Genomic DNA, 72089 nt, shown 5'->3' on the forward strand with positions numbered 1-72089 from the left:
TTGTTTGTTTCGTTTGATTACCATTATTTAATCCATTGCCTATGATTTTGATTTAATTAAATATTTATGAAGGTGTTTAATTAATTAGGTCATATGATTCAGTTGGTCAATTCATGTCTCAGTCACCTATGGGCCTAGTGATAAATTTATAAATAATGGTGAGTATCGTGGTGTAGAGTTGTACGTATGAGACTGAATTTCCTTTGGCCCACTGGATCACCCTCACATAGGCTTGATCTAGGACTTGATTGCTATATCCTCGTGCTTTAAAACACCCCATGCTCTCTCTCGCAGCTTTCTGAAATTCTCCCTCCTCTGAGCTATTTCTCTTAATCCTAAGTAACTTCCCATAGGGCATACTTTTCACCAGATTAGGAGGATAGCTGCTCGAGGCATGCAGGACAGAATTCCCTACCAATGTTTTACGATATAGTCCAGTCTTTAACTGCCCTTCCTCAACCTAGATTTTTAAATCTAAGTAGTTCACTGAGGCTGCACTAACTTCCCCCGTGAACTCTATATTGACCTCATTTACATTCAGGACCTCAATGAAACTCTGGGCTGACTCAATTGACCCATTCCACACGATGAATAAATCATCGATGAAACGGTACCATCGTACCACCTGATCGACAGACCTCATTGACCACGCCCCAGGCCACCTGCTCCTCCCACCAGCCCATGAACAAGTTTGTGTAGCTGGGGCGAAGCAGGTGCCCATGGCCGGATCAGAGGTCTGTCTGTACATCTGCGTCTAGAATTTAAAAATTTTTATTCGTAAGGCAGAATTCAGCGAAATCCAAAATCAAAGCAATGTGTTCCACATACTTCAGTGGGCGTTTTTCCAGAAAGTACCTCATCGCCCTTAAGCCATCCTGATGGGCTATAGAAGTATACAGGCTTGTTATGTCCAGTACTACCAACTTGTAACCTTCTTCCCACTCCAAAGATGCTAGATGCCCCAACAGATCTTTACTGTCTCTGATGTAGGATTTAAGGAGTTTTACATGCGGTAAAAGAAACAAATCCACATAAATGGACATATGCTCCATCAGGCTGCCCTGCGATGTCACTATGGGTCTCCCCGGTGGACGTAACCTGTCCTTATGCACCTTTGGCAAGTGTTGGAAGGTAGGAATTATTGGTTTAAAACATCTCAAGAACAAAAATTCATCCATGTCTAGCAAACCTTTATTGTGCCATTTGGAAATCAAGGAATGGTACTGTGATTTGATGATACTACTTGACATTGATCACCGCAGTTATGTTGGTTATTCAACTGTAAATTTCCACCCTTTTTGTGCAAGGGCAAATCTCCGCACATTCCATGGGTGGAACAAAGATGTCCATCCACCCCTAGCTTGGAGCCAAAGGCTGAACTAGGGGCATCAATCAAGTTACTCCGGACAAGGTAATTTTTCAATGACCTCGCCTTCCTGAAGGTGACCAGGCGATTGGGTGGAAGATCTGACCCTATCACACTGTCAGTTTGTAAGATGTGCCAATTCCTCTTCATAATTCTTTTCAAATCTCCCGCATTCCTAGAATAAGTAGTTGCAAGGCGAAATGTTCCTTCATTGTTGTCAAAATGTATTCTAGGGTCAGTGTTGCAAGTATCCTTGTGCAAAAGCAGATCATCTCTGAAAATTCAGAAAAAGGGCTTGGAAAGCTGAATGTAATGAAATCGAGCCTAAGAAGAAACACTTGAGAAAAGGTGATGTCTGGCCAAAAGAAGACTTGAAGTTCAAGTTGGTGAAAAAATCAAAAGAACAGATTGATGAGATATCTAGTCAAAAGAGTGAATCAGACAAAAAATAACAAGTTGGAAAGAAAATTGAAGTAATTAGCAGAAAGAGCAAAAAACTATTGAGGCCAAATCAGAAGTACAAGTCTCTAGAGTGGGCCTACATAATTATCCCACCAGTAGTTGAGGTTAGTAGTAGCAGTCAGGAAGATTTGGAAGAAAATAGTGACAATGACTAGGTTTAGTTTTCTTTGAGTTGAGGTTTATTTTTGGCATAAGGCTGAAGAAATTGTTTTAGGTGACACAAGGTCAAAGAAAATGTGTTAGCTGGAAACACTTTTATGTAAGATGCAAGGTCGAAGAAAAGCTGTTTGAGGGTTACTAAAAAAAAAAAAAAGGAGGGTATTATTTTATTTTATTTTATTTTAATTACTACTACTAATATTTTACATTTTTGTTTTAAGTAAAAAAGAAATGCCTAATACTGACAATTCAAGGTGTGCTATCCTCAGGAGATGTTGTAAAATGTCTTCCATTTGTGTGATTCTAATCATTCTAGTTTGGTTAATTTTAGCAGTCATCTTTCCTCTTGGCATAGACAAAGAGGATTTTAAGGTGAACATGAGGAGCAAAGCTGAATCTAAACAAGCTGCTCATGATGTTGCAGGCAGAACTAACAGTATTATTGAGTATAAACCAGAGATCCACCAGGACAGATCTATTGGTGATTTTTCTACTAATTCTTTTTCAAGACTGCTGACAGAGTATGTTAGAGTCATGGATGTCAAAGATTGTTATGAATGCGTTAAGCTTCCTACTTCGGTTTCTGAAGGGGTCAAGTATAATATGCTTCCTCTTACTTATGGAATAGCATGCAGTGTTATATCTAGCTTGTTCTATCAGACAGGTCGTCTGGAGTACTATTACTCAGACTTTGATGAAATATTTGCTAACTTGAAAATTGTACATAGTATTAACAAAGTTAGACCTGCTAAACAGATGAGGGAATTCTTTCTGGTAACTAATGAGCTCACCTATGAGTATGCTTACAAAAATAATCTAACCTGCAAAATGAGATATGAAGAAAGATCTTTTCTCAATTTGGTTGAGGACAGGAGGGCGATTTACAAAAGAAATGAGATGCTGAAACAGATTAAATCCAAGTTTTGGCAGCTCGAAGACGAGAAGCTTAATGGTTAAAATAGATATGCTGCTATTCATATAGATGATCCAATTAGTGGAAAATTCTGCATTAGAAGAGACAACACGCTTTATGACAATTATTTTGTCGGTGCAAGCCAATGTGATGACACTTATCGGATTGTAGGGGGTTGGGGATTTAAAGGTGGTAAGGGCCCAATTTTCCCTGGAATTTATTTTGTCTGTGGGAACAAGGCATATTTTAGTCTCCCGGACCACAGGTATGGTACATGTTACCTTGGTCTAGTCTTTCCTAAAATGTTCCATGTGGACAGAAATGGAGAGGGTTCATTTGAAATTGGCAAACACCTGAATAGGTACAAGAGAGATCATGGGAGATATATTTAGTGCAATAATTCCTATGGTGGGAATAACTCTGAATGCAATCAAAATCAGAAAGGTTTCCACAATTGTTGACAGATTGTCCACTGATACTGCAAGTGGTTTCCAATTGGTCAATACTGAGCTCATTGCCACCAGAAGCATGGTTATGCAGAACAGGCTTGCTTTAGACATTCTCCTAGCAAAAGAGGAGGAGTTTGTGGGATTTTGCATGTTCAGCACTGCTGCACATATATCCCAGATAAAAGTCAGAACATAGAATTTTTGATAAAGAACATCACTGAATTTCACTCAGAAATAGCACCCATGGAAAGTGACAATTTTTCAGAACGTCTGGCTAAAAGATTTGGAGCAATTAGGGAATGGTTTGCTGAAATTGGCAGTTAAATCATTGGCAAAGTGCTTTATCCTGTAATAATCATTGCTATAGTGACACTTTTGTTAAAAATCAGTTGCATGATTCACAAGAAAAAGAAGCATGTGAGGTAAAAGAAGAGGATATACAAACTCAGAAAAGCTCAGGAGAATGAGATAGAAATGGAAGAATTTCGCAGGGCTCAATATGAGAGCTCCAGACAAACTGATGAAACAGGAGTTTAGATTTACTAACACAGAGAGAGATCATTATATGACATTTCTAAAAAGTAAAATGTTGGATAAAATGTTGGGGTTTTGCTTGGTGATTTTAAAACCACCAGTTGAGGGAGTTGATCAAGCGGACTTCAGGAATTAGTTTAGAAAGTGTCTGCAGATTTAAACTACCATAATTTATAATACATTAACGAGTGTTGCATGTTTTTGTATTAATTCAACCTAGAATAATGTGCACCTACATGAACACGTGGGTATAATAATATGTGCTCTTGTCATGTTTGTCATTACGTTTTAAATAATATATTAACTTTGTCTTTTGTTTTGTCAAACATTAACTGCGGCTGTTTTAAATAATAGCATGTGCATTTTCTTAAATGTGCTCTTGTTTATGTCGTGTCTTTTATGTGACAGTGTTTTGTTCGTCTTATGTGCATAAAGCTAGGTAACATAGACTAATGGGTTAACATTAGTAAAGGGGGTGGGTAACAGAATAATTATCAGTTCTCAAATTAATTGATGTCTTGTGTTTCCTTGCATACTAGAGTCTTGCTAAAGAGGCCTGTGGCCTATTTCTAAAATGGATGTCCGAAGTCCTGTCGAGTTGGGCCTTGCACAGCAGAGAATGAAAGAAAACATTTTCTTCATAATTCTTTATAAAACACATGCCGAAGCTGAGCTGTGCTGACCATTGAGATAATTATTGTATAAACTTTCAATGCCAAGGACAGGACATTGCGGCGGAAAAGCTTGGGCAGAGGAAGCAACAAAATGTTTCTTAACCCCTTCCATGCTCTTGACGAGCTCAGCTCGTCATGAGGAACACTGGAGCTGTGCTCATGACAAGGTGAGCTCGTCATGAAATGCTGCTTTTCAAGCTTTTCCAGCACAGGACGGGAAAAGCCATAGCAGCCAAGGTGTTAAATGTTGCAAACCTTGGAAGAGTTTGTGACACACGTAGACAAAAGACAATGCCGCTCTTAAGGAATATGGTTTTTGCAATGTGAAAGGCGAATTACTTCATGGACTGACATTTCTCAACCAATCACGCTACGAGTTGGTCATCTTTTTGTATTCTTTTAGTTAGTCTTAGATAGAGAAAAGGTATAAAAATTGCCCCCTTGGTAAGAGCACTGCTGGCTCGTTCCTGTGCTCAGGAGATGCTGTCGGACTTTTGACTCACGTAAGAACTTTCGAGCTTACATTTATCCCTTTACGTTTTCTTAAAGTAAGTTAGGGAAATAGGGTTTAGGGAATGAGTTCCTAAATGTTTAAACATTTTCTCATGCTGATTTGATTTAAACTGACAGTCTAATGTGCCTTTCTAATAAATAACGTTGCTTATTAAAATGCAAATAAAAGAATTTAATTCTTAAAAATGCTCTTTGCTTGATAATAAAGTTAATTAAAAAAATGTTGAAATGACAAGCTGGTCTTGTTTGTTTCGTTTGAGTTACCATTATGTAATCCATTGCCTATGATTTTGATTTAATTAAATATTTATGAAGGTGTTTAATTAATTAGGTCATATGATTCAGTTGGTCAATTCATGTCTCAGTCACCTATGGGCCTAGTGATAAATTTATAAATAATGGTGAGTATCGTGGTGTAGAGTTGTACGTATGAGACTGAATTTCCTTTGGCCCACTGGATCACCCTCACATAGGCTTGATCTAGGACTTGATTGCTATATCCTCGTGCTTTAAAACACCCCATGCTCTCTCTCGCAGCTTTCTGAAATTCTCCCTCCTCTGAGCTATTTCTCTTAATCCTAAGTAACTTCCCATAGGGCATACTTTTCACCAGATTAGGAGGATAGCTGCTCGAGGCATGCAGGACAGTATTCCCTACCAATGTTTTACGATATAGTCCAGTCTTTAACTGCCCTTCCTCAACCCAGATTTTTAAATCTAAGTAGTTCACTGAGGCTGCACTAACTTCCCCCGTGAACTCTATATTGGCCTCATTTACATTCAGGACCTCAATGAAACTCTGGGCTGACTCAATTGACCCATTCCACACGATGAATAAATCATCGATGAAACGGTACCATCGTACCACCTGATCGACAGACCTCATTGACCATGCCCCAGGTCACCTGCTCCTCCCACCAGCCCATGGACAAGTTTGTGTAGCTGGGGCGAAGCAGGTGCCCATGGCCATATCAGAGGTCTGTCTGTACATCTGCGTCTAGAATTTAAAAAATGTTATTCGTAAGGCAGAATTCAGCGAAATCCAAAATCAAAGCAATGTGTTCCACATACTTCAGTGGGCGTTTTTCCAGAAAGTACCTCATCGCCCTTAAGCCATCCTGATGGGCTATAGAAGTATACAGGCTTATTATGTCCAGTACTACCAACTTGTAACCTTCTTCCCACTCCAAAGATGCTAGATGCCCCATCAGATCTTTACTGTCTCTGATGTAGGATTTAAGGAGTTTTACATGCGGTAAAAGAAACAAATCCACATAAATGGACATATGCTCCATCAGGCTGCCTTGCGATGTCACTATGGGTCTCCCCGGTGGACGTAACCTGTCCTTATGCACCTTTGGCAAGTGTTGGAAGGTAGGAATTATTGGTTTAAAACGTCTCAAGAACAAAAATTCATCCATGTCTAGCAAACCTTTATTGTGCCATTTGGAAATCAAGGAATGGTACTGTGATTTGATGATACTACTTGACATTGATCACCGCACAGTTATGTTGGTTATTCAACTGTAAATTTGCCTCCATATCATAGTTCTTTCTTGTTTGCAATACGATATTCCCGCCCTTATCCGAGGGCTTACAATCAATTCCGTTGTCTTCGCTCAGGCTTTTAAATGTCAGCTGTTGTTTAAAGGAGAAATTACCCCCTTCCTTTCATTTCCTTGATTACCGGTCAAAAAATTATTTTTTTGTCCCAACTGACCCAGATCCTTCACAACCGAATCCATGAAAGTTTTGATAGCATCCGGCATCATCTGTGGGAAGAACTGTGAAACAGGTTTAAAGGGAGTACATCCCCCACTTTGCTCAATGTCTGTCACCGAGAGTTGTTGTGATCTGCTCATAGACATTAGAGCAGCTTCTGGAGCCCCAGTTCTCAGCTCTTCCAACACCATAATGGCATCCAGGTCAATCCCTAGTAAAGTATCCACTTCACGATGGCTGCCTTCTCTCTTCTTAGATTTCACAATCATGTGTTTCCTATTAAAGTGTTTATGCAATTTAAGCTTGCGCGTAAATTTGAACAAGTCTATACGAGTCTGTGCAAACTCCATATCTTTCTGAGGGCAAAACATCAGTCCCAACTTTAAAACTGATTCTTCAGTTTCTGTTAACCGTTTGTCAGTTAAGTTATTGATGGTAAGGTTATCATCCATCATTATCGTCTCCTGTTGTAGACCTTTTTGCTCATGGTCACCGGGGGGGGAGACATCGCCTTTTCAGACCCCCCTGTCGCCCTCCTTGTCTCTCTCTTCCTCCCCGTTCCGGTGGCTTGCCTCTGCCCCCTCTCTGCCACGATTTGTGGATTAACTTGAACTCCTTGTGAAAAGGGGTATGAATCAGCACTGACCACAGGGTACTTTGATTTTCTTCTTCGGAAGACTTAGGCTCCATTAGGATATCGTGCGGATTGCCTCCGCCAGGGTGGCGGTGGCCACCGCTACCCTGGCGGAGGCAATCCGCCCGACAACCACTCTTGTTTACCCCTCCGCCAGATTAGGATGGCGGAGGGGACAGCGCCAGACGGAAAGACCGCCTGCCACTTTACCGCCGCGGTCTAATAGGTGTATATGGTGGTGGTGTCCAATGGACACCGCCAGCCATATTACAATGGCAACATGTGTGGGCCTTTACGCAGCGGCAATGCCGCCACGTAAAGGCATGCAGTGATTGCTGCGGGGGCCCCCTGCAGGGCCCCCAGGTTGGCGCCACTGTCGGGGGGCATATGGGGGGCACCTATGGTACCCCCCTACATGTACATATGCTAAGCGGCAGGCACCACGCGGTGCCTGCCGCTTTGCATGTCTGAATGCTGCAACTTATGTTTTGCATTGTGGCGGCCAGTGCAGATAGCACCGCCCGCCACAATGTAAAACATATGGGATGTGCCCGCCACTGTGGCGGGCACATCCTAATACCCACAATGGGACCCCCGCCCTTATGGTGGGCGGTCCCGATCTCTGTTAGGGTGGCGGGCGGACAAAGTCCGCCCGCCATCCTAATGGACCCCCTATTCTCTGTTACCTCAGACTCCAAGGTGATAGCTGCATCTGCCCCTGATCGCACTGGCTATCCTGCATTTATTCAACAGCATTTTCATTGGGTTGTCCCCCTTTTTTGGAGAAGGGAAGCACCCTCCCTTGGGCATAATCATCCTCATCTCGATCAAACTTGCTTTGTTTGTGCAGCTTAATCTTCTCCATATAAGCTTTCAGACGTTTCTTCATTTGTTCCTTAAATACTGTTAATTCCGATTGATCCTCCTCTTTTTTAGAAGTTCCTCCATTTCCTCAATGTCATGCAGTGCTTTATCACGATGGCTCCATGCAAATTTCACCAATATTTGCAACATTCCTCTGCATGACTGTGCAATGTGTTCCGCCCATTCATTTAGAAGTAGGGGTTCTGGGGATTCATATGCTGGAACTGTATATATTCTGAGCCCCCTTGGTGTCAAGTTTATCTCCACCGAATCCAGTTGTTGTTGACAGGCAGTTTGGCCAGCTGTAGGAAGATTCACACATGGAATGAAATGTCCCAACTTTGTGAGGCTGTCTATGACGACTAATATGGCCGACTTGCCCTGATCCTGAGGTAATCCAGTAATGAAATCCAGATTAATGTTCTGCCAAGGCCTTCATGGTGAAGGCAACGGCATCAACAAACCTTTCTTCCTTCCAGTCACATTTTTTGCACGAGCACATTCCTCACACTGCCCTATCTATTTGGACACATCTGCCTTTTCTGTATCCCACCAGAAGTGGCGTTCCAAGAGTTGTAAGGTCTTTCTTACCCCCTGATGGACAGCCAACGGAGAATCATGGCACCAAGCAAAGGCCTTCTTTTGCACCGCTGAGGTGGGTAGGAGCAATCTATTGTCTTGAAAAGGCAGACCTTGCTTCAACGAACGATTGCTAACCTTAGTCGCCCGAAGAACCCATGCATCCTGGTCCTTTGTTTTGCGAATGACCTCCAGGAAGGTATATGCCTGTATCAAACAGATCACCTTACCTGGATCCAAGATAGCCTTCAGGTTTTCTTCCTCTCCCCCTGTCTCACCCTGTTCTTCTCTAGAGAGTGAATCTGCTTTCAGATTGTCCACCCCAGGCCGATATGTGATGGTAAAATCGTATTCTTAGAAGAACAGCATCCATTGCATCTGTCTCTGTATGAGGTGTCTAGCCGTTTTCATAAACTGAAGGTTTCTATGGTCTGTAAAGACTATGACCGGGAAGGCAGCCCCCCACAGATGTTGGTGCCATTCTTGAAATGCCCTCTTGATGGCTAACAGCTGTTTTTCCGCAACTGTATAGTTCTTTTTGGACAAACTCAATTTCTTCGACAAGTAGGCAATAGGGTGTAGTTGCCCTGTGTCTTTATCTCTCTGGGACAGTATGACCCCTATCGTTTCATCAGAAGCATCAGATTCAACTATATACGGGTATTCTGGTTTTGGGTGCGCAAGTATTGGAGCTGTGGAAAAAAAAAATTCAGATACTCAAAGTCTTCAGCAGCCTCACTAGACCACTGAAATTTCACTCCTTTCCCTAGAAGTCTCGTCAAAGGGACCGCCACCTTTAGAATACTGCAGGATAAATCTGTGGTAGTAATTGGCGAAGCCTAAAAAGCTCTGGACTTCTTTCACACTTGTGGGTGTAGGCCATGTCTGCACTGCCTGTACTTTTCTTTCTGACATTTGCAACCCCTCATGACTTAACATACCCCCAAAAATTCTACTACAGGCACACTGAATTCGCATTTGCTTATCTTGCAAAATAGACTGTGTTCTCTTAATTTCTGTAGTACCTCAACAACATGTTGTTCGGTGTCTTCCGAATAAATCAGGATGTCATCAATGTACACCACTACACTGATATCCACAAACTCTTTTAGGACATCATTCAAGAAATATTGAAATGCCGCTGGTGCATTGCACATACCGAACGGCATAACAGTGTTCTCATATAAACCGTATGGGGTCTTAAAGGCGGTCTTCCACTCATCCCCCTCGCGAACGCGGACCAAATGTTATGCGCCTCTGAGGTCCAGTCTAGTGAATACTCTGGCGTTCCTCACTTGGTCTATCAAAACAGAGACAAGGGGTAGTGGATATCTATTTCTAATTGTGTTCCTGTTCAACATGCGGTAATCCAAACAGGCTCTCAGATCCCCGTTGGCTTTTTTAATGAAAAACAGAGGAGACGCTGCAGGAGATCTGGATGGCCTGATGAATCCAATGTCAGTATAATGATCCAGGTATTCTTTTAAGTGGGTTGTCTCAGGTATAGATAACGCATAAACTCTACATGACGGAATGGTGGCCCCTCCACTAAATCAATCCTACAATCGTACATCCTGGGCCCGATGTAGGTAATTCTAATTTACCACTTCTTAAATACCGAATCATACCGATTCGGTATTTAAGAAGTGGTAAATTAGAGGGGGGGAAATGTAGGTAAATCAGAATCGGTAAATACCAAATTGGTATCCCCCATTGATTCCTATGGGCCTTGAAGCCCATAGGAATCAATGTGGAATACTGAATCGGTATTTACCGATTCGGTAAATTCCGAATTTTGCAAGGGTGCAGGGGGTGTCACTTTGACACCCTCTGGCACCCCAATTTCGGACTTGTGTGCCATGTGGCACACAGACATGCCCTAAGGGCATGTCTGTGTGTCACATTGCACAGGTGTGCATGCACAGATGTGCATGCACACTTGTATTCGGTATTTTACCACCCAATAGGATTGGGTGGTAAAATACCGAATCTGACTGGCCTTTGGGACTCAGAAGAGTCCCACCTACATATGGAAGTTAGCGAATCGGTAAAAATACCGATTCAGTATTTTACCGATTCGGTAACCACCTACATCAGGAATGACCATTTACCGGTCGGTAACGGCCAAATTCGGCCGTTACCGGTCGGTAAATGGCAACCTACATCTGGCCCCCTATGTGGTGGTAACTGCTCTGCCTTGCTTTGACTGAATACGTCTTTGTATTCCTGATACTCAGATGGTAACCCAACCGATTTCTCAGCGGCAGTAGCCACCACCAATGGGGTTCGTAGCAAAGAGGCTAACGAGGTTTTGTGCCCTTCCATGTGTCCTTTACAATCTCCTGACAGAAACTGAACCGTTTTTTCCTTCCAATTAATCAAGGGGTTGTGGTGACTTAGCCAAGGCATCCCCAAGATTACCTCGTACTGTGGGGCTTCTATGATATTCAATGACAGTTCCTCCTTGTGTATGCCTTCCTTTACCTCGACTGAGAGCACCACTGTCTCTGTGATAAGACCTGAAGTCAAAGGTTTCCCATCTACAGCTAAGACTTCTTCTGGTGTTTCCCTAGGGACTCTATCCAATAACAAGGTGGACATGAGACCGCTATCAATTAAATTACTGTAGCCCCCACATTAGTCATGACCAAGACTTGGTGTACTTGTAGCTGACTTTCTAACCTCATGGGGAGTAGGATATGTGTCTCATTGTCCAATAAGGTGAGTACTGTCAATGAAGGGACTTTCCATGGTTGAGTTTCGCTCTTGCCTTCAGGGATATCCACTGAGCCAACCGGCGAACTCAACACTGAAATAGCAACTTTCTTATTCTTAAACCATCCCCCTGTGGACTTAGGTTTGGAGGGACATTCCCTCACGTAATGCTCCTTCTTTCCACAATACATACACAACCCTGCATCTCTACGGCTTTCTTTTTCTTCCTTGGTTAATGGAGCTCTAATCGCTCCTATTTCCATGGGTTCTGTATTACTCTCAGTGGAAGGTAAAGCTCTGCGAGAAGTCCAATCGAGCCTAGAAGGGCCTCTATCCCAATTTCTCCTGTCCCCTCCCCTGTCTGCCAATCTACCATCTAATCTCAAGGTCAAACTAACCATATCTGCACACGTGACTGGTTGAGGGTCTATTTGTGCGATTATGTCCTTTAAGCCATTCCTTAACCCCTGGTAAAAAAGGGACATCCTTTTCTCTTCAGGCCAGGAGGTTTCAGTCACTAATCTATTAAACGCGGTTAGATATGTCACCAAATCTCCTCTTCCTTGTCTGAGTTCCAACAGTTCTCTGTCAGCACTGAAAGTAGTTTGATCAAGCTTAGTACGAAAAGCTGACCAATCTGAGAGAACCGGATCATTGTTTCTTACTAATGGTACTGCCCAATTAGCTGCATCACCTATCAGATGTAATATAGCAAAAGCCACACGAGAGTGGTTGTTAGGGAATGAGGCGGGCTTACAAGAGAAATGGAGCATAATGTGTGTTAGAAACACCTGTGTCTTGGTTGGATCACCTGAATATCTCTCAGGACTAGCCAGTGGAATAGGAGGAGGGACAGTGACCAGTATCTGAGAGGAAGGGGCATCAAAGGGATTTCTTGACAGCCTTTCTACTTTTTCTCTTAATGCGGTCATTTCTTCTTTAGAGGAGGCTAGCTCCTGTTGCACCAGAAGTAACGCCTGCATTACATCATCCATGGTGGCCATTGTTTTTAACAACTGAATCAGGTAGAGTGATATTCATGGGCGCGTTATTCTGTCAGGTTTATCTCCACGGAATCCAGTTGTAGCCAATGGTCCACCTCCAAATGTCACTATCACCTTGATTATGTTACACAAGGTGTTTGAGCCATTAGGCGAGGGAAAAATAGGAGGAGAGAAAAAAGGAAGGGAAAGGAAGGGGTCAGCAGGGAGAGGAAAACCTGAAACTACAAATGATACCTTCATAAGCAACAATAATCACATTTGGGCTACACTCATGAATTCTCGCTAAATGAACCCTGTATACCTGCTAAAAGTAAATTATCAAGACTCTCTGATGTCAGCCTCTCTTCCCCCTCTTATTGCGACTGAGAATTGCCTATTAGAAACATAAACAATAATGTTACAACATCCCTTGGGTATACTAGGCAAAGGTGGTAGGTGTTTCATCCCTCCCTTAGGACATACGGCAGAATAGAAAAGAAGGTGAGGAACTGGAGTATCAGTCATATAAGAACCACAAATTAAATCACTGGTCTCAGATGAAGAAAAGATGGATACGGTAGTGTGTAGGAGGCAAGAACCACAACACTCCGCTCCTGATGGTTCCGACTTGAACAGATACCATCGCTATAAGAATAAACAGTAACGTATAGTTGCGACCACTAGCACGCTCTGCTTCCTTTCCACAGTTTATTGATACATAGGGTCCAGTGGAAAAACGGTAACGCGTAGTTGAGGCCACCACAGCGCTCCGCTTTTCCCTCCTCTTCCTTTAACTAATAATGTCATAAGCACGGCAGCGAGTAGTTGCTACCACCACTGCGCTCCATGACAAATATCAATGAGCCAAATCCCAACAACCGGATAGCATGTAAAATCTTGTGAAGAACAGAACTCGTTCCTCTCAACAATTGTTCATAACAAAAAAAAGACGGGGACTCGTAGCAGCCTGCTAGCGTGCCCCTTAAAGTCACAGCAATCAATCCAAGGAATACTTTTGGCAGCGCGGCGGATGGCTGCACGCGCCGAACAAACGAACACCAAGAATCCTACCTTGGAGTCAGAAATAACAGCCCGAAGATTCTGCAAAAACAGCAGCCAAAGAACACAGCGTGAAGAGGTCCTTCTCTCACGCCTGAAAACGTCAAGATTCAAAACCAGAATAACGTGCAACAGGAAGGGTGCCCTGACCCCTAAAGTACATCCTGTGTACTGCGGGAGGGAATCATGGGAAGTGTAGTTTCCATCGTAATATAGGCGCAGTATGGGCATAATCCTGACACTTGGGACCCTATTCACCTCTATATAATTCTGCATTGAAGTCCTCTTCACCATTTTCTTATCTCGCACTCGTATAATCTCTAAAGCGCTGCACATTTGGTGGTGAAGCTGGTTTTACTGCCCCCCCCCGGCTCCTGTCTTAGCTCTCCCCTTTCCTCCTTCTTTTTAAACATATTCTAGGCAGCCTCCCGGCGCTCCGTTTCACAAAACATCTTTTCAATCAGTCTCTGAAGATCTGACCAATCCATGTGCTTATTTCCCCTCGCATTGTCACGGTGAACAGTAAGTAAGGAACGCCAGCCGGCATCTTATCCCGACTTCACCAGCTAATTCACTCGACTGGGCGCACACATCCCCTATTATGTAGTGTCCATTGAATCCAACTTGATTGCACTGTGGTGTGCTCCACGAAATCCAAACATCAGCTCCTCATTGCACCAGAGCGGTGCACTCACAGGGGGATGCTTCTAAATGCAGGGGTGCTCCCGCATATCAATTACTGCCACAACATGCCTTCTCGTGTCACTTTCATGCGAAAGGAAGAAAGCATTCCCAGGGGATAGTTTCTGTCGCTTTATTTACAGAAACCTCGTACAACCAAATAGACGCTTTTCGGTATCAACCTTTCTCAAGGTTTACCGAAGCGCCGGGCAGTCATATTTTTAAACATTTCATTTCCTGCAGCAACACAGAAAGCCAACTGTTTCCTTCCTAATAGGACGCCATCTTTAAAGTCCAAGATTGAACACAAGATAAAGCAAAGCATACTGCAGGACAAACGTACAATGCGCAACAAACATGAATGGACTTCCACGTGAAAAAATAAATATTTAAACATAAGAGATAATGCCCCTAGATGGGCTTTAGCAAAGCTCTGCCGGCCAATTTAGATACAATTAATTAAGCCCTGTATGGGCTATCTCCAAACCAATTCATGTGTTGCAGGTTACACAAAAATAAATATGACTATGGGCTACCTCTATACACATTCACACCTATATACATCAGTGGAGAAAAGACAAATCAGAGAGAAGAAAGACGAAAAAGGAAAAGAGAAAGAAAACAGAATCAAGTTAGAAAAAGAGATACAGAAAACCAGGGAAAGAGAGGGAGAAAGATCAAAAGAACAAGAGATCATCCTATTTACAAGCCCTATATACAAAAGCTACTTCTTATTCATGTACAATCAATCCAGTACACTAAGTTCAGTAGACAAACTTACCACAGCTGTTTTCATTCACCCAAGTGTATGGCAAGTTCCTCACTGCTATTAAGGCCAAGTGGTACCTTCGTGTGGAGATCGATTATAAACCTTGACTCCAATCTCCTTAGTCTATATAAATTATTATGTTTCTAAAATTAAAACATCCAAGAAGTTCCAGGTTCCTGATCGTCATTCTTCTCGTTCATTTCAGGAATTGTCGGATAAAAACCTTGCCAGAGGAGGGTGGCAGGATTCTACACAGACGATACGTGTCCCGCAGTGCCAGTGTGATGTAAAAGTCGATCTGGAGAAACTACTTCCATATCGTGCCCCTTTTCAGAAGAATTTTTTTTCCGGTTGGACAGCAAAATATGCATCAGACGTTGAGAACCCTGCTTCTCGACAGGTGCTGGGCGGTAACCCTCCTTGACAGCACAGCAGTGGTTACCACAGTGTGGCAGACACTCCACCAGCATCTGGGGCGAAAGCAACTGCCACTTTTATTACTGTAGAAATGGCTGATACTTGAGTTGCTCCCCCTGATAGGCTTTATGAAGTAAGCCTCCAAATTGAAGATCATATTAAACAAACTATTAAAGCAGTCTTTTGGGAGAAACTCACATCTTCTTATGACATTTTGTTGTGGAGGTTTATTGGCCTTCACCTTTTTTCCCAGCTTCCTCCAGAGGTGAAGATGGTACTTTACTCAAATTTCACAATATGTCACTGATGACGAAAAAATGTCTTATGCTTTGAAGTGGGCGTTATCTCTGGTTCCGGCATTGTATCACAATCAGGCAGGTTGGGACAGGAATTCCCCTGTTCATGTGATTCCTTCGCGTTCTACACCACAGCCCCAACCACAGTACCCTATCAAACTTTATGCAAATGTGTCCATAAGCGCCTTTTTGACTTAGTTGGAATATCAGGGAGTAAATGAACACTGTGTTTCTTCGATGAATAATCCTCTTTTTCCGAAATTGAAACCGGACAGTTCATATCGTATAGTTTTGAACTACCGTCATTTGAACAGTCACATCCATACCTTTGCAGTTCGGAACACTCACAGCTCTGTATTATTACATAACATTGTTCAAAAGAAATATAAGACCACTTTGCATATTTCCAATGGCTTCTCAGCCATTCTTTGGCTCCAGAGAGCTTCAAAAGTCTCTGCAAATCAGTCCCTGGTTACGTATATACTCAAATCATCAGAACAAAGTGATATACGGTGACAAAAGTGTAGCAACTGCCCCCCCCCACAAAAAAAACATCCAAATAAGACCTGGCAAAAAAGTTCCAGCATCCCACATGGGGCGTTGTTACTGGAAGCTACTGTTCAAGAGTAGTCCAGGTGAGGTATGTACTATAGGGGCTACATTTATAATGCCAACGGAGTTAGATCATCAGTGTTTCTTTAACGAGCTCACGAGGTGTCAGGTCTGCACCAACTGCAGGGGGAAGTCTGGGCTTTTCAGTCTCAAGTGTGTTGTAGAAAGAAGAGCAAGCACGTGCAGAGACTTTTGAAGCATTTTTCTTGCAAACCTCTGGTTGCCTTTATTGAGAATTGTGTACCGGGCCCTTTCATATTCAGAAATAATGTACTTCTTACAGATGGCTACCTGCCACTAATCAACTTGTACTCACAGCACCCTGATGAAGGAAGTTTCCATCCTCTAGGCATTTCCGAAACACATGTCTGCGCTTTTCCTTTGAAATATGTATTATTGATGACTTGATTGATTTTGAATATTTTGAGTATTGCATCATGTGTTTTTATTGGTCTTTTCCCTTAGCTTTTCTTGTATATTGATTATTGTACATGTGTTTAATTGTTTTGTCATTGTGTTAAGTCTTTTATGTATTGTTAATTGCTTTATGTGCTAGATGTTATCTTTTCTCAGGGATGTGGGTGGTGCAAAGAAAAAATTGCTGTATTTTAAATAATTGGTTCTGGAGATGTTTTTGTTGGTATTTACCTTGTTTTTTGTCCTTGCTTTCTTCTCCGTACAGATTGAGCTAGTTCAGGGACCCTCTAATCTGCTTGATTGAGTGATGACATTCATTAAATAGATAGTGACCATTTTCCCATTGGTCCGTAATGGGATGAGTATTTCTACCTTTTAGTCCTGCTGGTTTTTTTTTAGGGTTCATCTTCGCCTCAACCTTCAACACTAAGGGCCAGATTTAACTTTCTTTCATGCAACACACTGCAGCAAGACAGTTTGCTGCGCAGAAGGAAAGAGAGGGGCAGGGATGAGTCCTATCTGTCAACATATGTTGCATTCCTATCCTCTTCCTCTGCTGGCTCACCATCTGAAGCTTAGCGCCAACGTAGGGACATTTGCGCCATGGAGCAAGGGCGCCTATGTTACAGGCAGGATTGTTTCTGTGCATTAAGGGACACCTTTGTGAACAAAAACAATCCTTAGAGGCATTTTCCTCTTTCTAAGTGTACTGCAGAATGCAGCACACTTAGAAAGAGGAAACAATAAGGAGAAATACAGACATTTCTCCTTGTTGCACCTCTGTTGGTAAGGTGTACAATTTTGACACATTCCCAGGTTGAGCAGTGTTGGTAAATCTGGGAATGCTTCAGAATACATCGGTGGAGGTGTCAGAATATCCAAGCTCAAGCCATGTAACATCCCACTACTCAAAGTAACACAAGGCAGCAACTTGCGCTTCCATGTGGTACTTTCATATTTACCAAGCCTCGTGGAGCCGTGCAAGATGGCATTGTGTGGCTTGGTAAATCTCATTCCAGGGTTTGAGTTGCCCTGAAAACCCTTTATAAATCTGGGCCAAATTGTCAACCACAGATAAGTTTCCTATGAGAAACCACAACACCTCAACACCAGCTGGATACCCGGGCTCACCATAATTAAGAGCACAATCAAGTCAACAGTTAATACTTTCTGCACTACTACTCCTCAGCGACACCCTCCATGGCCCCCCCACAAGACAGTCAAAGGTGTAAATGAAAGAACTTGCTTCCCTTCGGATTTCAGTGTCAAACAACAGACAAATGTACAAATAATTGTACAATCTACTTCATAATTATGCATGTATAAACGATGTGATTACTAATTACATAATGTGTTTATGTATACATATTAACACATTTGTTGAATGCAGTAATATGAATTTAAAAATATCACCTATAACAGCTCGTAAACATCGTGAGAAAATAATATATGTTTGCAATGGTCTTTCAGTTTGAAATGGAACACATGATCTTGCAGGAACACTAAAGAACATTGATACCGGTCAAGTCTAAGATGTCAAATCGTCTTGGGAATAGGGAAAGTAAATGAGAAGCTTTATGGCCTTTGAAAGTTAACAGGGGTATAAATAATTACACTGTTTAGGGATGGAGAAGCACAATGAAGGCATCCAAGGCAAGGGAAAAAGTAATCATTGATATTCGACTAAGAGAAGCTGGGTCTCATTTTTAAAAGGTCAAATGAAAGATAAATTAAGCTCAGGCACTGAAGATCAGAAAACAATGTGTCTAACTTGGACATGTTTTTAACTATTTAAACCTGAAACATATTATACACTCTGTTTACAATTGCAGGGTTGCACAATTTAAGGCATTCTCTTCCATAATAATAATAATAATATTAATAATAACTATTTATAAGGCGCATGGATACTTCGACCGAAGTGCCCCAGCACAGAGCAATGATTGTGTTTTTGAGTATTCGTGATAAACAATAATATTTTATCTGAAACAAGAATAATGAATAGGCATGTGTTTCATCTGTTCAGTCAGATAAATTCAAATAAGATTTTAGCACTGCACCTTTATTTTTCTTGTGTAAGATGGTTCTAACATTGAAAATTTAAGGCACTGAGCAAAAAACGACTGCCTTCCTGTTGCAAATGAATGGACAATGAGTAATCACCTGAAGCTCAACACTGCAAAGACAGAGACAACAGCCTGCAGCCAATGTAAAAAATACCAACCTACAACCATATGGCCCTAGGAATTCAATGCCCCTCCAATAATGTCAACAAGGTCATAAAGAGCACCTTCTACAAAATGAAAAAATCTCATATTCCCATACCATGGATGCAAACAAATGCTACAAGCAATCCTCACACTGGTAATTGCCAAGGTTGACTATGCAAACAGCCTTTTGGTACATCGAGTTTTAGCCTGCACAAAATACAAATACTTCAACATTGTGCACCCCAAGAATCCATGGGGGGGGGGCTGCTTTTTTAGTACAAGCCAACAAACCTTTGAGCTCATTACCAGCCAAGATCTGAAGTACTAAGAAAAAATACACTTCAGGAGAGAGTTGAAAACGTGGCTATCTCTAAGATACCTACATGACCACATAAGCCTAGCAAAGAACCCTAAATAATAATCAGAATTTCAAGTGCAACCTACTGTCTAGAGTCCACTAATATGGAACAGCTCAACGGGAACACAAGTTTCTATGTCGAGGTAAGTTAAAAAGCATTGATTTATGTCTGTCCTGGGTATTGTACAGTATTGTGAAAATTCAAATATAGCCCTCCTGCCCGCACTATTAAGAATAGCATAACACTCAGCAATGGGGCAGCAGATTGCAGTTCCTACAGGCTGCATACACATTCTGTTATTAAGCCTAAGCCTCTTTCACTCACATAAGACAGATTTGCTACTGGTCATGTCCATCACTCAGTACTGTATGATCCCTCGCCAACTGAACAGGCGTAAAACAACTAAAGACAAATGACACATACTGCTGACCAATGAATGACACTATTTTAGCCCAAGACTTGAAGTCCCTAGTAGATACGCAGTATGAACACTTTTGGACATCTTATAGGGACAATCAGATATGGGATGATATACAAAGTCCATCCTGAAGGATCTTCCCACAGTTTCTCCCTTTAACCTCTGCCTGCTCAGGGCTAGACATTCTGAACAAAATATCTCAGAATGGACAACACAGTGCAGTAATCATCTAAATGGACTGTGCTATAAAGGAATAAAATAAACGAAGCTCCAGAGCTGTTCAAAGCTATCAGCTTACTGAAACCCATAGATTTGTGCCTATCCCTCACACGTTTTCACCCGTCACACTGCTAGGCACTGCAGGGCATATTATCAAGACAGGTGATAAAATTATCACCGGTTTAGTGGCAGAAAACTGCAGCTAAAATGGCGATAATGGCCTTGATAATATGCTCTATAGAATTCCAATTGAAGCCCATGTTAGATGTGAAGGACATCTAACATGGTCTTCAATTGGAATTCCATAGAGCATATTATCAAGGCCATTATCGCCGTATTAGCTGCAGTTTTCTGCCGCTAAAATGGCGATAATTTTATCGCCTGTCTTGATAATATGCCCCTGCATTCCTTAATACAATAACCTCGGTGGTCATCACATAAAACATGGGAACGACCCACACATGGGATCAAAAACAAAGACAACACTCTTCCAATCACACACCTTAAACAGTGTAGCATGCTACTCTTGTAGGCAATCACTTCAGCACCATACAGAGGGCTATATGTAGGTAGCTAAATAACGGTCCATAACGGCCGAAAATCGGTACTTATCCCGTTACCGACCGGTATTTAGCATTTTCTTATGTAAGAGGCAGGTTTTCAGGATTCGGTAAAATACCAATTCTTTATTTTAAAGAATTGGTAAAATACTGATTCCTTATTTTAAGGAATCAGTAAATTACAAAATCCCTAAACGCTATGTAGGAGGCACTCAAGTGAGTGCATTTTTGCATACGGGATTTGTTATTTAGCACCAACTACAAGTTGGTGATAAATACCGAATACCTTTGAAAAAGAAATATTTGCATTTTTCAAGGTGCCATGTGGCAGACATACATGCCGTTAGGGCATGTATGTGCGCCACATGTGCACTTATGCACGATTCAGGGGTGCGACTGGGTATCAATGTGACACCCTGCCACCCTTGAATATGCTACCCCTATTACCGATTCGGTATTTACCGAATCGGTAATAGTGAATGGCTTCCCATTCATTCCTATGGGCCTCAGGGTCCATTGGAATGAATGGGAATTACCGAATTGGTAAATACCGAATTGGTAATAACGAATATTACCGAATCTGTAAAATGTACCAAATTTTTACCTACATTCAATTTACCGATTCCTAAATACCGAATCGGTAAAATTAGATTACCTACATATGGCTCATAGTGTAGTAAGCGCTATAAATATGTTGCAATGCAATACCATACAATAGAAAGTTTTCCCACCTTATCCAAGTTATATTTTAATAGTTCTGGTTGTTTCACATTCCATTGAGATGTATTTTCTTTTGATTTACTAAAAATAGTGAAACTGCAAAAAAGTGGCAAAAAACTGCATACATGGATCAGTTTGGATGTAAGGTTTGGTTCACATTCATCATGAAGAGAAAAGTAAAACGGGGTCCAATACATGTTTGTTAAGTTTTAGGACCCATAGAAATGTGTGCTCCCCACGTTTGCCATAACTGTTACACAGAATTGCTGTAAACATTGGATGACTCTAGAACTGTGCTTGGAAAATAAATTGTTTGTGATTTGGTGTAAATATGTACATTCAAAAAAAGTATTTGGTGAGCAATGAAGGGTTAATCAACTACATAGCTTGAAGTTTTATCCATGGAGCAGGCTGTGCAGTACAAACACATTTCATTCAATGAGGAAGTAATCTTTCTTACTTTAAACGTGTGCTCTACAAAACTTCAAAGGACTGTTGATGCACTCAATCTGGTTGGTTCAACACAATGAAATATAGTTGCTTCTGATTTTACAGAGTGTGAAGCATCTGCTTCTACCCACAGATCCAATGTGACAGTAAAGATGTTTGGGGAACATATGGATGGCCATTTCTAAAACATATGAGCATCTGTGCGTCATTCCTAGAGATAGAGACTGGCCCCATAAATGTAAAAAAACAACAACACTGTTTTCATTATGAGAGTTATATCTCCATCAATCAATTAATCAATCAATCAGGTGTTTGGAAAGCGAGGCTACACACCTGTGAGGGTCTCAAGGCACGTGGGAGGCTGCTTATCTGTCAGCGCACTGGGAGTGAGTCGAAGAGCCAAGTATTGAGATCCTGCCTGAATTAGGTCAGCAACAGAGATTGCCTGAGGTGGAGAGACAGGATGTTCCTGGTTTTGGAGGCAATGTGGGAGAAGGATTTTCCTCTGGCTATAGTCTTGTGGATTCATGGGACGGTAGTCGGAGCCAGTTAGGCAGAGTGGAGGTGTCTGGCAGGTATGTGGAATGAGAGGCGGTGGTTCATTACTGCAGGTCCTGTGTCATGGATGGCTTTGTAGGCATATGTGAGGAGTTTGAATGTGATTCTTCTGTTGACTGGGAGCGAGTGGAGATTTTGAAGGTGTATAGTGATGTGGCTGTGGTGAGGAAGATGAGGACTAATCCGGCTTCAGTAGTTTCCTGAAAATTACTGGGTGACACCGGCGTAGAGTGTGTTGCCATAGTTGAGTCTGCTGCTGATAAGAGTGTGGGTCACCGTCTTTCTGGATTTGATGTGGATCCATCTGAATGTCTTTCAAAGCAGGCGGAGCGTGTGGAAGCATAATGAGGATGCAGCATGGATCTGACGGTTCATAGTGCGCAAGGAGGCGGGTATGAAGCCGACCTTTTATGTGCAGTCCACGGAGGTGGGGGCTCCCAATGTGGTGGGCCACCAGGAGTCGTCCCAGGCTGAGAAGTTGGATCCCAAGATGAGTACTTCGGTCTTGTCTGAGGTAAGCTTGAGGCAGCCGGCTTTCATCCAGCTGGCAACTGGCTTTATCCCGCAGTGGAAGTTGGCTCTGGTGTCTGTGGGTTTGTTGGTAAGAGAGAGGATCAGCTGGGTATCATAGGCATATGAGATTATGTTGAGTCTGTGGTTTCTGATGATGGCTGCAAGGGGGGCCATGTAAACTTTGAAAAGGATGGTGCTCAGGGAGGAGCCCTGGGGCACTCTGCTGCTGATTAGGCAGATGCATTTGTCAGAGGTGTTGAGGAGTGCATCTTTAGTGCTGTGGTTGCTTTGAGGTATCGAGGACATGGTTTGCTTCAGTGAATTCAGAGATTTGGGCATTGATGGCCTTCTTGGCGACCTTGGCTGGGAAGGGGAGCTCCGTCTGAAGTTCTTGAGATCTGTCGGATTGGTGGTTGTCTTCTTCAGTAGGGGTAGATATTGGTGTGTTTCCAGTCATCAGGGAAGGTGGCAGTCTTGATGGAGCACTTGATGGTGTGACGGAGCTCAGGAGCAATGGAGGTGGCAACTCTAAGGAAGTTGTTCTGCAGGCACGAGTTCAAAGAGGCTCCAGAGTGGATGTGTTTTATGGTCATGGGCATGTCATCTGTGGTGATTGGGAACCAGTTTAGTAGGATCTGTTGGGGTGCAGAATGGTTGGTTGCAGTGGTGTTGGGCATAGTGGGATGGTCTTGGGTGTTAATTTGCTAATACCTCAAACCAGAATTTTGTATGGGACTTTTACTGGAAGAGACAAATAAACTGGACCGGGTTAGTAATCTAAAGTGCCATTTCTCATCCATGGACCTAGACCCTGATATGTGGAGCAAGGCAAATGTAAGGGGTACTTTAAGTAGATGGGGGGATTCTTTGTGCCCTGAAGAGGATTTGAGGAATCTCAATGGGTTAGATATTGCCAGCAGGCATTGAAAAAAACACCCATTTGTTGATGTGGCATTTGTCAAGCCCCAGAGTCATCATTTTGAGACTAAATTCTCCACAATCCACCACTGATCGGCTACATGCTTTGGATTCAGATTATGCCCAGGTACAAATACCAGGCCATGTGGTCAACCGTGATGAGCATGGCAGAATTTAAGATGCAATGAGAGTTTCAACATAAGTGTGCACGTTTTTTATAATAGATGTACAGATCATGTCTTCAAAATAATTGGGATATGTCAGCACATGGTTAGATCAGGCTACTGTGCCAAACCCCTTCTATGCTTAGTCTGAGGCCATGCACATTGTGTTATATGTCAAGAGGATCATATATAATGTTGGTGAAGGTTAGTAGTGGTTAAGCACTTACAAAACAAACACAATTTAAAAAGAATAGAAATTTTCTGAAAAATATTGCTTTTGAAGATATTTTGTATCTGACCTATAATATAACGTGGACGCCACATCAAGGAGTGATTTGCCGACTCCGACATGTGAGATTAGTACCTACTCTTGTCCTCGCTATTTTATAGGTCAATGTATCCTGACTTTGAGGAGGGCAACCTCATTCAGTGCTTGGCTCTTGACTCTACAATTTGAAACACACCATAATAAAAAATAAAAAACATTGAAATGTAATGAAAAAACAAATGTTATGGATTACTTATAGTTATGAAAAGGTTATTATATCTTTCTATACAAACCCACCTTACGCTATACAAACATTAGAAATTCTAAAGGTATTGGTATTATCAAGGGGTTAGCGCAAGAACATGAGTTAGGCAGACTTATTGACTTTGTCAAAAAGTCGGCCATAACTATAATTAAATATGCATCCTTTGTAAATTCACACATTGCAATGTTTAGCAATAGGTATTGCCACAACAGATTTTCATTAAAGCATTTTTTTCAATGAACTAATAATATGTTTGTGAATCTTATTTTTAACATTTGCCAGGCCACAAAGTGAGCGATAAATCCAACCACAATGGATCCCTACACTTCAGCTGAAGAGCATCCAGCTGAAGGTTCTTCAAAAAGTATAGTAAGCTCTCTTGGGGTCATGATTTAATGACCCAGGAGACTTACTGCAATTTTTTTGCAAATGTTAAGGGGGGCTGCCAGGAATAAAGCAGCCCTCCTTAACAACATTTATAACAAACTTGGTGTTGCTGCTGCCATTTCTAGGGCCACCACCAGCATCAAAAACTATTTAGAAAGAAAAAAAAAGCTTTTGCAGGACATCATAAGGCACTTCCTAGCTGGAGCAATGAATACGTCACATTCACAGCTTTCTATTTATTTTTCTATTTGGGGAGGGGTGTGTGCCCCTAATTGAAGCCTTTTCAAGGCCTCAGGACCCCTATCCTCCGCGGTGATAATTTTTCTTTAATGAGGCCACCCAACCATTGCTACAGTGGAAATAGTTTTTGGGTGCTAGTGATTGACACAAACATAGTGGAGTACATCATTACATTTGCAGCACCATGTACAACATAACAATGCTTGATCTGAATACAGCTGAAGGCTTCCTAAATTGTAAATAGATTTTTAAGGAAGGTAAGAGTTGTGTACTGGAAACATACTAAAGGCCAGATAGAGAGGTTTGCGAGCAGGTACTCTGTCACAAATGTGGTAGATATCTCATCTGCCTTATTACAAATAGCATTTGATACAAAGCACTGGTAATAAGGCATTTGGGATAATTGTTATGTTTGAGACGGAGTAACCCAGCTGCCAAACAATAAATCTGGGCATCAAATTGATTACAATGAAATATCATTGGTCCGGTCTTAATATACTAAATTATGTTTGACTGGTGTATCAGACATCACAAACATACATATACAGAAAAAACAAACAGTGATGCCAAAAACACTGTTAAGAGTACACTTTTATAAACTGAAAACATTAATATATTAAGATAGATATACACTAAATGTACAGGGCACAACGTAAGAAGTAACCAAAAAACGAAAACATCTTCAGATATATTAAGGGGAACATGATAAAATTACAAGAGTGCTTGTGGGATCACAAAAAAGATTACAATATGCAGTGTTCATGACGACATAGTTTAGACAAATTATGCATGCAAAATTTGTTTCATCACCATGCACTCTTCTATTTCTCACAGCAATCTTTATTCACATTCAATTATTTAAATTGAGTGCAGGCCTGAGTTAAATGTGTTTATGGGGCAAAAATTCATAGTACACATTGTACACCCCTTCAACAGGAAATGATTGTCTTTAAAAAAAAGAACATCATGAATGTAAATTGCTTGCAAGACAATTACAGGAACATAGACTTTAGACATTTTGACCATCACCATCTGTTAGTTTGCATAAATGTTTTGGAAACAATTCTCATTTTTTGGATTGGTAATTATGATACAATGAAAATACATTATATTTGTATTTTAAAATAAAGTAATATGATTAAAAATAATACAACACATATTACATAAACTCTGTGACATATCCATTATAAAATTAGAGCCTATTGTTCACAAAAATGGATACCTTGGTGAGCAAATGTCGGCAACACATCAATTACACACCTTTAGAGAAAATATGAATGTTGGTAAAACACCATTTTGCTGCCAAGGTGTGTGTTGGTGTTGGGTTTCAATAGAAGTTCTGGATATATTTGTTCACTGAGTGTGTGGATGGATCTCATTTTCTGTGTGTCAGCCTTGAATATAGAGTCAATATGGCTTCATGGTTTTTAATTCAAGACAAAACACTGATGATGAATCTGGGAGTTTTTTAGTATTGGAGTAGTTATGTCTAAGCCTGGGTGTAGTTAAAACAAAAAAATCTCTGCCGTGCTACGCAGAGCTCCGCAAGAGGTGGAGTACGTTAGATAAATGCCATTTGCTGTGAATTTCAGTGGCAGGTGCTTGTCTGCACTGCTCAATCATCATGAAAAGCACCATGAACAGTGCAAGCAGGCGCTGCTTCCGTTCTGCTGGGAGGCGGATGTTCCTCTCTTGCCAACTTGATGTTGGCGAACACGAGTTGCACTGAACACGGAGTGTGGGAAAATCAGCAAACTCCACAAGCGGAGTGGAGTTTACAACCCAGACATAGCTAGGTCAAGAGTTGAACTACTTCTTTTTCAAACATTCACAAAGTGAAGAGAAACATCCATTTAAAAACAACATACACATAAAAGTATCAACATAAATACCATGTTTCAATATCATAACAAACTTAAATACAAAACATTTAGGGTGTTCTTAAACAAACATGTAAGTTAAAGCTATTGAGGTTATTGAACCAAGCTTTCACATTATCTATACATCTTTTTCATTTAAATTATTTCAAAGTATTACACTAACAGTGAGATAGATGAATGATAATATACTAGATTAGAGTTTAGCCTAATAAAAATAATCATGTTCTTAGATTGGCAAACCACAAAGTTTGTTCCTGCTAAATATTCGTCCAACATTTGTTAGAAATACACATGTCAAATAGAAACAGCTTGCAACCATTTCCTTCTTCAGCTGTGTCCTTCTTGGGAATTTGTTTCTGCGGTTGATAGAAGTTCAGCATTTGTAACATTTGAATAATTTTGGCTGTTACAGGGCTCAATAGCACCTCTCAAGGCAATATTATGTAAGGTGCAACAAACAATATTATATTACAGTTTTAGGTCAATGAAAAAAAGGTTGACTGGAATGATCATGGGCTTGATTCACAAAGGTAAACTTACAGTTTTTTGTGAGTTTACTATTTTTTTGCCATTCACAAACTACAAGTTAATAGAAAGTTTATGATTGTACATTATCTTTCCTGATGCTCGAGGAGGACCCCCTTTATCCACTGTTTGCTTGCCCAAGGAGGAGTGAGGACTGTGGAACTTTGCTGTCACGCCTTGCCGCACCCGCGGGTGCCGCTTCATGCATCCAGGGAGGAGCTGTCACTGGTGGGGCCGCTGGTGTGTTGTGGGGCGAGTAGGGCTCAGTGTGGGCCGTTGGAACGCTGCAGGGACTCCATCTACCAGGAGTCCCTGCATGACCCGTAACACCTGGTCAGCGTTTGTGCTGTGCCCGGCCCTCTGGCCATTACAGATCTTTTAATTGCCTCCTTTTGCCTCCTTCCCTGGGACACTTATCTTTCCTGACGCTCGAGGAGGAGCCCGTTTATCCGCTGTTTGCTTGCCCAAGGAGGAGTGAGGAATGTGGAACTTTGCCATCACGCCATGCCGTACCCGCTGCGCGGGTGCCTCTTCGTGCATCCAGGGAGGAGCTGTCACCGGTGTGGCCGCTGGTGTGTTGTGGGGCGAGTAGGGCTCAGTGTGGGCCGTTAGAACGCTGCAGGGACTCCATCTACCAGGAGTCCCTGCGTGACCCGTAACACCTGGTCAGCGTTCGTGCTCTGCCCCGCCCACCGGCCCTTGTGTACTCCATTTATCTGACTTCAAACCCCGTGACGCAGGAGTGTGCGGGGGTGCGCCGGGTTAAGCCCGGGCAAAGGGCGGGCCCTCTGTGGCCCTCAGAGGCCAGAAGAGGCTGGGCTGGGGCCCATCCCTTTTATCTATTCAAGGCACCCTATTCAGCATGACCACAAACATCAGGTGACATCCGGCTGATCAAGGTAAATCTTGTTTATCCTGACTAGCTCGGAAGGCTGTTGTGAATCTGGGTCAAGGATACTACTATCATGCCACCACGACAAGAAAAAGGGGCAAAGTCTAATTCTAAAACAGACTGTGGAAGTATAGTGGGAACCATGGACAAATATGTCACCAGAGCTGTCGATGCACTCGAACAAGAGATCCTATCTACTGAAAAACGACTCTCCGCCGAACTCTTTAAGTCTAAACGGTCGTCTTTGGGCCAATCAAGAATAGTACCACACCCGAACACCAGCTGAGCCAGTGTCTTAGTGACCTAGGCTTGCCTGACATTAGCATTGGGTCAGACACTCTAAGTGGTGTTATAGCGGGGAATAGCACTAGAGACAGTGATATCATTCTGGAGGGCATTGGACAATGTAATAGAGACCACTTGGATAGCCATGAACTCTCCGTTGTAAATGTAACACCCGCAAGTGCGAACCAAACAGGGGAAAGAAAGCGGGGTGGGGGAGGACAAAATGGCAAACAGGCCAAGATCCCTAAATTAGGGTCCAAATCAGTCACATCAAAGGTTTCTAATAGCCCTAACCTCACACCAGATGCAGTTGTAGTCCCTGTACAAAACAAGGGTACCCATCTTAATATCAACAATAACCAACAGCAGCCACCAAGAATAACGCACATAGTTGGGTCAGGAGAGGGCGGGCTGATCGGGCAAGTGGAACATCTTGTAAAGTCCCGAATACTCCCTATCATAGAAAGGTTAAAGATAATCGATAAAACCCTGGGTAACCTCCAAAAGGCCACAGCAGACAATACTCGAATATTAAATTCTACACTAAACACCACAAGGTCGGAGGATCAAGATGTGCATACAAAGACCATGATTAACACAAAACACCCTACCGCCACAAACGCGGGTCAACATATAAAGCTGATAGAGAAAGTGACTGGGGCTTAGTAGGGGAAGCACCAGGGAGAAACTACAGGGAACAAAGGGCAGCGACAGGAAAACAAGGTTACTGGAGAAATCCCTAGAAGGGTAGAAACAGCCAGGCCCGAAACATATCAACAAACAAGCCATAGGCCCAGGCAACCAAACTATCTTAAATCTACCTCCTGAATGCTCTCCGCTAGTGATAGTCCTGGGAAATGTCCCCCAACGACGACAGGGAGAGAGAGAGGCGTTTTATCAAATAAAAAATAATGTAACCCACTGGTTGAATCGAAACACTAATGAAGGACGTGGAGTAGGAGATTACATAATCATTGCCCGTAGAGTAGCTTGGCTAGGAAAAACAAGGAAAACCAGGGATGGAGACTGCCTAGTGATTAATTTTAACAGCCCAGTGCCAGTGGAAAGGTTATTGAGGGAAGCACAGGGTGGTATATCACAGGGGAGACAGGGTATAGTCATATTGCTCCTTGGTTTCTTTTATAGGCCAGGCACATATGACACTCCTAATTACAGAAACACGAAACACTTACCCAAGCGACAGTTCCCTGAAAGACTAGCTGGGTGGGATAATATACCACTGAGGCTAAATAGAGCTAGGATGGTGGACACATCAGGACAGCTTACACCTTTGGAGGTCACAAACAGATTTAACGCCCTATCAGGTATCGATGACTGTGATTGACAGAGGGAGGATTCTTCCAGCTACTCCCCTGTGACTGAACCACGTATCGTGTATGTACATCCAACCTCCCCCACAAAAACCCAGGTATTGGACAAGGCAGCTCAACCACTGATAACCAACTCATCAATTGGTAAGGGTCCAGATTATGTAACATCTGCACAACTCCCCATACCAAGTGTTAGGACAATATCACTAGAGCAGGCACAGAATGCTTTACCCTTGGTACTAGCTGGAACTCTCTCAGCAACATTAAACCAGACTCCATCCTTAGTACCCGGTTATGACCCCAGTAAGATTGAGAATTTCAATGTAATGTCATGGAACATAGCAGGGCTCGCTGACAAGATCTCTGACTCCGTTTGCATTCAGTTCATTAGTAACTTTCTGATTATATGTTTACAGGAGACTTGGTTAGTTGACTGTAACTATTCTCTTGAAGGTTACAAAGCCTTTATTGTCCCTGCAGTCCCCGCAGTTAGAGGAAGAGCTATGGGTGGAATGGTGATTTTTACCTCCCTGTCATTAAATTGTAAAATTAAGTCTATCCCCTCTCTGAACAGGGATATACAGGCTATTGTTCTTGAACGGGGTAATCTTAGTCTATGTTTAATACATTTCTATAACGCTGTTAACAGGGTAAAAGGCAATAAGATCACGGAGCTGGATATAATTATTAAGCTGCACCGTGGCCTTCAAAGGAAGAGTATAATGGTAATGGGGGATTTTAATACACACCCATTTGGAAAGCCTTGGATTTCTAAAATGATCGAAATGGGCTGCCCGAGGGTGAAGGGACTACACTTCGAGCACTCAACATATGGTGATGCACTAAATGACATGCTAGACGATTTTGATCTTTTTTTAGCCACTAGTTTGTACCCCCATTGAGTATACAAAAGGTCCCTACCTTTAAAGGAGGTTATGACGGGTCATTTCTTGATCAAATATTAGTTTCTACCAACTTTCACACCTCGATAATGGGATATACAACTATGGAAAGTCCTTTTAGTGATCATAACCCCGTCTGTGCTAGAATAAGTACAAATCTTTTGATAGGAAGGAGGTTGTGCAGGCAGGGGGTACCTTCAAAACAAGTAGTAATAGGCGGCGTCTAAAGTGGATCCAAGTAACTTCCCCATTATTTTATGGAAATCTTAAAGAATTGTGCAAGGTAGAATTCATGTCCTGTTTGGATCCAGAGTCCCCAGCCATAGGTATAATAACTGCCTTTAAAGGCATACTTAGTAAAGTAGGGACTCTACTAACCATTGGCTGCCGGAATACAATAAATGCCGACCCAAAATGGTTTGGCCATGGATGTTCTAAAGCTGCAAGGGACTTAAAAATGCATTAAAGAGTTCCCCTAGGGACTATATGTTATATGTGTGGCTTGAGCTACATATAAAAAACAGCTAGGCCTACGTAAGAGGGAGTTGAAGGAGGACTTATGGCGGGAACTTCTAGAACCCCAGACTCTATCAAGTAGCTCTAGATTCTGGAATATCATTAATAGTCCGTTATTCCCAACCAAAAAATCAGAAGACATAGGAACCAACATAACTGAGGAGGAATGGATAGAACATTTTAGGGTTATCTTCCAACGCACAACATCAGTCCCTGTGCACCAAATAATCCCTAAGCGTGGAAATGAGATCATATTTACAGTACAAGAAGTAGAAAACAGCATAAATAACCTCACCTGTAAAAAAGCCCCAGGCCCTAATGGTGCCCCACCTGATCTCTATAAATCTAACACATCTCTGTGGGCGCCAGTTTTGGTGGCGGTGCTGAATGCAGCAGTAAAGGTTGGATGTCCTAAATCATGGAGATTGTCTACCATAGTCCCAGTTTATAAAAAAGGGGATAGGAACAGTACCATGAACCATAGACCTATCTCCCTGATAGATTCAGTCGTTAAAGTTGTAGGGGTATAGTGTTGAACAGATTGAGGGGTTGGGCCGAAGAAAATAGCATTATGTCAGAAGTGCAGTGTGGGTTCTGCCCGGGAAGATCTACTGTGGCCCAATGTGTCAACTTACACCTCATACGCGGAAAATACACTGTAGCCCGAGGGGGATCGAGATCAGCCTTTAATTGTGTAAATCGGGAGGGGCTGTGGGGGACCATGAACACCATGGGGGTTGACCCTAATCTGGTGGATTTCCTGAGAGATCTCCATAAAGAGACCAAGGCAAACGTCAGGTACTCACAGGACTTAAGGGTCTTGGGGGTTTTTAGTATAGAAAGGGGGGTACGTCAGGGATGTATTCTAGCCCCCTTTCTTTTTAATCTTTATATAAATGACCTGGACCGAACGCTGCAGGCAACTGGGGTGGATTGCCCATACGTGGGTGATAGGGGGCTGCCCGTCCTGCTATATGCGAACGAAGAAGTTCTCCGTGCACGGACAACCAAAAGTCTACAAGTCTTGCTAAATAAATTTCGGGGGGTTTATGGCAGAAAAAGACTTGGCCATAAACAATGCAAAATCTTTTATAATGCAAGTAGGTTCTAGATCTAAGAGTCATTATCCATTAATGGTAAACAGAACGAGAGTGCCAACATCCTCAACCTTTTCGTACTTGGGCGTTCTGCTAGATGAGAGACAAAATTGGGCCCCTCTGATTAAAAAGAAGCGGGGGGAGGTTACCAGGAGTAATGTAGAAATTCTCAGTTTTGCGAGTAAGATGGGTAACCGGCCAGTGGCAGCAATGTTAAAAATGTATCAAGCCAGAAGCGTAGCCATAGCCACATACGGGAGTGAGGGGTGGGGGTACGCCAGAGTTTAAGGTGTCCAGGTGGCTGAAAACATTTTCTTAAAACATCTGCTGGGAGTCCCACAAGGGACATCAAATTTCTCCATTCATGGAGAAACTGGTGTTCAATATATCAGCGACACCATTGGATTGCGCCTCCTGCTCTTCTGGCTAAAAAGCTGGCTGAACAAAGATCTTGGTCTCACACACAAAATCTACAGGGACATGCTGAAACTGGACCATATGTCCGCAATACCTTGGGCCAAATACCTAAAGAGCTCTTTCAACGAGCTGGGACGCCCAGATCTTTTCTTAACCCCAGAAAGCATAACTAAGGAAGATGTGGCATTTGTAAAGGGATCCTATCTAGTGGGTCAGCAGATTAAGCGGGAGGAGCAGGAACTCCAAAAATCTGGAGTGCGTAGACACTCAATGCTTAAAACCTCTCCAGGAATGGAGCAGTACCTTGCATGGCCTCTCTAAATGCACAAAAGATTCCTGCTAGTAAGGTTTCGATTGGACTACTTCCACCTCTTACTGGCAGTACCTAAAGGTAGCCATGAAGGACAGAGGCTAGCACCCTGTGGCTGCGACCACCTGTCTCCACAGAATCTGCTACACTTTGTCCTTTTTTGTGATTTTTTTAAGGCCCCCCGTAGACTGTTTTTAAAACCTCTTTTAAAAGAACTAAATTTTACACAGGCACGTCCAGCGCTGTTTTACCTGCAACTGTTAAAACCTGATTGCATACCAATGATTTTAGGGTTCCTAACATGTTCAATAAGATACAGAAAAAACCTGGACTGAAATTGATTTGGATAATAATGTACTATTATGAATGGTTTTAAAGCGGTTTTTTATACTCTTATTTTACCAATGAATGTAGGGAACCTGACTTGTATGCCTACTTTTTAAAACATATGTTTAATTGTGTAAAAGTAACTTTTATGGTTTTCATCTGGAAGCCGAATAAAGTTGAATTGAAATTGAAAAAATTGATTGTACATACTCCACAGTTGGGGCAGAGAACTTGCCACACAAAAATATAAGATAGGCCCACTCTTATGTGCGAAGTTCTGCATAGTCGTTGCAGGCATGCACTTCCTGTTAACTTGTAGTTTGCGAATAGCAAAACAGGAGTAGACTTACACAGAAGTGTAAGTTTATCTTTGTGAATTAGGCCCCAGAAAATATGAATATAGATTTCAAGACTCCAAAGCTACATTCAATGATTGCTTGTGTCCTACGGTGAGCACTGTTATATGCTGCCTCTGCAGTGTTGGTTGGTGGAAAAACGCAGTTATTATCTATGGCCTAATGGTATATCCCTAATCACATTTACGAATATATAGAGCCAAAATAAATCGATGAGCTGACATAAAATGCAAAACTGCATATACAGAGGTTCAATACAAAGCCCAACCGCATTTTGCTTAGTCACAGCAAATATTCTTAATTTCCACAGCCACTGACTAAACTAGATTTGCATTAACATAACAAAAAAGTGCAATTTACAATATGAGATTTTGTTTCAAGAAATTAGTCAACATTCAATATAAAAATTGAGATTATCGATAACATCACACATGTATCAAACAACATTCAGCTTTAAAAAATCAAATACTTATAGTTCGGGATTTTTATGTTTACAAACATTAGCAGATTAATCACATGGTAGGATTTTAAATATTGAACTCATTATATTTATTGGAGCTAGTTTCCACATTTTAAAAAAAACTTAGCAAGCAGTACTGCTTGACCATACAATACACTTTTGAAGTATTCAGCTTATTTTTGAGTGTTGAAAGGTATATGAATCATCTGCACTACCTAGAAAGTTTGCAATGAAATTGATGAAACACTACTTGCCATAACAGCTGGCCTGTGCATTGCCAAAATACGCAAGCTTCCTGTTCCTATAGTGATGAGCAGCGTTTGGTACGGGACAGCTGGTTGACGTGAGTGCAATCAATAGCACCAACATGTAGAAAATGGCCAACTTGATAGACACTTGGCTTTACATCATGTTGTTCTTGTCCTCGTTTGGGAAACCTGATGTGCAGCAGAGTTATTTTCAGTATATCCTCCAAAACATGAGGCAGAATGGCAGACGAGGCACTCTGTGACTCTGTGACTCTAGTCAAGGCAGAAACTGTATTCTGAAGCATCCAGGTGGTAAAACCATGAGTTTTACATGTGGCAGTATCTCATGTGATTTACCAGACGTAGGTTCAAGTGAGGATCCAATTTGTTGAAGGAGACATACAATAATGTCCCAGTTTGGCCTATATTTCTCTATTATGTCATTGTCATGCTCATCAAACAATGTGACCCTATGCCTATAGATTTTCCTTGTGCTACCTTCTTCCTCGTTTGGCAATTCGTTTGTTCGTTCGATAACTTTTTTTCGGCCTCAGAGGACCATAAAAGTTCATAAAAATACATACAATACAGATGATAGGATAGTAAATATGACCACATTTAAAATAGCTTATGCAGACAGTATTTAAAATTACAATAATATATACACCATAAGCACGGATTAAACAAAAATTCATTATCGAACAATTCATTAATTAAGATGGGAAAATATAAAATCAATGTACGGGTATAAGGACCAGCCATTCAGCTAACTGAAGATATCTACATGACAGTTTATCATTTTGACAATTTATCATGGATCCCCATCTAGAAGATGTCTCCTCTTATGCCAGACTATCCCCATATATTTGGCTAAGGCAAAGACTATATGCCCTGATAAATCAGTCTTAAGAACCCTATATGCTTGGAGACAGTGGGAGAAACCCAGGTTTTTACATAATGGGACGATCCATTTCCTCCGCGCCTGCATATAAGCATTACAAAAGAATAAAATGTTCAAATCAGTTTCCAGCTCAGATTTACACCCTGGGCAGTGGGACGGGGAAGATTCGGCCCATTTACTAGTATAGACCCGCAATGGTAAACTGCCAGGCCTCCATTGAAGATACAGTTTCCTAATTAATATTGGGGATTTGACATCTAAAACAGTTTCAAACCTATAGCTGTCCTTAATTATTAGAAAAGAAGATGTTAGGGTGCCTGAGCCTCTTCTTTGTAGGTGAATAGCAAATTTGCTTTTCTGATACCGAGTAATAAGCTGCATCCGTGTAACCCTGGGACATAATGAGAGCAGGTCAGACCATAGGGTGGGTAGCCCTACTTTCCCTAGCTCTTTCTTAATGTAATTTAGCCAGGGAATTTTCCCGATGTTTGGGAGGGTACGAATTTCCTGCAGTTATAGCCTATAATTAGATTGCTCTGGTACAGACCAGATCCTACGCCAGAATAATATGTGCCGTAGGCCCATATCTTCATCAAGGGGTCTCAAGGCCAGATCGAGTCTAATGGGCAGCAGGGGGGTACTAGGGGGAAGTGATAGGAGCTGTCTGATAAATTTATTCTCAGTTACTACCAGATCGCGATTGCACATGTGGCCCCAAAGTTCATTTTCAAACATGACCGCTCCCCTGGCTTGTGCTCTATAAATCTCTAGAGGGGCGCCCCCTGGCTTAAAAGAAGATTTGTTTTTAGAGACCAATTTGATGATTCCGCCTGCTATTTGGGCCAGCTTTAATTGTGATTTCTCCCGTTGGTGCGCCCATGACATTTTTTCATTTAGGGTGATTCCTAGATACTCAAAGGTTTGAACCCTCTCTAGCATGTTAGATCCAATGTACGGATTAGGGCGGGTTCTAGATGGAGGGTTGAAGATCATATATTTGGTCTTCAAAGCATTGATCTCAAGGCCATGATCTTTACAAAATGCCTCGAAACCATTGAGAACTCACTGAATCCCCATTGGGGACTTGAAGAGCAGCAGGGTGTCATCCGCGAACATAATCGCGGGCACCCGCTGCCTCCAAGTTTGGGTGCATCAGTATTCTCAACCCCATTCAGGTGCGCAATTACCCCGTTGACATAAAGGCAGAACAGGGTCGGTGCGAGTACACAGCCCTGCCTAACCCCCCTGTCAACAGGGAATTTTGGGGACAAAATCCCATCCCTACCGCATCTGACCTGGGCGTAATTATCAGTTTGTAATCTAATGATCATAGTTAAAAGATGTTGTGGCACCCCCAAACCAGAGAGCACGGACCACAGTTTCCTATGAGGTACCAGATCGAAAGCCGCTCATAAGTCAACGAATACAGTATAGAGGCTGCCACCCTCCAACTGTACCGTTTTCCAAAATATAATGGCAAGTCTGAAAGTCTTGGTCTATAGTGGACACTTTGTTCCTGAAGCCCGCTTGGTATGGGCTCAGGACTGAGTGGTCTTCCATCCATTCTAATAGACGGTCCAGGATCAACCTGGCAAAGATCTTTTGGGGGACGTCTATTAAACTGATAGGCCTATAGTTGGCTGGGAGCAGAGAAGAACCCTTCTTAAAGATGGGAAGAATCTCTGCCCCCAGCCAAGTAACAGGCACGGACATCCCCTCCAGAATTGCGTTGAATAGAACCTGTAGGTATGCGGCCCAGATCATGGGTTCATTTTTAAATAAATCACCTGGGAGTTTGTCCAACCCAGGGGCCTTTTCTGAGGCCAGTCTGGCAATGGCTGGCCCTACTTCTGCCAAGGTAAATTTGTCCGTATCCACAAGTGGCGTAGGGGTCAGGCCCTCCGTCGAATCATTTTCAACCTGAGTAAAATCTATATTAGCCTCAGTGTACAGGGATCTAAAGTGGTCCTCCCACACACTGGGTGCGATGTTGGCCTCAACTGCCGGGGAGGGATCCGCCGAGCCATTCTTGACAATCTGCCAGAATCTCCTAGCATCTCAAAACTTAAGAGCTTCGGTCATATCTGCCCAGTTACCATTATCCCATTCGATCTTAGCATTGGAAATGAGATATTTGTACACCTTCCTCTTGTTTCTAACCAAGGAAATATTGTACTGTTGCTTCATATTCGCTAGTAGATCAGTTTTAGTCTTTCTACAAGCGGCATTATACCATGGGGCACATGTCCCCCTGCCTTTTCCTTTACGTTGCCTCTGCTCAGGATTCAATACATCAGCTAAGGTGCTACACAACTCTAGGTGGAATAGACCGAGTTCTCTAAAGGTCTCCTCAGAAGAGACAGGATGATGTATAAGGTTGTCAACTTTTTGCAAGACCAGAGCAGCTTTAGCATACAGCCTCTGAATATCCTTAGGGTTTCCTACAATTTTGGGCCAACAAACTCTACGCCGGTTAGTAGATAGGATCGTTGTCGAGTCCATACGATCATATCTGCCCTGTAAGTGGAAAGTGACACCCGGAACCGAGATTTTTAAAATCAGCGCGTTATGGTTGCTGTCTGCTCGAGGGATTACATTAAAATCCACAATTCTGCCTCATTCGGACATTTCCACAAGTATGTAATCCAGTCGAGAGTTATGCCCCAATTTATTGAAAGTCGGTTTGGGTGAGATATAACCACTTACCCGGCCATTACAGGCCCTTAGAGAATTTGCTAGGGACAGGCAGGTAATTTGCTTTGCTAATGGCGACCAGGACTTCACTGGTGAACCAGCAAATTTCGGAATTCCCCATTGTTCATCTTCTTCATTGGTTGTGCCCTCTAGGAATGATGGGAGGGGCTCAAATTGGCAGTTGAAGTCTCCCCCAACCACATACGGGATGCCCTGGGGGAAAGTGCTCAAGAACAGCGCTAGTTCCTCGATGGTACTAGAAACTTTTGTTATGCCCACTGGTCTTGAGTAAACATTTATCAATGCCAATTTTATTACATCAGACCATTCCAAAAGTACGCATTGAATATCTAGGGAATTGGTTGGTAGGGCCCTCGATTTACAGCCCAGGTGGGAAGCCACCCAGATGAGTAGTCTGCCAGACGGACGTCCCTTCCCATTCCAGTTCGCCCAAATTGAAAATGTATCAAACCCTGCAAGTTGATGGTCCTCTCTTGCCCATGTCTCTTGAAAAAGGCAGACGTCCTGTGAGTCTATGAATACCCCCCAATCAGGGGAGTCAAGTTTGTTAGCCAAACCCGCCAAGTTCCAGAAAACAATGGAGATGGAACCCCTATCACAGAGATCTGCATTTAAACAGTTAATCGGCCCATTTGCTGCAGGATCAGCCAGATCGAGCATGGGCTGCAGATAGTTCTGGTTAAGTGGGCTAAGACTCCCTTTGTTGGTATGGGGGGATGTTTCTAACTCAACCTGGATGTGCTAGGCTCAAAGTACCCGTCTTTACCCCCCCTTGTGGCTTCACGGTCAATCCTCCCCCCACTGATAGGTTACTAGAATTTGGCTGTCATTCCACCATCTCTAGGCAACTGAATCTGTTAGTGGTCGGGAGGCTACCCCAATTGCCCCTGTGTGCTAGTTCTCTGAAACCCTCTACACCCCAGGTACCCCAGTTTCCATTCCTGGTGGGACGCCCTACAGTATGCCAGTTACTGTCATTATTCCAGTCGCGTATTGGTCCACTCCTGGAGTAAAAAAAGGAAAGGTGTTGTGTTGCGATCCCCTCATATCTGTCCTGAGAATTGCAGGCACATATACAATCAACTGTGTGGGGGTCCGCAAAGTTAACCAATATGCAATCGCCCTGGACCGCTTTCCTTTCATAACCCACCCATGCTACCCTGCGCACTGTCAAGATCTTACTAGTTAGGTTCGGAGGTAGGGGCCTATTTGTGTTTAACCAGTTTTGAACTTTATTTTTTAGGGACCAATTGGCTTCCTCATCTGCCTCACCCAGTTCTGGGACCCCTGTCATGACCACCACATAGGGGCTTGCCTCAGGAGGCAAGTTCACCGGTAGTCTCCTATGTGGCCCACCGTCATAATTGTTCTTATTTGGCTGCATCATATGATCCCTAGGGGGAATAGGCCCCTCTCTCGAAGGGGTAGCACAGGTTTTGGTTTTAGATGCGGTTGGCTTCAGAGAGGGAAGGTCAGACTTAGATTTTGCATTAGTCACAGTTACTGATGTTTTTTTTAGTTACAGGAGCAGTGGGTTTGTCTGGGTTTGTGTTTAAGTTGGTGACCCCTGCTTTGTGAATCCCCCTTTGATTTACTTTTTTTGGGACATCACACAGGTCGGCTATCTGTTTTTCGATACGAGCTAGTCTTTGTCTCAATAGGGGTGAGGTAAAGTTTGAAGAGTTCTGCAATTATTATTAATATTATTATGTTTCTTATATAGCGCCTGAATCGACCCCCGAAGGGGTATCTCCGCGCTTGCCTTGGGAACCCGTCCTGGCTTTTCCCTGTGAGATAGCCCCTACAGGGCATCCCCAAGGTGAAAGCCAGGCATCCCGCCACAGGGGGCCGTTGTGGAGATTAAGCAAGCTTAATGCCCAGAGTTGCGGAGCGTGAACCCATGATTAGGTCAGGCACCGAAGCGAGAATTATCGAGTCCATGGACATTTGAGCTCAAGACCCTGCAGCGTCGGGAATTGAACCCTGGTCCCGGGTCTGACCTCTGCTTCAGGGTCTGCCTGCTCTAACCAGTGAGCCACACTTCTCCACGATCCTAGGTAGGAGTGCAATCCTAGGTAGGAGTGAAATGTTTACCTCATCATCCCTAACACTGATCCTGTCTAAGGTGTCTGAGGCTTCTGCGTTCACACTAAGGGTTGCATCAGTAGTGGGGGCATTACTAGGGGGATCAGTAGCTATAGTCAAATTTTGGACAGGGGCCACAGGGACCTTCCTCAGTTGTTGTTTGCCCCTCTCCGTTTCGTTTTTTTGCTTAGGTTTTTGGGGAATGGCTCCCTCCCTCCTAGCCTTCTGCTGGGTGTTTCTTAAGTCAGTGGGTGAGGTAGTAGCAACTAGGTCCGGGATTTTTTCCAAATTTACACTTAGTTGTGGGTCTGATGAGAGGTGGGATACTGATAGGTCTACCATACCAGGTAGGCTCTGTCTATGGGCATGTATGTCGACATTGGTTGTTGTAGGGATTTCTAGGGGGGCCCGAGCCATGGAATGTTGAGGGGTTTTGGCTGTGGCAAACTGACCCATAGAGGATCTTTTTGCAAGGGCAAGATCTTGGGATACTCTACGTTCCATTGATAGTATTTCTTGGTCTATAAAAGAATTAGCCCTTAGTAGGAAATTATCTAAAGTGCCGGTTTGAGGTAAACCCCCCGCTGCTGTTTTACTTCTAGACCCTCTTGTGCACATAATTATCAGATGTAAATAGCTAATCACAAAGACTATACAGAATGTTCCTGGTTGCTAACGAATACGTATAAAAAGATGTTAAACGTGCACCTGCATGTGGGTCCAGTAGGAGTTGGGGGGGTGGCCCAGCCCGGCCTTACACGGTCTCTAACGAGCTACAAAGGGCCCGCCCTTGGCCCGGGCTTAGCCCCGCGCTCAGTCCCGCACGCATTTGGCAATTAGATGTTGTCTGTGCCTTACAAATATTGTCTCCATGTTGGCTTCTCAATATGGTTCTTAAAGTGTAGTGTTCATTTTTGTAGCCTCTTGCAGGGCCAAGATTACTTTTTCCCCGGTTTTATACTAGCTTTAATTTTGCCACTCAAATCATGCTTGAGCTGTTTGGCGTCAGTTTCTTTTAGCTACAGAAATAATGCTCGCTTAGGCTCTGCACACCAGTTTGCACTGGTACCACCTTACCACTGCCATTTTCCATACTTTAACAAAACTGCAATGTAAAACAACTTCAAGGAAGCTTTGTGCAAAGATCACATGTACATATGACACAAACACATTTTTGCAGTCCTGTGAGAGGATGGAAAGAGAGAAAAGATTTTAAAAAGCTCAAATTTGAACTGTGGTGTGCGAGGAGGAGAAACCCCAAAGAATACATCCTGTAGGGAGAAAGAACTAACCAAAAGAAATCAGTCGATGAGGAAAGCGGATATCGGAAAAAGAAAGACTCCAAAGTTGAAGCCAGAGAAGGCATGGAGAGAGACCCTGACGATGATGGAGGGGAAGGAGCAGAGGCAAACGCCAACCCTGTCCCTGACAAACAAGAGGGAGTCAAAGAGTATGCCAGGACCAAGGAGTGGTGGACCTCGCCAACAGTTGTGCTTCAGTCTAACACAGCCCAGAGGGACTGCGGCTAGTTGGGTGCGGGGGATGCACAGATCATTAAAAGGGAATGACACCCTCCATTCCGATGGAGTACCAATCACTGGGGCATATTCTCGAGAACGCGCAATAACCATCGCAAAAGTAACTTAACGCAACCCTCAACATCGCAGTCCGTCGCGGGAAAATCACGCTGTGTTAACCAAGTATTCACAACACGGCGGTACCATGCAGTAGACTCCAGATAACGTGTAAAATGACCCCATTAAATTCAATGCCACACCGGTAAATTGCGGAACACGAATGCAAAAAAATCTGCGATGAGGCCAATTGCAAAACAAAAAGCAGTGAAAACCAGTAGCAAGCATGCAAATCCCCCGCTTCTGGGGGGAAAATGCACTATAAAAGCTACAAATAAAACCACCAGAAACAATCCAAAGTGCGTAGCAACATGTATGCACCCTGACAGGGCGCAGAGGCCAACCTGAACCCCACAAGTCCCACAGACCACCAGCAAGGAACAACAGGGTCAGAGAAGACCAGGGAGCAGAGAGAAAGGAAGACAGGGTGCAATCCACAGCAAAACCAGATCAGCGTCACAGAGGTGACAGATCACAACCATCAACTGACCCACAATTAGACTACCGGGAATGCAGTCAGAGTGTCGAGGAGGCCAAGAGGCGCTGGCAAGATGTGAAAATCCAAATCAGGCACAAATCCGCTGCCAGCAGGAAAGCAGCAACAGCGACAGGAGATGAGAGTCCTGTGCCACAGGAGGAGCTGGAGCAAATGGGGACCACAGTCAACAGTGTGGAGACGGTGCAAGGAGTCAGGAGTGCCGACACAGCTCAGGAGGACCTGACAAAACATCAACAGAGTGAGTAACGACCAGGGACTGGGGGACAGGGAGATGGGCACAATGGCACACTGCACACCCACAATGACCCTGGATCATGTCCCTGATCCCCGTGGCACATACATAGCAAGAACAGCACACCCACATTGACGACAATGTGGTACAATGCGCAAACACGACTCTGCATAACATAGGACACAACTGGGTCTGCACACGCGCAGGCCTACTACATTTAACAGAGCTGGAAACTGTGAAATGGAAATGTACGCATATAACCTCACATCCGTCATGTAGTCCAAATGTACATGGTCCCGCATCTAAATCCTGCACCTCCCAAACAGTCGCAATGTACATTGTCATACAGTCTGCATGTAAACAAGAACAATGCACCAACATACATGTCAACACAATGTCAACATGCATTTCCCCATCACATTGCAGAGGGACACACAACACCTCCAGTAGAGCACAGAAGACCATAAATCAGTGATGCCAGAGAGGACCTGCAACAGCCCATGGACTTCCCATACAACCCACCCCCAGGACCTGGGCAGCCAAGCTACTCAAAGGAAACACAGACCCTGCAAAAGACCACACAGCAGGAAGCACCCGAAAGCACAGCTGGCTCCCAACACTTCACCGACCCACACATGGCATTCCAATGCTAGGTGTCAGAATGCCAAAAGGAGGTGGCCGAACATGTGCAGGTAGTCGCCAAACCCATGGAAGGTGAACTATATCACATACGTGGGTGTCCATTATCCTTCATGGACCACCTACACCCCACAAAGGAGACCCACACTGTCATAGACACATACCGATGCACATTCCCAGTACAGAACCACGCCCAGGGGCATGCAAATAGCAGTCACACACCCACTTTGGCTCCGCGTATGATGGCCCAGGCCACTCCCCTTACCGATTTTTTACCTACATAGGTTTTACCGATTCTTAAATACCGAATCGGTAAAATTCGGTATTTAAGAATCGGTAAAACCTATCTACCTACATCTAGCCCCTAGTGGCATCAGGGCTGAGAGGGGATGCAGGCTGCGATGATGCTGGTACACCGATATGAACTCTGCTATTGCCAAATCAAGACTCTGTGAACTACTTGACCGCAGTGTAGGCCAGAGGCAGCGGTCAGCCTTTGCCTACAGCCACATGTCTTTTACTCGCAATGCACAGAGTTAGTGACACCAGGGGCAGTCATTGGTAGTGTTCGGTCACCTCCCTAACGATGATCCTTTTTTTCCTCATGACTGCAACACATCTTCCTCTTACACCTGTCCTTGTGTGCAATGATATGTACTCTGCCATTGAAAAATCAATGTCCAGTTTCAAATCCCACAGTATTTTGCAGCTGTGATGTACTTCTATAACCTGGTGGCCCCACATCAAAAGGAGTATAGTGACATCAAACATCCCATGAACATATGAACTTGCACATCAGGATATCAAGACAAAGTTCCAAATTTGTGACCCACTCACACCACATCGAAGGGAGTATAGTGCCATGAATTCATCCATTATTAATGTGCTCAGCCATGGTGTAATAAAGACTTAGTTCCAAATGTGTTACCGACTCGTGCACAGTGTAGACCGAGGACAGTAGTCCGCTTGGGCCCACATGCACGTGTGGTTGTGATGCTATGCGCAGACTTGGTGTCACCACATCGAAGGCAGTATAGTGACATGAACTCATCCATTATAAATGTGCCCTGCCATGGTGTAAGCAAGACTCAGTTCCAAATGTGTGACCTACTTGTCCGCTGTGCATGCCGATGGAGTATGTCAACGAGTAAGGAGTACTGAGGGCCTGTGTTACGGAGGCCGTTATGGTCTGAGGAGGCTGTCAAAGTCACTGCCCCTTTGGGTTAGAGACTGCACCAGCACATGGTGGGCCCTTTTAGACACACGCCGGTGTTAGCAGGTGGGCATTGAGGCGTGGGTGCGTAGGGGTGGGCGGGACTGGTTCAGGCAACTCCACTCACGGCGACGGCGTCTGCCTTGTGGCAGGGTGAGAGGCGCCTGCCTGGCAGAGATGTTGGGCATTCCAGAAGAGGACCACACCCAGAGTTACATGCCTTTAATTCACACCCCTACGCTGGCCTGTCGTACGTCTCTGCTCATGCTTCCGGGGGGGACTTAACAAGCTACATCTCTGCGATCTTCCCCACTAGCTGTGGTGACATGGTTGCATCCACTGTCCTATACACGCCGTACAGCAGCGGGGTATGTGGACATGGACATGTTGGTGGTCTGCATGCATGCAGCAGTCTGTCCAGCACAACCACGCCACACTTGGCATTGTGTACATTGATATTCATCGGTCACTTGCCTCCTTCGCACATTTCTGGTCCCAACCTCTTCCTACATTCTGCTATTGTATGGCTGAGGTGCCATGCCATTGTTGGCTAATGTACATGGCTGGCAAAGGTTCCCACAGTAATTTGTGCTGTTGTGTCTGGTGGGTGTCCATTTTGTATGTGAGATTGTGATGTGTCCCTTTCCTGTGTTGTGAGCTGCAGGATTGTGGATTTGAGGTGTGTGGTGTGTTCATTTGGTATTGGCCAATGAGCAGTGCATTTCTGTGGGTGCCATCCTGGTAGCGAAGGTTGATGATGGACTGTCGGAAGGTGTAGGAATCATGTACACTGCCTGGGTGGTTGGCGACAACGTTGGCGGAGATTCCCCGGTGGTCCAATGTTGCCTGCAAATTGGTGGGGTATGTGCACTATTGTGTGCAGTGTTGCCAGGGTCACTAGTAGGGCATGTGTGCAGTCAATTGCTCCCTAACACGTGCAGGAAGTCAGCTGTGGTGTAGGCACCTTGCTTGATCTCTGGCTGTTCCTGTACAGTGTGTGGGAAGTATAGATGGTGGGGTTTCAAGCTGATGGTGTCATCCATGACCGTTGTGAGGGACTTGCATTGGCCTGGCTGTGTCACACCTCTGTCTCATGCGCTTGTTAGTTGGAGAGCACAAAGGCCGACACGTGCAACACAGCCATCGGCTTGGTCTGAGATGGGATGTTGGATGTCCGCTGTGTTGGTAGTGTCAGCATGTGGAAAATGGTGATCAGGATGCAGGGGAGGGTTGTCCCTTTGAGCATGTAGTGGGCAACGTCATTCTCTGGTGTTGGGTCTGTGAGTTTGGTACATTTTGTGAGGGTTGCTGTCTTTGTCGGCGCTGCCTCCGTGTTGGTCCGGGGGGTAGGGGTCTGGGGCTTGGGGGGAATCCTAGGGGTGGTGGCAGTGGGTGTTGTGGCCCTCTTGGGTGTCCAGCCTGCATGTTCAGTGGCTCCATGGCATCCGTTGTTCTTCAGGTGTGGCTCTGGGCTGACCTCCCTTTTGTTGTCCCACTTTGCACCAGGTCAGAGCAGGTGTTAGTTTCCTGCTGCTAACTTGCCTTATCGCATGTTTTGTGGTCTTTTCACTAATCTAGCTGGTTGTTGAGAATGTTGTGGAGTGGTGTTGTCATAGATTTTGGCACGGGAACGCCTGCTCTGCTTCTCAATAGCGATAGTTGCCAGGGTCGTCTGTGGCGATATTATTTGTGGCTGCTATCACTGGTAAACTGGTGGTATCGGCTGTTAGCACCAGCTTGTGCATGGGGCGATACATTTATTGCCACTTTGGCTGCAATAAAGTACTGTTAACTTGGCGATAACTCCTTGAGAATATGCCCCACTGTATCTTAAAATAAGATAACTCCTCTGACTTAACAGGTCAGACCCAGAGAACAAAGGGGAGTGAGATCCAGAACTCTAAAAATGAAGAAAAGGTGGGAGAAAAAAGAAAAAATCCATAGCCTACAGACAACTAACCTATAGTTGGAGAAAAATAGAGCCGACCTGGGTAGGGTGAGTCTATTTTCTTCATGTTATCCTCTCTCTCTCTCTCCTTCCCATCTTTTGTTTGTGGTTTAACCTACTCCACATAACCCAAAATCAAATTGGACTCATAAACTGGTACAAGAGCCTGTAGCAACAAAGAAATCGATTGAGGTCCCATGGTAGGAAAAAGATTCAACAGAAAGGAAATACAATCTAACTAGGGCTTTTTAATTTCTGTTATTTATTTCTTTTGATCACTTATCTGATAGCTTTACTGCTTTTCTAAGAGAACAGTTGGATGGTGGGCCATCTGGGCATTACCTAACGACGAAGGGGAAATGGCAAGTCTTTCGAAGCAGAGAAATTCCCAAGGATCAATCTGTGTGGTTGTATGTCAAAACAACGCAGGCTTTTACCCCGCGTGCCATTACAACGCGGGCTTTACAACGCAAGTCTTTACCACGACTTGCACTGTAGGGTGTTGGACTTAGGAATAGTAAGATTTACTATTCCAACACCAGCCTTTGTGCAGTAGGGAAGGTGTTGGAATAGTAAATCTACTGTTCCTTAGCCTAGAGCGCCCTCCAGCACAAGTAGTGTTAACGACTTGCGTTGTAAAGCCCACATTGTAATGGTAGTGCGGTGTAAAAACCGCGTGGTAATGGATGTTCCCCATCTGTGTAAAACCTTACAAGTCTGGGTATATAGGTATATTCTCATCCTGCCACAGGTATATGATAGAAGTGTACAAGAGTTTGTGTTACGTTTTGTCGCATAACAAGAATTGCAAAGATATAGTGAAACTGGACCTAAGTACATACAAACCTATGATATATTTAGAAGATCTGAAAAAAAGGGCCTCATTTATGTGGTCCCTTGCTGCACGTTTGTGCTGTTGTAACGTCACTTTTTTAAAGTTCCTGTACCCCGGCATATTTACAAGGTCATGAAAAGCTACTTTATGTGGCTTTTCATGGCCTAGTAATTATGAGCCCCTTTCTCACTGAACACTGTGTAAAAGGGGTGTTCCATGTGTGTTGCTGTGAGTGTTCCCATGCAACACCCATGGAAACTGAAGTGTTCCTAGGTTAATGGGAAACCGTAAACCTGGGAATGCATCAAAATCAACTCCAGGGGTAGCATGAAGGAGACGCAACGAGGAGAAATGTTTTTCTAATCATTCTTTCCATTTTCTAATTGTGCGCCATTCTGCAGCACATATAGAAAGAGGAAATCATCTGAAATGATTGATTTTGTGCAGGAAGGTGTCCCATCCTTCACAAAATCAATAGCATCACAAAGCAGGCACCCTTGCACCATTACGCAAGGGTGCCTGTGTATGCGCATGGCAGCCCATTGTGCACCAGCGCAGAGGAAAAGGTCAGAAATGCACTGTATCTCGTAGATACAACACATTCCTGTTTTTTTCTTTTGACGTAGCGCAGCGCAGCAAGATTATTGGCGGCGCTGCCCTGTGCCAAAACCTCATAAAGTAGGCACAAAGTGTGCATAGTGAATTTTGACCCAATGAGCACTTCAAACATAGCATAGACATGTTTTGGCAGAATAATATGTATGCATCGCTATATTAGTCCAAGCACAGTATTTCCATGCATGCACATAATTTGCAGTGGTAGAAACAGAGGTGCAAAGTTACAAAGATTTGTCTGTGAGTAGGTGTAATTTTGAGTCACACCTGACAGTCAAGTTATGATTCACCAAGAATTTCCTATGACGTTGGCTTGCATATTGATCGTTTACATTGTAAAAGATACTAATGCACCATTTGTCTGCTGGAATTAATAAGAACATCCTTATTCGAGTAGTTCTTCATCACAACTGAATGCTTATTTGGATCATATTCAGAGTGCCCTCAGAATGGTTCATGTTCATGTATGCTCAACTGTGAAGAGAGATACTATCAAGCCTCCATGTCTGCAGTGGGGGTTATTTAACAAAAGAGGTGGTTCTGTAACCCATTGTGTGCAAATGTGAATGTTTGGCACAGTTTTCTGTCCTACACATTTTATTTGGGATAGTTTGGGTCTTATTTAACCAGTTAGATTAGAAGGTAAACAGATAAGAATATGAACGCATTTAGTTGTTTATGTGGATTCGGAGCCTATGGAACAGAAGCTGTATGGGTCACATTTACGACAAAATGGCACAGCGCTGTAGTAAAATGTACAGCGCCTTGCTGTATCATTTAAAAAAAGGGATGCACCATATTTGCAACAATATGGCACATCCCTGTGTTTTTCTTTGCACAGGCCCAAAAAAATAACTACGTAGCACCAACACAGACACCCTTGTGCCATAGTGCAAGGGTGTCAGGCTTCACATAAACAATCAATAATGGCGATTTGCCACTTATATTCGTGCTGTATGCTGCAGCACACATAGAAGTAGCAAATCGCCGTTATCTAATGATTGTTATTGTGCAGGAAGGAACACTTTCCTGGACAAGAACAATCATTAAAGGTGTTTTGCTCTTTTTGTGTGTGTTTCAAAACACATTCAAAAAGCAAAAACGAGGAGAAATAAACGTAATTCTCCTCTTTGTGCCAATCTAACACCTGCTTTTTTATGGGATTTGTTTTTGGACCTGCCTCATCCTTATTTACTCATCCTTGCAAATCTAGAACAGTGTCAAAAAGCAATGGGTGGTGTAGTGAAAACTGCATGAAGGGGCATCATATTTAGCTTAGCGTCACTTTGTAAATATGGTGTAGGGTTTTGTACCACCGGAGCGTATGCTTTAGAAATATGCTCATATGTACCGTAACAAGTTGTACAAAGGGGCAAGTGCAGATTTTCAGTGGCTCTACAAAGGACACTTTAAAATATCTAAAAAACGATTTTCAAACGTAAAATCCTATTATGTTACACTTGCAAATGGCATCTAAAATGTGGAGATGTTTTGAATATAGTGGATTCCACCACTGACAAATTTAGTACTCCAGTGGTTTTTGGAGCCTTTGTGGGTGGGCCTACCCGATTAAGTAATACCAAAGGGGATGATGGGCGGAGCGTTGGAGCAAATAAAACACTCACCCCAGTCAACTGATCTGAGTTTAATACATCATGATTCTTTAGCTCACTCCACCAGCCCAGTTCAGACACGGCCATATGCAAATCAGTCTGACCCTGTGCCTCATGGGAACAGTCCAGCCCGAACTGCCATGCCATGTCTTTGCTGGACCGGAAACAAGCACCCTGGGACAGGTTTTGGATTCATAATCCTCATCAGGCAGGCTATCTTGAATCCAGTGGTAGAGAGAGCAAGGGACCCACGTCTGGGCATACCCTGCCAACTTAGGGTGAACAAAGCGATATCAAAGGGGATGATGGATGGAGCGTTTGAGCAAATCAAACACTAACCCCCAGTCAAATGATCTGGGTTTAGTCCATCACCATTTTTTAGCTCACTCCACCACCCTAGTTCAGACATGGCCATAGGCAAATCAGTCTGACCCTGTGCCTCATGGGAACAGTTCAGCCCGAACTGCCAAACCAGGTCTTCCTTGGACCTGAAACAAGCATCCTGGGGCCGGTTTCTGGTTAGTCAGCCGTCATCAGCCAAGCTAGCTCGAAACCAGAGGCAAAGTGAGCAAGGGACCCACGTCTGGGCATACCCTGTCAACTTAGGGAGAACAAAGCGATACAAAAGGGGATGATGGACGGAGCCTTGGAGCAACTCAAACACTCACCCCCAGTCAACTGATCTGGGTTTAATCCATCACCATTCCTTAGCTCACTCCACCACCCCAGTTCAGACATGGCCATATGCAAATCAGTCTGCCCCTGTTCCTCGTGGGAACAGTCCAGCCCGAACTGCCAAGCCATGTCTTCCCTGGATCGGAAACAAGCATCCTGGGACCGATTTCTGGATAATCAACCGTCCTCAGCCATGCTAGCTTGAATCCAGTGGCAAAGTGAGCAAGGAACCCATGTCTGGGCATACTCTGCCAACTTAAAGCGAACAAAGTGATACCAAAGGGGATGATGGACCGAGTGTTCGAGCAAATTAAACTCTCAGCCCCAGTCAACTGACCTGGGTTTAGTCCATAATCATTCTTTACCTCGCTCCACCACCCCAGTTCAGACATGGCCATATGCAAATCAGTCTGACCCTGTGTATCATGGGAACAGTCCAGCCCGAACTGCCAAGCCATGTCTTCCCTGGACCAGAAACAAGCATCCTGGGACCGGTTTCTGGCTAATAAACCGTCATCAGCCAGGCTAGCTTGAATCCAGTGGCAAAGGGAGCAAGGAACCCATGTCTGGGCATACCCTGTCAACTTAGGGCGAACAAAGTGTTACTAAAGGGATGAAGGACCGAGCGTTCGAGCAAATTAAACTCTCAGCCCCAGTCAACTGACCTGGGTTTAGTCCATAATCATTCTTTAACTCACTCCATCACCCGAGTTCAGACATGGCCATATGCAAATCAGCCTGACCCTGTGTATCATGGGAACAGTCCAGCCCGAATTGCAAAGCCATGTCTTCCCTGGACCGGAAACAAGCATCCTGGAACCGGTTTCTGGCTAATCAGCCATCATCAGCCAGGCTAGCTTGACTACAATGGCAAAGTGAGCAATGGTCCCACATCTGGCCATACCCTGCCAACTTAGGGCGAACAAAGCGATACCAAAGGGGATGATGGACGGACCATTGGAGCAAATCAAGCACTCACCCCCAGTGAACTGATCTGGGTTTAATTCGTCATCATGCTTTACCTCACTCCAACACCCCAGTTCAGACATGGCCATATGAAAATCAGTCTGACCCTGTGCCTCATGGGAACAGTCCAGCCTGAACTGCCAAGCCATGTCTTCCCTGGTCTGGAACCAAGCATCCTGGGACCGGTTTCTGGCTAATCAGCCTTCATCAGCAAGGCTAGCTTGAATCCAGTGGCAAAGTGAGCAAGGGACCCACGCCTGGGCATACCCTGCCAACTTAAGTAGGCATACAACCCATGATATGTATGTTTGTGGATATTCATGTTCCTTTACAACGTGGTTTTCCGATGTGAAGATATACACAAATGTACTTATCTCAGGGTTAATGAATTTTCTTTTTTTAACAGTGACAGTTTTATGCATCAGTTATTGTAGCTAAGCTGTTACAGCATTCATGACTTATGAACAAAGGGCCAGCACTGTATGTAGGGAAATTACATTAAATAAGGTACAATGATACCTTTACCGGATCATTGCCACTGATTAGCGCGTATGAAATATTCAACATTAAAGAAAAAAAAACATTTCTTTTACTCACCAACTCCGAAGCCCATTGTTATATCAAGTTTTCTTGTATTTCCCTCAGTGTTAAATTTAACAGGTTGCAAATTGCAATTCACAGGTTTTTGCCCCTTATCACAATCGAGAATCTATCAACACCCATCAAGTTAGAGTACAGAAAATTGTAGACAAGTAAAAGTTCAACTATTAGTGTAATATAGCTAATCTATATCACATTATCAGTAAATGTCCAGCTACCTTCTTCCTCGAGCAAATTTGTTAAAAGTCCTTAGACGAGGTGGGCCAGTCGCTGTGGCAAGCATTCAGATAAGTAGTAAATTAAAGTACCCTGCACGTAATCAAAGCCCATCTTTGTTTCTAGGTTTATGGTCAGCTTTATCTATAGTTTGAAGAGTCCAGTTATGTGAGTACCAATAGATAGTGGGTGGAGGATAGGACATACGCTGACAGAAGCTACAGTGGTATTGGCAGCCCCCAGGCGATTCCTAAAAGTATCACAGAAAAAGTATAATGGCATTCGGTATTCCAAGTTATTTTTAAGTGCAATTACCAGCTCCCTCCAAAATAGCTGAATGAGTGGTAATTCATGAATACAACTTTAAATTCCCTTTTGCCAGCAACCAGAACATCACTATAGGCTAATTCGAGGGTAGAATTTGAGGAGCTTCGTTAGATATCTATACCAGTCAACTCTGTGTTTTTAATTGTTCTGTCTTCCATATTATAATATGTACACTTTTATGAAAATCCTTCAATATATCCGACAGTTCAATACAGGCTTGGCTCCTGGAATGTTTATTTGGGAGGGAGAAGGGTGCATTCGGGTAGGCCACTGCGGGCCCGATTTGTCTCTTATAAGTCTGGCCATGCCCTCCTTTATCTCTCCTTAGTCCTACATGACCCAATAAAACACACTGTTTTGCAAATCTCTTTCTAAATATTATCACTCTGAAAAAGTGTTTTTTCCATATAATGTCCCCTTGATGGGAAGAGGAGGTTTCCGAGGTGGGAGTATCAGGCAAGTGAAACTTCTCAGCCTTACTTTTTGCAAGCCTTCAGAGAGACATACCTACCTCTACCTTACCCCAGACTCTGCAGCTCACTTCCTTTTTAGGCATGAATTGCCGCTTGTCTACCATCCCTCTTCAGTGCACCTTATCTCACAGCCAACTTTGGTCCACAGCCCAATATCAGCCACCATGTGGCACCACTTTCATTGTTCCCTGTAAAAAACATTAGTAACATCACCTTCAAACTTAAAACATTTAATATAGCAGAAAATATAATTAGTATACACTTTAAAAGATGGTCCACTGTTGCCCTAATGACCTTACTGCTATTCAAATAAACAAAAGCTGAAACGTCATTACAGGACCAGCTTTAGCGCTGGGGCAAAAGTATTTTTTGTGCCCCATCAATGACCTCTTTCTTCTTAGATACCTTTATTACAACCCTTCAACAGGGCCCTTTATCCCTCCATAGCCTCAACCCCTTAGACTCCATCACTACCACCCTCATCCCTCCGTAGTTCCTCCCAATGACCTTCTCCGATTCCCTCACTGCCACCTTCCAGCAGTGCCCCTCATCTCTCCATAACCCCTACCCCTCAAGACCTCCTCCCCTGATTCCCTCACTGCCACACTCCACCAGTGCCCCTCATCTCTTTATAGTCCCTCCCCCTCAAGACCCTAGCCTTAGATTCCCTCGCTGCCACGCTCTACCAGTGCCCATCATCGATCCATAGCCCCTCCTCCTATGCCTTCACTGCAAGCCTCCACCATTGCCCCTGATCTATCCATAGCCCCTCTCCCTGTTGACCTGCTTCTCGAATTCCCTCACTGCCACCCTTCACCAGCACCCCTCATCTCTGTAGCCTCTCTCTCATATGCATTTCATTTGTTGTATAGCACTACTCATATCAATGTCGGGTGTCACAGTACTTTACATCACCCACACATTATACAGAGACAATGAATCATACAAGTATGTAAATCAGTCTACGGGGAATGTCACATTATCCAATGAGGATTACTAGGTGTAGGAATCACATGTCATCCATACTGTTGGAAAGAATGTTTTCAGAGTGTTTGGTCTAGAGAAGCTCCAATTCAGGATGATTTAGAAAGTACTCCAGTGGTTAGGAGTGAGCTTTACTGATAAAAATGTATATCTGCCTGAATAAACTTTGAGCAACATTGCATTTAGCATCGAAAGACTGGCGAAGTTCTAACTATATCATAACACAAAAAATATAGAAGTTCTAACTATACCATTCAGGTCTGTATCCAGCTCCTTGATGACAGTTCAGAGGTCTCTTGCCTATGTTAGGATTGTAACTTCTGAACTGCAAGTAACACAAGGACCTCCGTGACAAAGGCAGTAACCATGAGATATCCATAAAAAAAGTTTATCTGCATTTCAAAACAACCAATAGACAAACGATTGCTCTCCAGCAGGATCATAAATCACCAAAGTTATCTGGCCATTTTTTATTGTTGTCTTGCATCTGTGGCAGAGCCTGCCTTGATAATGATACAAATTGTTTATATAAAGCATTCATGAAGTATGTGTCTTGCTGGGTAAAAATAAAAAAACACTAGCCACACATTCTCTTACCAGCTCAATTCCTTAAACTAGGCATCAAATCCCGATCTGGTAAGCAGCTGCAGGGATCAGGAAAGGTGAATCAGGATAAACAAACTTCTTTTCTCCACCGTGGAATAGAATAGGAAATTTCCACACAGCAGGACAGTAGGCAGAGATTACCTGGTGCCAAAGAAAGGATTTGTCCCCTTCACAATGCGCCTATTTTACCTGCAGGAGTGGGTGGGAAAACAGCCCACCGTTCTAATAGGAGATGCATGATTGGGGTGCCTATGAGAAAGAGCCAAGGCCCAATCACACAACTCCTAGAACAGGAAGAAAAACAACTCCCGGAGGAACGTTTTAAATTAAAGTGGCCATTTGCTATTGGCCTTCGTGCCGTCACTGCGAGGGCCAAGGCTCATGCTTGAGGGCGCCAGGATCATGTTTGGTTGGGCATGGCCCACACAGCCCACCCACTAGAACCTGGCTTGGTTCAATCCCTGCCAGTCTCTGTAACTTGTGTCTGACTGTGAGAGCCATAGTCATGAGTGCTAGCCTCCATAATTAGAGCATATAATGTTGAGATTGTGGCATTAGATTCTGTAGATTGTCTTACAATTTTTACAAACAGAGTAAAGACTTTAGTGGCTGCATCTCTATGTTCTAGTTGCTGTAACCAATGCAGCAGATGAGTGTAGCAAAATCTCTCACTTTCATTGAGGTGGAATTCTCTTTTTCATTCTTCAAAAGTCTTGATTACTACATTATTAAAATTGTCAGAGGTTATAGTGCAATCTCAACCAAGTGAGGGAGTAAATGGTGTTGGCGGGAGGGCCGGTGAAAACAAATGGTTAAAGTGAATAGGTAAAGATGGGGAGGGATATGTGGCGAGATGTAGGTTTTTTCAAACCATCTTAAAAACAAAGTGAAGTGACTACCGGTGAACTAAGATAAGTAGTGATTGGGTGGTCGTGTTTCAATTTCAAAAGATCCTGTAGCTTCCTCCTTAGCCTGGTAGCATGCAAATGACCACACCACAAATGGAGCTCTAAGGTGTATGTCTTTATTCTTCAGAGTGCAACCGTTACCTGCGTGCACTGCATAATACACTTTTTTAACCACACCCAGACACACCCTAAAGAGTTCATCAGGAATCAGAAGGGTCCTGCTGTTCATATTCACAACATACTACAGATCCCACAGTACAAGTCCCTCCACCATCGGCCTGTCCATATGAAGCCATATTGTTCAGGTTCTCTGGCAATCCCCTTGGTCAGGGCTCTTAAATTGCATCACATCATAATGCAATTTCAGATTAGGCAGGGCCAGGCCTCGTTAGGCTAGCACATTAGTGTATAGGAGATCTTCAAATGGTTGGTTTGCCGAATTTTTTTCAATATGGCTTTCTTGGCCATTACAAAGAAACTGGGAGGGTGATCATAAGTGCATTTTCATCATGAGAATGGAGGTGCAGGGGAAGCGGTTTACACCAGGTACAACTTTATATTTTGCATAAACAAAAACAAAAGTTTGAAGTGAAAAGCTTCAGAGTGAAAATGCACATTTGCATCATAATAATTTCACCCGTAGAACCTTTCACTTTATGGAAGTAATTTATGGATGACAAATGTATCATTTTGCATTGCCATGTTTACTTGGCTGTGTTAGCAATTTGGCCCAAAAATGTTCATTATCGTAGTAGGGCAAGTATCTGATTTTTTATCAAACATTTTACTTCCAACTTGTGCATGCATAAGTTGGAAAATACATGTGTAGTGTTTATCAACACCTACTAAATGATTTTTAGAGGGCTAAAATGTATCTGCACATGTTCAAACTTGGCTGCACACATGTAGACTGAACGTGCAAAAATCCCACACCTGGGTCTTTTATGAGGACAGAAGACTTATTCCATATTTGCATTTTGATACATCAATTTGTGGCCCGTAGCAAGACTTCCACAGACAAAAGCATATTACCTAAAGACCCCTTTAGGGCAAGCCACTCAGGGCCCATAGAGTTTTCGCTAGCAGCCGGGTTGGAGAATTCCTTAACAATGTCGAAAAGTTCCTTGATGTTTTGGTGCTGGTTTTCATGTATGAGTCTAGGGCTGTCTGGTGTGTTGCCCTCAACAGGCAGTGGTAGAAATTGAGGAAGGTCTTGAAGGCTGCCCTATCAGAGGTATCTTTGCTTGTGCAATATCCTCGCCAGATATTTTCTGTCTCAAGTTCTTGAGTGTACCAGCTTGCCTTTTTCAAGGGTTTTCTCTGGTTGTTACCCTTGATGGGGACGATGCTGTCAGCGCAATAGGTGACCCAGGCATTGAAGTTCTTAATTCCCATTTTCGAGGTTGATGGTGGTAGTGGGTTCGGAGGTTTTGAGAGCATCCATCCAGATGATTTCAGAATTTATTTTCCACCTGAGTGGAGGGTGCTGGCCTTTTTGGGGGTGTTGGTACAGGGGCTGGCGATGCTGAAGTAGACAGTAGAGTGGTCGTCCATGTGAGTTCTGTGACGTGGCTGTATTTAGGGTGGCTGCGTGGCTGCTGGAGGTGAATATGGGGTCCAGTGTGTGTCCTGCTGTGAGTGAAGGATCGTGGTGACAATCTGGGCCTATCCAGGCTCTTCATGTTGTCGAGGAGGTGCATGGTGTTGTCATTGAGGTCAGCAATGTGGAAATTTAGGTCACCAAGAAATATGTAGTCTAAGGCTAGGGGTGCAAAAAGTCTGTGATGATGTTACTGCAGTTGGAATGTAAGTCCAGGGATTGGTATGTGAAGGTGCCTCTGATGGGTGTCTTTCTTCCAGGGAGCAGCTTGAATTTGAGGTGTTCCTTGGGGCAGTGGTGTTGTCATTGGTGCAATATATGGTCTCTTATCTTTGTGGGAGATGGCTGTTTGGCATGCACTCGCCTGGTTCCAACTGCAGAGGCTATACTGGAACTGATGCAGGACCTCCTATCCCCAGAGTGCCTGTCCTGTTCAAAGAATAGCTTCTCTCTAAACAAAGTGTGGCCTTTTGGAGTAAGAGGGGAGCTGGGACAAATTAAGAAAAGAGAGACTTGGGGTACTGGTTTAGTCAGCAACTGTGTGGCACAGTGTTAACTAGGGACCCTCTGAGTCTGCTAGGTAGACGTGCACAATAACACAGCTTTTGATTTTGCAAAGACACAATGCATTGAAATCAACAAGTGGCAATTGCCATCAATACCTTGCAGATCCTCAATGCAATAACTACAGTATCAAACTCTTACAGCCTCTTTCAGAAATACAGCAAGGAAAAAAAATCTAAATGGGACTACAGATTGGAGCTATAGTCTCCCAAGGAATAACTTAAAATGCAGATTGGAGTTACTGGTAGTCCCAAGGAAATACTTGGAACATAGATTGGATTTAATGACACTCCTAAGGATAAACCCGGAACATAGAGCTCAGCACAGGGTTCATACATAAATCAAGCGCTTTGAAGATAATTCTCTTAGCACTACTGTTTGTCAGAGGAACACAGAGCAAAGTCTCTAGTCCTTGTATAAACAGTTCAAAAGCCAAGGTTTCAGGAAGTTTCCAGAATCAAATTGAACTGGACGAAAGTCACAGAGAAGAGCGCTGACCGGATCAGGTCAATTCTTCATGTGAGTGGGAAGGAAGAAAGCTTGTTCCACGGGAATCGTAGGCCAATCAAGAGACTTGGGTTTGGGCGTGGTTTATTTAATATATTCAGGATCAAATGGATACAACGGTATCACATGTGGCATGTCACCCATATGGCAGTCTGGAAGGTTCTCCAAGACTCCAGAAGGAAACACCTGTTAGTACACTGGCTTTGACCTTACAGGAAGAGCAGGGGCAAACTAACAAATGTTTTGTTTTGTCTAAACATGCACAAGGAAAACACTCCAAGACCATAGTAACAGCAAGAGCTAGGCAAGCCATTGGTGCACGTGTTCAGGGAATGCTGGCAAGCTCAGGCATAATGGAATCAAGGGGATTGGGGTAACTCGGGCATGAAATCATACAGGAAATTGGCATTAGGGATGTGGCGCTGAATTGGTTCCGGTCCTTTTTGGAGGGGAGGTCTTTCCAAGTCCTTTTGCCTCCTTTCCATTCCCAGGAGTTCACCTTGTACCAGGGGGTGCTGCAGGGCTCAGTATTGCGCCCCTTACTGCTTAGCATCTATGTCTGGCCCTTAGCTGCACTCACCAAAGAAAGGGGCCTGTCATTGGTGATCGCTTTCTCCAAAAAATGCTATATCAATCAGGACAAGTTTAAAGAGGACCTTTCAGGGATTGCCGACTGGATGGCGCTAAACTGCTGGCAGTTGAATGCCAGTAAGTCGGAGATCTTATTGTTTGGGAAGGATAAGGGACTGTAGTTAGAGCAATGTTGGCCGGATCGCCTTAAACCTGCCCTCCTGCCCAAGGAGACTGAAAAACCTGAGCGTGTGGTTTGACAGCGGCCTGACATTTCACTCCCAATCGAAGGTTGTGGCTGGAGCGTGTTTTGGGATTCTGCGAGGCTTGAAGCCGTTACTGGGTTTCTTCCCTCCAAAGGTGCGCTAAACTATTATCCAGGCTGTAATTCTATCCAGACTGGATTATGGTAACTGCCTATATTTGGAAGCCAACAAGGCCTGTGTTAAGCGTTTACAGAGAGTATAGAATGCAGCAGCCCACACTCTGGTGGCTCTCCCAAAATCCTGCTCAGTCTCACATGTGCTTCGCAAACTTCATTGGCTGCCTGTTGAGAAGCGCATTCAATGCAAGGCGCTGTGTGTGTCGCATCAGATTTTGACGTCACAACCGCCCCTGGGGTTGGCTAATTTGTTGGAGTTCTATGTGCTACGGCGTCCTTTGAGATCAGCTGACTGAAAGCTGGTCTGTACTCCTCGTGTTTTGAAAGCCATAGCGGGTGGTCGTTCCTTTTGCAGCTTGGCTGCGCAACTCTGGAATTTGCTCCCTGTGTCCATCTGAGCCATTCAGAGCCACCTTGCCTTTCAAAAACCAATAAAGACCTGGCTTTTTCCTGTGTAATCTTTAGCTTTTTCTGGTTCTCGCTGAGGAGTCTGTGGTTGCGCTGGGACGCCTCGTCTCTGGGGCAACCATGCGCATAACAAATCCGACAAATAAATAGCACGCTATAAGGCACAACAGGGGTAGTGTAACATGAGCCTTGCATGCCAGGCTCAGTCTACAGATGGTCGGGACATTGTTCTTCCTCCTGGCTTGTTGGTTCAGTCCTTGTAAGTGATTTTAAATGCGTCAGGGATCTCTGTTGCAATGCCAGGGGTAGATGTGGAATTGAGCCATGTCTTGGTAAGTAAACGATGTTGGGTGGAAGGGTGGCCATGAGGTCACATAATTTAGTGGAATGCTTGCACATGTGTTGAGGAGTAGGCAGTCGGGTCAGTGTATTTCTTCTGGCATGGTGTGGCGTGAGGTCGACCTTATGCTTTTTGGTATGATGGTGGTCATGCAAGTACAGGACAAGGATGTAGACTTACGGCTAGAGCTGCTCACTTTGGAGCTGGGAAACTGGGTTCGAGCCTCAGCATTGGCTCATTTTCCTATGATTCTGGGCAAATCACTTAATCTGTCAGTGCCTACCAAAAATGAATGTGCCCTTGTGTAAGGTAACTGATGCTCATGTAAAGCGTTCTAATACCTTCGGTTTGAGTTCGCGCTATATAAATCTGCGCACAAAAAAGGTGAAACTGGTGCAGGAGAACGGTCTCTCAGTTTTCCTCTGTACAACCTTTACACTATGCTAAACGTTTGTTACTATAAACACCCTAAACACTTCCGAATTTTAATAGTGCTTTTAATATTATATCTAGCATAATTTTGTAATAGTCCTTCCTTTATAAACTGTATTTCCTACCCTGTGATTTTAAAAAAATACTGCAAAACGGTGCTTAAAGCCAATACGACAGCTTGAATGAATTAAACAGTTTTTTTTTAGTATATTATCCTGGTGTCCTTTATTTTTTGCTGAGGCTCGGACTGCTGTATCTGTCCTCTCCTTGAAAGCCTCTCTTTAATGCGCCACTGCGAGTCAAGGCGAGATAAAAAAAAACATGGACTAATGATCATTTTACTTTGGAAATTACTGACGTCGGTGTGAAGGTTATATCTTCGAAGCCTGGCATAATTTTAAACATATGGCTGATCACAGCTGATGACGGAATGGAATAAATTAAAAACAGGGGAAACCTAATTATATTTAACTGAGTTATGTTACAATTAATGATGGTCTGTTTGATTAAATTAAAGTATCACAATTTAAATATAAATGGATGGCTGCAAGTTACATTTCACTGTGTCATTAGTAGTATATCAGCGGCGCAGCATTTGTGCTTGCTAGAGAGGCCTGGAGGCATCCGATTCGTTTTCGGAATTGTTCAGAAGCAAGACTCAGGAGTTCCAATTATCGAATTAATGCACATCAAAGTTTATAATTATGATCGCTATCTGCAGAATCGTGCCCATTGTGATTGGCATTATCTAATTATTCCTGCATTTATTTCATATTAATCTGCAGAGCAATATTAAAAATCTTGTCGATGCTGATACCATGTCTATTGGATAATTTTCTTCCTCTGATAATACGCTTCAAACCTTATAAGATGACAAGCACGCACGCCATTTGAAATGAACACAGTAAACACTGGTTAGGATATGAACAGATTTTTTTTCTTTTTCTTTTATTGTTTAAGTACCCACCACATTGACAATACGTATTTGTTTCCAGCCAATGTATTTGCTGTCATTTTATTATATTTCCAAAGAGTCTTGTTATTTGCCTTAAAGCTTCCGAAGACACTGACACAGTGGCGGTGCGTCCATTGGGGGCGTTGGGGCGTTGCCCCACTAGCCATGGACGACCGCACTGTCTGCCAACACATGCATTTAAAGGGTTTTCAAATTCAAATACAGTTCGTGAATAAAAATGATTCTGAGCGCACTGCGCGCTACCGGCCCCGGGACAAGAATGACAGAATCGGGCACGGGGCATTGTATAAGGAAGTGGGCTGTGGGGGGCGGGGCTGTGCAGAGAGTGACAGGCAGAGCAGAATATCGGAGTACTAGTAGACTGCGCAATGAGCATGTGGAAACCAGGAGTAGTCAAAATTACACCTGGCCCACGCATGCGCACAGTGGTAGACCTTCCCCCCCTCTACAGCACTCGAGACACAGGCACTGTCAGGCAGGGACCCGGGGCCCCGGACTCATAATGGGCAGATAGTGTCCTGCTCGTAGCCAATCCTGGCGCAGTATTGCTGTTAACCCTGCGCCAGGATTGGCTGCTCCAGCAGGATGGTGCCGCGCGTGGGTGTTGATTGCTCAGCCGAGGGGGCCAATCACCATATGGCTATATCCAGCCATGTCGTCTGGGTGATTGGCCATTTCTACGCTGTCGGGACGTTACTGGCTGCAGCCTTCCTGATGACGAGAACAGCAGCACTGCAGAGGAATTCAAAACCAGGACGGCGGGAGTCTCGGGACTGTAAGTTTTACTTTTAATATTTTTCAATCCCTTAAAACCCTCCCCCCTAACCCCCCTCTGCGCCGTGATTTGCCCATCCATCCTCACCCGCCCGTAATGCCCGCCGCGATTGCTCATTTAGCTTGTGCATTTATGGGGGGGAAAATAGCATGGTATGACACTGTAGTCGAAAAAACTGATGTCCATCTTCTGCATATATATATATGCGTTTAAAGAATGCTTGTGTACATTTTTCAGTTTCTATGACCACCTATGATTGCTTTATTTGTCGCCACATAATCTGAGTGACAAAAACGAACTTTAAGCCTTATGTCTGAGAGGCGCATTGGTTTTCATAAGTTCTTTAACAGATCCCGGGGTGTAACTGCCAGAAAGTTACACTGGTGGTGCGTGGTGGCTATTGTGAAATTATTACAGTTTCCCGTAATTTCAGATGGGTAGTGAGGGGGAGAGATAGCGGGTCAGTTAGAACGTGGCAGTGGTGATGCTTGACATTCAGATTATTTGCCAAAAACGATGGTGTTCATTTAACCCAATATTACCCATGACGTGCATTGAGTGCTCTAATTGTAATCGGTGTAAAACGTGAGGTAGACAAAAGTTCTGGCTATTTCCACCTGCTCGATGTCTGTTTACATTTAACAGAGAAATGCATTATTTTCATTGTGAAAGCCCTGAAATGCATAGATTGGTAGATGATGATGGCATTGTTTGCATTTCTCACACGCGCTCTGGATCGGGTTTTGTGCTTGTGCAGTGTAGCGACAGAGTCCCAGGTGGCGGTGTCTGGAGGTGACCTATCATTCTTTTGCAGCGAACCACCCCGCTCATAAATTTTAACGGTGCTGGAGATGCGTTGTGATACAGCTGAAGGCACACAAGTAAAAAAGGGTTTCTTGTGCGTTTTGCACCCTACATTTCTCGAGGGGTTGCTGTCTTTTGACTTGAGGGTGACGCTGAGTGGACCGAGGAGTGGAGTTAGAATCTGAGGCCAGGCTGCAAGGTAAGGAACGGCACGGCAGTGATCGAAAAGTAATGAAACTTAGTGTTCACCTAATTACGATGTGAAAAGTTCAGAGGTATTTTTGCTCATTGTGACCAGCTCTGCTGCACTCTCCATCAACACTACTGCATCTCGCTGCACACGGTTCCACTTCATGCTGCTGTGCTACACACTTCACCACTACACACTACGCTTCCCCTGGCCTGCCCCCTTCCTCCCCTGAGGCACCCCACTATAGACTGCACCATCCATGTACTGCTTCCCTGTGCACAGCTTGACTGCTCCCTGCATAGTGAGTGACTTGTGACATGCTACCTACTCTACTATAAAGCAGACCACTTAATTAAGTGGATAGGGGGATGCAGGGCTACCATTTCCACACTGCCCCATTCCCCACAGCTGCATTTGGACTTGGAGCATTGGACCCTACATCCACAGCAGCTGATGGTCCAGGGCAAGGAGGGTGGTTGGAAGGGTGTGCGATCATTTTGGTAGAGCCATCACCAGTGTTCTTGGGTCTAGTGATTAATATCACCGTAGTGCTGTTGAGAGCTGACCACATCTGTGCCAGTGGTATCCATAGTGGTGATTTGGGGGTTCACAGGTTATGTCAGAGCTAGTGCTGTGCACAGTTGTTCTATTGGTGGGTGTCTGATGGTGGTCTCTGCTCTAACGTTGACCACTGTGTACAAGGGCTGGTGTTATCCGCAGACCGCGGCTGGTTGTACCCAGTGATCTAAGTGCTACTTGTGCCCAGTGTGGCCTTGAGTGGTGTGGAATTCCCAGGTAATGTCAGGGCTGGTGGTGTCCACAGCAGTTCTTTCAGTTGCAGTCCCCAGTGGCCTGTGCATTGATTGTGTTTACGGTGGTGCCTCTACAGGACGTCCCCTGTGATCCTAATTCCAGTGCGACTGTTGCCCACAGTGGTGCAATGTGTCTGTGCACATAAGGACATTGACTGGTGAGTGATGTCGCACTTTAGTATATGAAAGCAATGACTAGCATTGATGCAGGCTGTTGCTTATTAAAAATAAAGTAGTATATGCCAAATGTATTTGAGGGTATATCCTAGAGAAAAGTAATGTCATTCTTTGGATATTCTGAATGAGCAGCTACCTACGTTATTATCATATGGAATCTCTTTATTCTTTATTGCTGTCATAACAAAACTTTCAGAACATCCTTATTAACATTCTTGCTTTCTCAAATTTGCTTGAAAATGCTCCATTTGCCCACTCTTTTTTCAAAATTTTCTCGGGGGAGAACCCCCGAACCTCCTTATGACAGGAGAGCTTGCCAACTAAGCTCGCTCACCACACATCACTCATGATAACCCTTTACGCCACACCACTTTCAAATCTCACCAGCCGCCACTGCACTGACAGCTCACACACGGGACGTTTTAATGCAGTCCTTTTTGCTATCAAGATGTTTGTAAATGTAATTATCATTTGTCTTGTTTCCGTTCGGCTGGAGGTGAGGTGATTTAGTAGCGACTGAGGGTGCCATTGGCCTGGTGAGAGCAAGGAAAATGGTTTCTCTGACTGATGCTGGGGCAAATATATACAACCAATAACAGGGTTCAATTGACACTTCAGGGCCCTGGGTATCGGATCCACTGTTTAAGATTCAGAGAGGGAGAGAGAGGGAATGTGTATGTGTTCGAATACTTACATTGCTGATTCAGCTTTAATCATTCTATTATTATATTTCAATATTTTTGAAGTGACTTATATCAGTGATCAGTACATTAAACTTGTAATGAGTTAAAATTAGTCATTTATTGCGTTTACTAACATAAACTGTCACTACAAAGTAAACAGATTAATAACATGAGTGTTTGCGTGGCAAAGCAATGCTGGTTGTCTCCCAAGAGAAATAATACCCTGTCCCTATCAGCAGATAATTTGCTTTGAATATGAGGAGAGAAGAGGAAATTTCATCCCCAGAGCTCAACAATGATCCACCCAAAAACAGATGAGATCTTGAGTGTTCATATGCATGCTAATCTCTTCTTTGGCGTTTGAACACTATGTGAAATAAATGACCGTGGGATATAGCACAACAATTTTTGTATGGCACACCTAAGGGTCCATTAGGATGTCGGGCGGCAGCACCACCGCTATGCTGGCGGGGCATTAAAATGCCTTTTTCCGCCCGCGAGCAGCGGTACTCAAGTCCGCCATATTAGTATAGCAAAACATAGGTAATTTCCCGTCCGCTGCGGAGCCAATGGAGACTCACAGCCGTGCGAAATGACGTCCGCCCTGCTCCACAAATTAGGATGCCCCAAACAGGCAGACGCACCACAGCGGAGACACCACCCAACCAGAGACGGCGGAAACTCGACAGCGAAGCGCGATAGCAGAGACCCGGTCCTCTCCACCCGGTCATGAGCGTCATGGACCCAGCCCTACATATGCATCCGGTGATGTACCTGCTACAGCACTATCAAAGAAAAGATCGATACTGAGTAAGTCCGAAGCTTGAACCATTAGCATTAATATCTCCGTATATTGTGCCCTTCACCGGTTTTTATGTTTTATATTCTACCCACATCCTACATGCTGTTTCTTACCTCTTCACTTCCCCCAGCACCAATATATACCTCACACGCCGATATGTTTCCTCTAACACCGAGCACTTTGCACATACTATTTTGCATGTTTGCACTATCAAGACTTCTGATCTTTCTCTATCTTCCTTTCAGCACTCCGTGATAAAGGGCTACCCGCCCGAAATGCATTGGAGCAGTTTAATTGTATCATGGCAACCTTAATGAGTACAACATCGGAATGATATGAAATCAATATCGCCGAATCACCTTCTAACAAAAATTGTGAAAAATAAAAACTACATTTCCTATGAACTTTTGAATCATTGATATGATCGTGTACGGTGTGCCTCACCTGGGGATGTATTAGCACTTCGAGCGTACACACCTACCTGCTACAGCACTACCATCAAATGGGCTGCAGCAGACGACGCCGCAGGTACGAAATACAACACACAACACACGGGCTGACACAGGGTCCAAAACCATAACAGACACCCTGCTGGGGGTTACAACATATCTACAAGGGCACCCACACATGACCCACCTGCCACCAAGTCACCCCTCTGCATCGGGGACACACATCGACCGCAAACTAGCAGCAACGTCCCGTTCCCAGTCACGTCACCGCCGCGGTCAACACATGCGTACAATGCAGAAGATAGGGCCACTCCAAGGCATGGACAGGGCACAAATAACACAGGGACACGCTACCCCCAACCACACATCAACACACCCCATCAAGTCACAGGCCAGGTGCCCATCCTGTGCACCCCCATGCACAGCAACAAGCAACAAGCACAGCAACAAGCAAGCACAATACACACCCTGCACCACACAACAAACAACCAGGGAGACAGCCACAACAGGAGTGGCTGGCAAGGAACACACAACACCAGTGCCTCACACACTGAAGGCTGCCAATACTTCCCAGCACATATACACACAAACAAACTCACACCCTGGGTGTAGCCACAAACAGAACACATACACAGGGAAGCCTGGACAGATGCCTGGCCATAAATAACACACAAACACAACAGGAACACACACAGAACCCCAACAGAAACAGACATACCCTGTCAGCCAAACTGTGGAAAGGCAATGGGAGCACAAATACAACATGAGTGCACAACATCATCACTCAAGAACAAAACACACACAACATACCACAAATCACACAAGGAGTGCTCCTGCACAGAACTACACTGCCACAACAAACCAACCACACATGCACATGAAAGCAAAAATCAACAATCACCACAGGACATCAGGGGATGCACATCAGGCAATGCCAAGCCCACATACACACAGCACTGTATGCACAACAAGCAGTCTGTGCACACCAAGCACAACATCTACACACAGACATGACTGATACAACCTCAACACACACACCAAAAATCAGAACAGCACAAATACAACAGCACACACAGGAAGTGAAGCAGTACCACAGCCAACACACATGCATCCAACACAACAACAACAGGATGCACCACTCTGGGATACAAGAGCAGAACCATCTTCACCAGAGTACTGGGCAGCACCCACAGCTGAAGTGCACATGAGCAATCCTCACTGATAAATAGCTCGAAAACATCACACATAAACCATTGGGGCAATGTCCAGAGTGGAACATCACTCTTGGCCCAAGAACTGCACCACAAGGCACAGTGTCACAAATGAAGTGAGGGGGAGGCACATACACATGTAAACCAAGGGGACAGCTGACATCCAAGTCAACTGACTAGCATGTCAGTAGTAGACATGTAAGGTGCGTACCATACACAAATAGAGGGAGTGCAGACCCACAATGGCTAGGCACAAGTGGCATACATAGGTGATGGCATTACACCACACACACCATGCCATACAGGAGGAAAAAAGGCACCATGTGCCTGCAATGCATGAAAAACACAAACACAATGCAAGTGAGGAGCAGCAGGGCCACACAGTCTACACAAACACACTCAAGACACATCGATGACCAAACAAATACAACACTGATGTGCAAATCACACACATTGCACACTCATAAGTGACCAAAACAAAAAGGATGAGTCACACAGAACTGCATGGACACACCAACACACTGCACACTGCACAACAGTCAGCTCACACAAGTGCATGCAATCATTTATACAGGGCAGGACAATCCAAACAACAGGCACACAAGTCCTGGATGACATATGTGTGTCTATCACAATCCAGGGGCACACGCACATCCACAACCACTACAAAGTCACACCCTTCACACTGCAAACCTCTTCACCACCCAAGAGCACATATCTCAGGTAGGGCAGGGGACCAGAACTCAGGGCCACCACAAAATGACCATACACATACACAGCTGGGCAAATATACAGGAATAACACATATATATCATGACATTGCCCAGCCTGCATGCAAAAATGTACACAGCATCACACCCTGTGCTGGCAGTGTACCCCAAGCTGACATGGCAACAACGTAGCCAACCATAGCAAACCACTAAAAAGAGGACTGCTTGACAGGCAAAAGAGCCAAAACAGATAACACAAGTATCAGTGTCCGAATGGACTGAAGACCCTGTCACCCCTGTTAAAAAATTGTGATGCGGGCAAAGAGCTTGGCAATGTTGAAGTCACACATAGAGCATGGGGCACAGGCATCCAAATGCACACACCAAAATAACTTTAATCAGCAACGACACTGACAAAACACACAACAGGAGTAACTGTCTTTATTCACATATTGCACAGATATGACAGTAGAACAACAGTAGACAAGAGCAAGGCACCAAATGCTGATCATATACAAAATAATCTGCACAGGCAAACTCTAAACAGGAAGGCCAGTGTCCATGGCAGGTGGCACAGCAAGTACATGAGAGGCTGCACAGAAGGGCGTGGCTTGAGCGCCGATGTAGGTGGAAGAGGGACTCCGGAGCTCCTCCGTAGCCGCCCCTCTCTGTCACATATCCTGACCTCAAAATTTGACCTCTGGCCTCCACATTTGCATTGGAGGGTCTGGGGAGCATTGGGGGAGAAGCTGGAGGCGCTGAGTGCCCCACAGCCGCTGGTATTGAACTTTTCCCCCCGAGCGGAGCGGCTGGAGTGGCGGGCTCACAAAATGGCGTCCGGAGTCACTGGCCATGCTGCCTGACGGAGGGGAGCTGCCGGTGGCGGGGGGCCCACGGTGGTGGCAGGAATTACCTGGGCTGGAGCGGAGCGTCCCGCGATCTGGTTGAGGTGGGGAAGCGCTACGTGGAATTGCAGATTTGGCGAGACTCGGGAGCGGCAGGTTCGCGAGCTGCCTGACCCTAAGATGGCCGCACCCGCATGATTGAGACTGCCCCTGGACTAACGTTAAGAGGAGCCTGTTCGAATTGGGGGTCTCTGGTTGGCGCAAGTATGCACTTGTGACAAGCAGGGACCCTCTCCTCTAAGTCAGGGCGAAGGATGACCCCTTAGAATTACCCTTGCTCACCCTCTAGGTGCATGGCGTGAGCAGCCAAGGCTATTCTTCATGCGTTAGTTAGTTAAGCATTTGTAATCACACACACAGTAAAATATACCAATCCCCCCACAAATGGACACCAGGCTGTGAGTATATAAAAATACGCTTCTTTATGTAAAAATATATATCTCTATGCAGTTCAGACTTAGTACAAGACCAAATAACGTTTTTGTAGCACCACAGATTGTAAATAGGCAAGCTTCTCTTTTAAATGTTCCACCAACAGTTCTTTGTTGTAGTTTAAATGGAGAGTTCTTAGTTTCAGTGTTTCTCTTGGTCTCTAAAAAAAATGTTCCTGGTGCTTCAAGTTACTTGGGGACACTTCTCTGAGTCCCTGGGGGATGCTCCAATCCACAATGCCCCCTTTTTCCTTCCTTTGGACTGCCCAGGGGCTCCTCCACGTTTCTAGCCCGTTCCTTGGCAGAGATCCGGGCCCGACCTGCCAAATCTCACGCTTCCCACGTGGGACGCGTTCGCCCGGCCCGGTCTGTGGGCGCGCTCGGCCCACTGGTCTGCGGGACCCCCACGGGGGGAATGCCGACCTCAGAGCTGCCCAGGAGGGAGGTTACAGAACACAGAGCGGCTCCAGTCGCTCTGGCAGGGGCTCGGCAGGCAGCCTGCAACTTCCCGGCGCTCAGAGGATTCCAGCGGGAGGGGCTGGAGCGCGCTCGCGGAGAGGCGCTGCAGACAGACACACAGAGAGCAGTACGAGTCAGCTGGAGAGAGCGGCTCGCACCACAGCTGATTCTGGGACCTGGGGCACTCGTAGGCAGGAGCGGCCAAAGGGGAAAACAAACGTTGCGGGCCCCTAGTCCGGGGTGAAGCTTTAAAGCACACGAACACTTCTTTGTTGATGGGGGTTGGGCCGAGTCGGCACAGGCAGCGCGACTCGGTCCGGTGAGCACTTTGGGATCCTGACGTCAGCGGGTGTGGGCAATCAGGCAGGCACGGCCCGCGACCCTTGGCACGACGGTGCGGGGGTCTCCTCAGCGGGGGCGGCGCGGCCTGACGAGTCTCTGGGGTGCGAAGCGGGGTCACAGGGCACGGACTGTGCAGCTGTCGACCCAGCGTAGATCGCAATCGGCAGAGGGAATTCCGGCCGGAGGGGGGAGAGCGCTTCAGGGCTTCCAGTAACAGGCAAGGGGCAGAGGAGCAGGTAGCCTAGCCTGGGGGCAGAGAGCTACTCCGGAAGGAGCGAGGCTCTCACAGGACAAAGGCAGGCAAGCTCCCGAGTGCCACAGCCCTAGGAGGGGCGATGAGGGACGCAGTCTGGCTCCAGCGGGATGCACACATGGCTCGAATGTCAGGACGAGCCAAAGCACCAAGGACCCACTAGTCCTGGGGTCCAGTTCAGGGGGCAAGATCAATCAAGCCCTTGGAGAATGTTTAGAGCACAAAGCAGCAAAGTCTTTTCTCAGTAAGTCTTCTCCTCTCCTTTCTCAGCAAGGCAAGCAGCAGGCCAGTCCTTCCAGCGTCTTCTTCTCCTTCTAGTCCGGTAGAGGTCCTTTGTGGTAAAACAGGATTCTGATTTACAAGGAGCAGGGCTCCTACTTTTATACTGTATTTCTTTTGTTCTGACAGGCCAGGGGGGCCTTTGCATAGCCACTTTCAGTCTCTGAGTACTTTGTTGGGTGCAATTGTTGCGTGTTTATTTAGGTTCCTGATCGATACTGCAACCTTATGCCCCTATTCGGCTATAAATCCATTTATTCCCTATATTGGCATAACCGTTCAAGTGCGATTTTCAGAAAAGTAATCTCTGGCCTCACACGAACAGAGCCACATTCCAGCATAGTTCTCTGCCACTTCCTTTGCAACCAATTAGTGCAATGACAGAGCAGAAGTCACTATCTGATATTCCTAGATTAACACTCCGAGTTCTTCAACAAGATAAAAACTCAGCAAACCTGGAAATCCCCGCTTGCTGTGTTTTGATTAGTAATGGAACTCTAATGAGCAACTGATAACTATCACTTCCTAGTGACATCTTTAATTGACGTCTTATGTCCAGCAAACTTGCGTCAAACCCGGCACCTGTCAGGTATAAATATTACCAACGTTGCCTTAAGCAATAAGCTGTCGTGCTGTTGTATGCTGCCGTGCACCCTGTTGTGCATCCCATAGCTGCTGCAGGCAGTACGCTGCTGCTGCTGTCCCTTGGTGGTGAAGCTACTGATACCATTATCGCTGCTAAAGCGCGAACGATGGTGCAGTACGCTTAGGAGCTGAACAGAGGTCCCTCTGCGAAGAGCCTAGCAGATTCCAGCTGCTGCGGACGCTGTCCCCCCTCCTCCTCCCGACGCGCTGAAGAAGAGCCGCTGCCTTTCTCCTGCAGAGAAATCCAGCTCCAGCGTTTCCGGTCTGCCCTCGCAGGTGACTGGGATATCGAGTGCCCCCTGAAGGAAATAACAGACTTCCATCATTCTATTCAGAGGTATGGTGTTGACTAAACCCTTAGACGAGAATTCTTGAAGCAAACCTTGGCAAAACCAACTTAACTTAAAGCTACTTACTTACTCCCCTTCCACGTGTTAGGCTTAGGTCAGGCACACTGGGGTAGACGTAGTTAGAAGCACCAGTTGAGTATTTTAGCCTAATGTATATATGACTGTATGTATGTTTTATTATTTTTAAACCATTGTATGGCTAAGAAACCATATCAATGCTTTTACAGTTCTATTTCGCAATACTTATCTTACTGTACGTACTTTTTATAATAACAAGTCTTGCAATTGTGGCAATACATTTCTCTTGTACGAGAAGAAAGACTGTTCAATAAATGTTAACCCTTTATTGACAAACGCCCGTCTCTCTATTCTCTACATCTCGTGAAAGTAAACTGCACTAAACTGACTGAGTGAAATACCTGTCTATTATTTCACACGACCCTAGAGATTGACTCTTGATCTGAGGAGCAAAGTTGTCATGTTGCACGGTTGTTGGAAAGCTGAATCCCTTCTTGTCTGTGCCAGGGAAGCTGATCACTTCCTATGCAGAGAAGAAAGTTTCCAGTGACCTCTGAGCTAGTTGGTAACACACCCAATTAAGTTTAGCATAGTAAGTGGAGGCCTGGAATATCTGCAGTTCCACGTCGATACTACTGTTTATGTTATTCCAATGCGCAGGGCCTAGTGGGAAACTAGGAACTACACTACATGGCGCCCAAATTTTGTTAAGGTGATA

The sequence above is a fragment of the Lissotriton vulgaris genome, chromosome 8, assembly GCF_964263255.1.
Source record: "Lissotriton vulgaris chromosome 8, aLisVul1.2, whole genome shotgun sequence".
Lineage (NCBI taxonomy): Eukaryota > Metazoa > Chordata > Amphibia > Caudata > Salamandridae > Lissotriton > Lissotriton vulgaris.